The 71761-nt window shown below is 49.0% G+C and overlaps 1 protein-coding gene across 1 annotated transcript; it reads left to right on the top strand.

Annotated features, from left to right (window-relative positions):
- Positions 1–11738: 11738 nt before the first annotated feature.
- Positions 11739–69641, top strand: LMCD1 (LIM and cysteine rich domains 1). Its single transcript, XM_030840928.2, has 6 exons — positions 11739–11877; positions 40662–40750; positions 47378–47633; positions 53976–54305; positions 67122–67337; positions 68979–69641. Exons 1-6 carry the CDS (start codon positions 11836–11838, stop codon positions 69135–69137), a joined length of 1092 nt encoding a protein of 363 aa, XP_030696788.1. The 5' UTR covers positions 11739–11835; the 3' UTR covers positions 69138–69641.
- Positions 69642–71761: the final 2120 nt, after the last annotated feature.

Here is a 71761-nt window from a genome sequence, read left to right as displayed (position 1 = left end):
ACTGCAAAATCAATGGACCCATGGAATGAGACCACGTGACCAAATGAACCGCAGACCAAAAGACTGAATGACCCACTGAGTGACTGAATGAATGAATGAACAGATGAATGACTGAAATTAATCATCTACATTCAACGGATGATCTGAAAATACTTCCTAGCATGACAAAACACAAGACTACTAAATACAGGATTTTAACTTGGACAAGTAGGATCTTTGGGGGGATATAAAATAGTTGGTTTTCAGTATCTCAAGGAGTCCAATTCTTCCCCCCCGCTATCAGTGATGGGACGGGTGATAATACCCTACTGGAAAACATTACTCACTCCACACTCATGTGGCCCTCAAACTGCACATCCCTCCCCCACTCCATCATAACCCGGGATCTGCTTGACAGCGTCTGGCCTCGGCGTGTCTATCTGTGTCAGATGACATCATGGCCAAACGATGTTGTCTTGGGCTGTGAGAACAACTGGGAGAATCAAGAGGAAGCAGGCCCCAGATCTTTCAGTGACTAATTTCTGAAAACGAAGCATCTTCCCTGAAATCGCCCACCCCTTCTTCTGGGTGAACTCATCCAGTCTTTCCAGAAAGGCAGCTCAGGGGCAAGGCCTTGCTGGACTCCATCGGGGGGGTTTGGTGTCTTCATACCTTGTTCATCAGCCACAGGACACGCTCATCTTTCAGAAGCTCTGGAGTTCTGCCCACGGACGTCTGGACGTTGTGCTGCATTCCCAGAGGGCCTCTCAGGACATACACAGTTAGCCAGAGAAGATGCAAATTGTTTTTAAATGATAACCTGCCTCAAACTAACAGACTGAAAATGACCATTGGATGGTACTTTGACTATCCTATCCTCCTGAGAATCTGTGATTGTAACGAAATAACTGAAACACTTACTTAAGGCCATTTTCCTGCTGTGATGAAGGAAAGGACCCCACATCCAGGCTGAGCAAAACCTTAAGGGGCCCTGGGAAGATTTTAAGTGAATGAAGCATGATGACTACCTACCTGAAACTAAGCAAACAGTAACTGCATAATAATTAAATAATAATTACATAGCCACCAGGTATCAAACACCTTCTCCATGCCAGGCGCTAGACAGCATGCTTTCTAGACATCAGCACATTTAACCTGCGTGGCAGTACTATAAGATTGGTATTATTGTTTCCATTTTACAGATAGGTAAACTGAGGCTCCCAGTAGGTGCCCAAGCAGGGATTTGACCCGAATCTGTCTAATATCAAAGCTGGTGCACCTACCCCTCTAGAGGCTGCACCAGAGCCCACCGAGATAGGAGGGAAGGGTGACCGCCGACAAAGTGGAATAGAAGGGTGGGATGAAACTCAGGCAGGATAAAGTGGTACCTAAAATCTGGAGGGGAGAAGGGGAAGAACTGAACACAGGACCACAGTTTTCTAATAGATCAACCGTCAACACGTGAGAAAAGGAGAGCCCTCCAAAGAGATTCCAAAGGCTGGAAAGAACAGATGGGTGACATCCTGGAGGGCAGATGTCAGCCCAAGGTAACCAAGCCCCTCCTAACAGTGAGCGCTGTCCAAAACTGCTGGAACTCTCTGGTCAGCGAATGACCTCTTGGACACGGAAAGCATTCAAGCACACAGCAGGAAACACCCTCGTGGGTGCCACAGAAGTGGGAACGGGGTACCTTGGAGGTCCTGTCCAACTCCCAGTCCCTCTGTTGGCTCTGGGGAAATGCTCACTAAGCATCTGACAATGTCACCCTTGTGTGCGCCCGACCACCATCTGCCGCAGACATGCAAGTAAAACAATCTTTGCAGAACCGGTCCATAGCAGTAGTTTCATCTCTCTCAGGACAGAGGAAGCAATCATGGGGAACCATTATGCTGACCCTACTTGTGATAAACAAGGAAGAATTGGGTGGATGTTAGAAGAGACAGGAATCTTGGGATTGTACATTGTACAACAAGTACATTGTACTGTTTGCAATGGATTGGGTACATTCCCTTACTAAAGCTGGGTACCACCCTCTTGAAGTGGGGCTCCTCATTTCCATCTTACAGCTAGAACAATCTAAGAGAGAAGTTCATTTGCCCACGCTGCATCGCTAATAATTGGTTCAAACTCAGATATGCCTGATTTCAAAACCATCCCTCTTTTCTCCAAAGTACATGCTGAACCCAGGGAGGGGATGACTGAGCAGAGCCCTGAGAGCATGGCACTGAGGACAGGTAGGCTGTGAAGGGCAGAAAAGGAATGATAAGTCTGCAGCGTAGAATAAGACACAGGGAGCAGGTCAGAACGGGCTGCTCAGACAAGTTAATTTATAATCACTGAGGAAAGACAAGAAACACGAAATGGATCAAACCAGAAATCACCTCCTTCACAATTCAGTCTAATTTTGGCCTACAGCCCAAGCTACAAAACTGGTTCCAAATTGCCAATAATGCAGGTTCATAGACAGGACGTCAGGCATTTCAATCTGAACGAAACCCACATGTGTCAACTTTGCCCTCAAAGGTAACATATAAAAGCACCGTCACCATTATTTTTCCAGAGTACAGAATGATTTCAACATCCCATGAGGAGATGTTACCAGGTAACACAGGTTCACAAGGCTTTGGAAAATTAAAATGCCAACATGGCAGACAGAATGGAAAACACGATGATGAGAAAGGATGTTAATGACTACTTTAACTATACTGATTTTTATCTCCTCTCTGTTCCTTAAGTTCTCCTGGGAAACCGCGGTGCTACAAGGCTCCCCCCGACCTCTCGCTCATTAGAGATTTCACGATGGGTCGAACAGGCCTGATTTTCCCCATTATCTGGGGCGTTAAAGTTATTCTCAAATAGATTTTATTCTAAACAGTTGCGATAATTAGCTTGTTGAGGGTTACCTACAACTGGACCACAGGTTTTAAGTGTGTGTTGTGGGCACAGAGGGCTGAAATGCTTTTTATGTCTATGCTAGGGATTCAGACCCTACACCGTAGGAATTAAATGTGATGAACTCAGCCTGACACATGGAGAACAGCCCAAGAAATGGTTGCTGTTGCTTTAGCTGTTGTTTTGTAGTTTTTATTCATACCATCTTTGGAGTTTGACACATGTGGGTCCAATTTCAGGCTCTGCAACCAGCTACGTGACCTCAGGAAAATTATGTAACGTCCCTAGGGCTCAGTTTGCTCTACTGTAAAAGGGGGACAAGATCACCGCCTCAGGAAGGTGTTGGGAGGATGCAGTGAAATCGCTCAGGGACAGAGCCTGGCAGAGCTGTGCTGATGCGAGCTCAGAAAGGGCACTTGGACCAATTATCTTGCGCACATCCCTCGAAGCTGGGAATTCCCCCTTGGATAGGCCACTGTAAATCCTCCACCCCACCCCCTGCAAGCTCGTCCACCCCTCCCAGGACCCCCCTACCCCCAAGATCACAATCATTCTCAGGCTAGGAACTCAGAGCTGCACGTTTGCCCCTTAATCCTTAGTGAGTCATATCAACACCCTGGGCCAGTGTGCCAGGCCACACACAAGCATCAATATTTTGCTACCTACCGCTTGGTTGCAAACTCCACGCAGGTCAGCAAATTCCAGTGATTCCAGTTTAGGAAGAGGGTCCAACTCGGCAAATTGCTCCAGGTTCCCCAGTGTCTCACGCGCAAGCCTCATCCTCAAATACTCAAGACGAGCACCCTGTTCGCTGGGGCCTGGCACGGGAATGCTTCACGTTTGGAAGGGCCACCGGGGCCCAGACCCAGCTGCTGCACACAGCCCCGCATTCACTCCTCAAGCCATTTTCAGAAACCAGGGGACCGAGGCACAAGGGAGGGAGAGACCTCAAGTCACCATCACTAGCCGAAGACACTCCACGGTCAGTCTTCTCGAGACTCACAAGCAGCCGGCAGAGCTGCCCAAGAGAAGGCTGCCAAGTTTCTGTCTTGCCTTTCCTAGCATCTCTATCTGGTTTTCCTATTCTAATTAATCGCTAAGCCTCAGATTCTTTTAACTAACTCACATGCCAAGAGCCAAAACGACAACGTGGGAGACCACAGGGCAGCCCGTATCGCCACAACCTAGGGAAGGGGTCCTCTCTAAAGCCCACTTTAGCTTCTGGGTCAGGGGGCTAGCTGGAAACACTCGAAGGGGGAACTGAAGGGGGTTTAACGAAAGGGCAAATCAATGAGGGAGAAAATAGCACCGTTCCATGAACCCACTTGGGAGAAGCAAGCATCCCGGGGCCAGCGACCACAGGAGGCAGGGACCACGCCCAGCCTGAAGGGGCAGAGGGAGAGAGCTGTCCCCAGGCTGACAGGAGCTGTGGTTGCAGGTGGAGTAACACGACCACCTCCAAAACCCAGGCCAATAGGGAAGAAGCGGGGAGATTTAAGACACCCACCTCTAATCTCGAACCGGGGCCTCCTGCGCTGGCTGAGCTGTGCATGAAGAACGCGGGTCGGCCTCCCAGGCCCAGAGCTGGAGGCGACAGGAAAAGGGGCTCTGGAGGGATCACAGGGAACATCCAAAATGATCCCCAGCTGTCAGGAGTCCTATCTCTACGCCATCGTCCAGGCCGAGCCCTTACCCCGAAGCCAGGCATCTCCTCAATGATCCGTGTCGGGTGTGGATCCCAACTAGCCCTGAGGCTTGAGCAGCTCACATAACACAGCAGAGCTTCATTTTCTCATTTGTAAACGGGATTAACAATAGCTACCACCTGGGGTGGTCTTAAAGCTTAACCACATAAAACGCTGACGGGCACAGAAAAAACACCGAGCACCTGTTCACTTCCTTCCTACCACGCAGACACATGCGTGCGTGCGCACGCAAGCGCACCTGCGCACATAAACGCATGCGCGCGCACGCAAATACGCGTGCGAGCACACAAACGTACGCATGCGCGAGCACACAAACGTACGCATGCGCGAGCACGCAAACGTACGCATGCGCACGCACACGCGCACGCACACGCACGCGCGCACACAGCGAGGATGGATAGACGGAAGGTAGCAGTAAATACTACACCTATGGAAATTATATGTGGAAAAGGTTCAGTCCGCCAGGACCGTAACTAGAAAGTTCTCGTTGGTAAGAGTAAATGCTGCTTTCCAAAGGCCACACTGATGTAACTTACTGCCCCAGGAAGCGTTAAGAATTGAGGTGGGCTTCCCTGGTGGCGCAGTGGTTGTGAGTCCGCCTGCCGATGCAGGGGACGCGGGCCCGTGCCCCGGTCCGGGAAGATCCCACATGCCGCGAAGCAGCTGGGCCTGTGAGCCATGGCCGCTGAGCCTGCGCGTCCAGAGCCTGTGCTCCGCAACGCGAGAGGCCGTGACAGTGAGAGGCCCGCGTACCACAAAAAAAAAAAAAAAAAAAAAAGAATTGAGGGGAGCAGATGTATTTCTTTTAAAAATAGGTACCAAACATCTTCTCCCCAGGAAGCAGCAGAGAAGTAAATCTTTTAACCATATCCAAGAGCGAAGAGGGTGATAGTATGTTGGTTTTCAATACACCACGAACTTAGCAACTTACAACGGTACTCGTTTATCATCCTGCCGCGTGGTTGTTGGCAGAATTCACCTCCTTACAGACGTGGAACTCGTGGCAGCGCATTTCTTTAAGGCCAGCAGGACAGAGGTAGAGATTTCCTCTGTCTCTGACTTCTGGCTCCTCCTGTGAACAGCTCACCTGATTAGGTCAGGCCCACACAGGATAGTCTCCCTATTAGGGACCTTAATTACATCTGCAAAATCCCTTCACTTTGGCCATAAGACTCAACATCATCACAGGAGTGGAATCCCATCACCTTTGCCACATTCTGTTCGTTAGAAGCAAGTTAAGAGGTACCACCCACACTCACGGGGAAGGGATTATATAAGGGCCTGGGTCATTGGACAGCATCTTAGAATTCTGATACTACAGATGGTTATAGATGAACGTACGGATATGCCTTGTACGGCAAGAGGAATAAATATTGTTATCCTCATTTTTTTCAAGGACTCAGACACTCTTAAATATATTGCCCAAATCACTGAGCTCACGCCCGTGATGAAGCTGAAACACACACGGAGATTTTCTGGGTCTCAATCTCGTGCTCCTTCCACTCCCTCGTCAACCTGGCAAAGAAGGGAATGGCTCCATCGCACCATCAGGCGCAATACATATCTGATGTTCAGAGGAAATTGATCACGTGCTCCCAGTAACTAATGACAAATTTGAGTTGCAAGTGGCGTTGTGGATGGCAGCAGCTACACCGCTTTCAGCAGAGCTAGAATCAAATGCGGGGCTCTGGACTCGTGACCCAGTGCTCCTTTGCAATGGACAGATCTTCTTGTGCGTTTCACTGTCCCTGTCAAAGACAAGCTCTAAGGCAGGAGGATAGCTGGGTCCAAGAATCATGTTTTGTTTTCATCCAGATGCTTTGGCCTTACAGGCAAAGCCTTTCTTGATCTAGGAGTCAGTCCATCCAAAAATCTGGAGAAGATTACATAGTTATTCTAAAATTAAAGTTACTGTAAGCATGGCAGGAAAGAAACCAAAAAATTCAAGTCGTGAACAATTCACATATATATGGTACAAATGATGGTCCAAGCTGATACACATTAAAATATATGATGCAGTTCATGGTATATTTATATCAATTAATACACATTAAAATATACTATGTGGTTCACGGATTATTGATATCTACCTACTCTTAAGTGTTCGGTGTTTTTAATGAAAACAATATGTTAACGAAAATCACAACCAAATAGAAGCCACCGTGCATGTTTGCATATTAAAACAACTAAGCCACATTTGCTACATTATAACAGTAAAAACATCATCTTTGTGAGCCATGATGATTGGGGATTTTCTAAATTGGCATGGAACTAAAAGATCTGGGTTCCAGGTTTTGCTTGGCCTCTTTCTAGCTCTCTTACTTTGAGGAAATCACTTTTCCCTCCCAGCTCAATGCTTGAAACACACATAGGAGGCCAGAAACTCAGTTGCGGGTTCCCAGCCTCTCAGCCTCACACTCTGATAATCAGAGGTTGTTAGTTACCACCTGAGTTTCTATTAGAAACTCCTGGGTGTCCTTGCTGTGAGTTAACTAGCAAATCAGATAGTGCCACTCCCCTACTTAAAGCTCTATAACACCCTGTCCAGTATGGTAGCCACTGGCCACGCACCGCTATTAAGCGTTTGCAAAGTAGCTGACCTTAGCTGGGACGCCCTGTAAGTATAAAATACGTACCAGGTTTCAAAGATGTAGCACAGAAAAAGAATATACAACATCTCAATAATGTTTTACATCATTCACAAGTGGATATGACACCATTTCAGATACATGGGGTTAAATATAGTTTACCTTTTTATAACTCTTTTTTAATGCGGCTATTAGAAAATTTTTAATGATATATGAGGCTCATATTATATCTCAGTGGGAAAGCACTGATCTATAGTTTCCTACTGTCCTCAGAAAAAAATTTAAATTCCTTGGGACTTTGCTGCTGGTGCAGTGGTTAAGAATCCACCTGCCAACCCAGGGAACTCAGGTTCAAGCCCTGGTCCGGGAGGATCTCACATGCCACGGAGCAACTAAGCCCGTGCGCCTCAACTACTGAGCCTGCACTCTAGAGCCTGCAAGCCACAACTACTGAGCCCTCGTGCCACAACTACTGAAGCCCTCGTGCCTAGAGCCCGTGCTCCACAACAAGAGAAGCCACCGCCATGAGAAGCCCGTACACCACAACGAAGAGTAGCCCCCGCTCGCTGCAAGTAGAGAAAGCCCGCATGCAGCAACGAAGACCCAGTGCAGCCAAAAATAAATAAATAAAACAAATTTTAAAAAAAATTTAAAACTCCTTAACAGCATCCAAGGTGATCCAGTTCCCACAAGGTCTCCTCACAAATTCTCCTTGTCCCTCATTACTCTCCAACTGTAATGACCCTATGATCCCTCAGACACATCAAGCCCATGCCCACCTTAGGGTCCTAGCACTCATGACTCCATCCTTCTGGAATGTTCTTTCTGTGGCAACTCTGCTCATCGCCATGCTGACTCGAACTCCCTCTTTAGGTTTCATCTCACACATCACCTCCTCAGTCAGGCCTTCCTGGACCACCTGATCTCAAGGGACCACACATCCAGTGACTCACTCCTCCATTTATTTCCTCTGAGGCCCTCATTGCCATTCTTAGTTCCCTCATCTAATGATCTGTTCACCTGTTCCACGCCAGTCTCCCCCAACCGGAATAGAAGCTGTATGAGGGCAGGAACCTTTCTGGTCTTATTCAGTCTATGTCATATCTACAGCTCAGGGCCTCACCCATTAGAGTTCTCAGCTCAATGTTTGTTGAATGCATGAATGAACAGTGAAAAGAGCATGAAACTCAGAGTCAAAAAGTCCCACTTAGGACAAACCCAATAACAAGGATAACGACACCATCACCTTGCTCTGAATGCTGACTCTTGTCCTGTAATCAATCCTTGACAGTCACTATGGGAGGCAGCGTGATAACTCAGAGGACACAGTCTGGAGCTAAAAGCCCTGAGTTTGAATTTCACCTCTGCCACCTGCTGGAGTATGACCTTGGATGGAACCCGTGACTGTCCCAAATCTCCATTTTCTCCCAGAGATATAATTAGAATTATTATGGAATAATTAGAATTGTACCACGGTTGTCTTGAAGGTAAAGTAAGATAAGAGCTTTGTGAATCAAAAAGCCCCAGTGAAATTGATCAGACCAAGACATTCCTGAAGGGGAAGAATTCTTTTATTTACCTGGGTGTCCCCAGCACTTAAAACAGGGCTTGGCTTGAGGCAGGCACCCCCAAAACTACTTGATGGATGAATGAAGGTTCTGATAAGCCCCAGCACCACCAAGCAATGAACCTTGGGGAAATCAGATCTCTTTGCTGTTCCAACCTGGAAAGATACCCCATTTTCTCCCAAAGAGAAGCAAAAGGACCCCAGAGATGGAGTGAGGCTGAGATATAATGGGCCCTATTGCCTCCATTTTCCAGAACAGTCTGGACTATAAGACTCTGTCCAGGTGTCCAGTCAAAACTCTGACTATAGGTCCCCTGGAACCTTTGGCTTGAGAGTAGGATTTAAAGAGTCAGAGTCAGCATCTTCAACTGAGAACAGACTAAGCACTACAGGAAGCAGGGAGCAGCTCTCTGCCTGCGACAGGTTCTTTTCCAGAAAGGAGAGACAAGGCCATCCAAGCAGTAGCTTCTTTTTCTTTTCTTTTTTTAATTAATTAATTTATTTTTGGCTGTGTTGGGTCTTCGTTGCTACGTGCAGGCTTTCTCTAGTTGTGGTGAGCAGGGGCCACTCTTCGCTGCGGTGTACATGCCTCTCACTGCGGTGGCCTCTCTTGTGGAGCACGGGCTCTAGGCGCGCGGGCTTCAGTGTTGTGGCTCGTGGGCTCCAGAGCACAGGCTCAGCAGTTGTGGCACGAGGGCTCAGGTGCTCCGTGGCACGTGGGATCTTCCCGGACCAGGGCTTGGACCCGTGTCCCCTGCATTGGCAGGCAGATTCATAACCACTGCGCCACCAGGGAGGCCCCCAAGCAGTAGCTTCTGATACTCATATTCTGAGAAAGAGCCACAATACCTGCTTCCTTAATTGAAACTGTAGCCAAGGGTAAAAATAAGAAGAGGGGAAGACTGTCTTTTTTGGAGCTAAACAGTGTTACAGTTCATAAAAGTCAAATTATTCCATGGAACAATAATTTCTCAAAATGGGGCAGGGAGGGTGGCTGGGAAGAGAGTGGGAAATGACTTCACTGGGTAGGCTTCTGCCTAGTTTGCAAGGGATAAAGCCCGCCTTTGTTATTCTCCTGGCTTCTGTTCCCACAGCTCTGAAGTCTAAAGGCTTCTGGCAGGACATCCCAGTTCAACACCATTGTTTCTAGGATTTGCTACTGAAAGGGCTATTCATGTGGAAACCTCTCCCAGTCCAGGCTTCCGTCCGTCAGCCACGGTTAATTTACACTCTGGTTTAATCATGCAGCCCACCTAGGAAATTTGGACAAACCAGACTAGGGGTGGCACTGAGCCATCTCTCCCAGTCCCACCTTGCCAGCTCACTGCTGGTTCAAAGCCAGAACGCAACCTCCATTCATTCCCCAGATGTGTTCTGAGCATCAGTCATGGGCTAGGTGTCGGGGCTACAGGTGGGAGCAAGCGAGACAAACACTAATCAGAGCGGAAATCCATGAAAGGAGAAAAAGATCATCCCGTGTCTCGGAAAACAGGAGTCACAGATAGAAAGCCCTTTCCAGGAATGTGAAAAAAGAACCACAACTTGGGATCACGGGTCAAGATTCGGGATTGCTGAGGATGATGATGTGTTAAGAACCAAACTGGAGGAGGCTTTAAGAAGGAAAGCATCTCCAATAAGAGAAAAAGCCCTAGAAAGTGACCTGCAGCTTCCCTGTCCCCTCACATCAGTCCCACACGACGTACTTTGAAACCACCCTGCATTCTTGCAGCCGGGTTTTATTTTAGCCCACTTGAGCCCTGGTTTCCAGCAGGGGGGCACTGCCAATGTGGGTTACAGGACGGAAACCTCATGACAGAGTACTCTCTTGTCTGGGAAAAAGGTGAAAAGGGGCTGTGTTTAATCCTCTGTCTAGGCTGGGAAAATGGCTCTGGGAACCCAGGTCTGTGGAACTGGCTTAACAGCTGTGGGTTATAGGCAGACAGCATGACACAGTGAGACCTGGCCGATTTTGTCTTCTAGGACTTGTGATGTTAGATGTTGCAAGAGACTTCCTCCCAAGGATGTGAGAAATCCACAGATGGAATCTTGCTTGTCCAGACCTGCATGACTCAATTAATCTAAAAAAATAGGAATTTCCTAGTTTATGGCTTGTTATCCTGTGTTCCTTCTCCCCAGATGAGCTCTCAGGCTCCCTCTCTCAGGTTAAAGCCTTGCTGAAGACTTCGCCTTTGTCCCAGTGACCCTCTCTGATCCTATTCCCTCCTCTGTTAAATGGGAGTGACAATCATCTCATTATCATGGTAGCAATAGCAATACCTGAGATGATTACTAGACAACAATGAGAAAATATGACTACGGGAGTGAAGATGTACATGCTGCCACTTATAAAATCAGGACAGTGTTCTCTTCCTCCCTGAACGGGGAGGACTGACACGAAAGCAAGTTATAAAAAGCAGAATAATACTTTACAGACATTAAGTTTAAAACACAAATCACAACTCACTGCAATCTCACCTCCTCTCCGATGATTGGAAAACTTGCCCAGGTTTGGGAAAAGCTAGCCAGCTTAGTCAAAGCTGCTGCACGCCACCTGCCCACCCCTCTACCCAAGGCAGAAAGGGTGGGCAGGGGAACACAGCTCAGCATTTATTTTTGGACCCAGCTCACTAAAAATACCCGAGCCTTCCTGTTTGATCACTCTCCCTTTTGACCTGAATGGATCGCGGGGCCGGCGGCCCGCCCCACCCTCTGCCCATTGTCCTTTAAAGGAGAAGGGCGTGGGGACGGATTCCTGCCGCTCAGGGACAGATGTGCGCCGCCCGGGCAGGCAAGGGGCCGCGGCCGCACTGACGTAAGGGCAGCGGTCACTCAGCTGCAGCCGCCCGGCCGGACCCAGACCAACCGAAGGGAGGGGGGAGCCGCGCGCTGGGATTGGCTGGCCAAGCGCGAGCGCCCGCGCCGATTGGCTGGCGAGGTTTTAGAGGGAGTCCCGCTCTCCAATTAAAGGGCCCCGCCGCGCCGGGCTGCGAGCAGAGCTCGCCCTGGGCTAGCGATCCTGGCCATTCAGCCACCACTGTCCCCGCTGCGCGCCCTCGCGCCTCTGCCTGAGAAGCCAGGCACTGTTTGTCCACCCCAGAAGAGGATGGCAAAGGTGGCCATGGACCTCAACCCAGGAGTTCAGAAGGTGAGCTGCGATCTGTCTGTACTTACCCAGATTCTTTCTTTGCCCGTTTCCCTCTCCTCTGTGTTTGAGGCGGCTTACCTAGAAGTAAGGAGAAGGAAATTCATTAAATTCCGAGACTTAACAGAAAATAGGAAAGCTGGGAATACATGTTTGAGCTAACAGGCACACCCCCCAAATTTTACTCTTAAAGGCCGTCGTGTAAAGTTTTTGCCAAGGATCTTAGTTCTCTGATGATGCTAATTAAAATTTAAATAAGGTAAAACTTTTTCTGAAATGGTAATTCTCTGGTCTGTAGTGGGGGGAAGACCCTACCTTCCCCCTCCTGTGATTGAGGTGAAGGTTTGGGGAGGGGGTTATATTTACTCACAAGGAATCTCCCTTTTTGCTGTCATCCTAGCGTTTTGTGTTTTTCACACACACACACACACACACACACACACACACACACACACACACACACACACACACACACACACACACACACACACACACACACACACACACACACACACACACACACACACACACACACACACACACACACACACACACACACACACACAGTTTCTTTAGTTGGCGATATTGGCAGTGGCAGCAATTCCAGCACAGGGGAACTAATTTCTGTCCCCAGGGTCTGCACGTTTCCCTTTCAAGAAGGGCTGGCCGGGAGCCCAGAAGGTCACGGGTGAATTACTGCCTGAGGGGCCTGCAGCTGTGCCCTAGCTCCAACCACCGCCAGTTACGTACCTGCAGGCAGTTGGGAGGGGGCACAGGCCGGAGGCTTAGAGGACCTGTGAGCTGGAAGGAAGCCGAGCGTCACAGAGAGTTGCTCCCAGCAGGCAGCAGAGCCTAAGGAAAACCTTTGGCATCGAAACCCCAGCCCTGCCACCTTTTAGCTGCATCACAATGACCGAGTCCCTTTTCTGAGCCTCAGTTCCCTTGTTTCCTATGGGGGGATGATAGGTCCCACCTCCCTCACAGAAGCAGTAACAGCGATGGTACCCTGTAGGGTCATCTCCCAAAGAGAACTTGGTCTTACAGGGCAAATTCCTCTTTAGACATTTGCCATTACCAGAGGCGTGGGGGGGTGGGGGTGGAGGGGGGCGTGCAGGAGTAGAATGAGAAGGGGGAAAAAAAAAAACCTATGTCAGAATCAAGATGCAAGCCAGCCACTTAGAGGTGCAGGATTCACGCATCTGATTTCCAGCTACGCCACTGCATGGCTGGCCTGCCCCAGACTCGCATACAGAGAGTGCATGAGACCCTTCTGAATGTGTACACCAGGGCAGACTTCATCAGGGCATCTCTCTGGAATGTACCTGCCCCCATTGCGTTTGCCAGACTGTGTGCAGAACCAGTCACCTCTCCTCCTTTGGAATTCTCACCGCATGTTAGACCTTGGTAAGATACCCGGTAATTTCTACCACCAGTGAGCCAGGCACACACTGCTCTCACTTCTCTACCCACCTTTCTAAACTCCTGGAGGACAAACCTTTCTCTCTCATCTCTGTCCTGATGCAGCACGCCACGCACAGCAGGACTCAATCAACTACAAGTGAACGGGCTAAGACCGTGGTGTTCTCGGACAGTACAATTCGTGCATTACTGTTTTCTAACTTGTGGCGGCAACCGGGATATTTGTGTGTCTGAACTGCCTCCCCAAATTCAGCCAACGTAAAAGAGTTCAGAGCTAAAGGGGCAGCGTCTCACTGTCCACTGGAAAATCAGATGGTTCGGGGTGCTTTCACTACAAGCTAGTGGACGGTTAGTGGGTGAAGGGAAACAGGATACACGGAACACCCCTCCTCAGCACCAGCCCTGGCCACCGCTCGGAGGAAGGCTTGCTTTTACTTTCCTTTGCATGGGAGCATGTGATTATCTGGATTAGAGGTGGAACACAGCCTCCGACCTGTCACCCTCTAGTGCCAACTTCCTTGGCCTGCAAAGCGTTTATTTTCCATTTAGATCCAATTACAGGCTTAGCGGAAGAATGTGGTGGGTAGAGATGAAAGGGCGGGTATTTTTTACCCTTTGGGACTGTGACAGAGGAGGATGACCACTTGGTTGATTAACCCATGTCATCAACTCAGAAAGTCAAGAAAAGGGAAGGGAACGGGGGGAAAGCGCCACTTGCTTTTGTATAAGCTTGTGCTTCCTGAGCTGTACAGTGGTGATTAAACACTGGGTCACGTCAACAGCACGCTGCACAACTTTTATTGCATAATTTACTTTCAAAATCTGCAACAGTGGGGGTTTTCTGACATCTGGCTTCAGGAGGCATAATCACACTTAGGCATTCTGAAACAATTTCATAGCCCCTTAGAGCTTCAAGGGACCTGTTTACAAAATGAGAAATGATTTCAAATGGGCTACAAGCTGACTCCACTGCCCTGCCCCCAAAGGGATGGGCGCTGCAGGGAATCCCTAGCAGCTGGAAAGTCAGAAAAAAAGTCTTCAAGAGAGAGAACATAAAATCCCAAACCTGGAGTAGGCTTTGAGACCATCTATCCAATTCCGGGCAGACAGGGGGACTGGCCGTGGGTCACATCCATAGTTCGTGGCAGGGCGTAGAAATAGTTCCCTACGTCCTCTCATCTGTGCTGAGTCGAACGCTCCCGTTGGCGGCTCTTGAGTCATGATTTGTTTTTCAACTGGGAGAGAGGTTTCCTAGCATGGAGAGTTTCCCTGAGAATCAGGAACTAGCCACCATGCCCTGGTAACAAAAAGCCTGGAAGGCCAAATGCCATTTCTCTTGGTGGAATCAACCACCACTGTGGATGTGTTCTTCTCTTGTTTATTAAGCAGTTAGTATTCTTGTAACCAGATCTGGGTTCAAATCCCAGCTCCACCACTTACTAGCTGTGTGCTCTTGGGTAAGCTTCTGAGTCTGCGTCCTCATCTGAAAATTGGGAGACACTAAAAGCGTCTCCCTCCCAAGGGGCCCATGATCATGAAATGAGCTGATGCTTACAAAGAGCTCAGCACATGAGCGCAAATAGATGTAGCCATTGTTATTGTCAGTGGTGGTTGTGTATTTCAGTGGGTGTGTGATTGCTGAAAGGAGTCTTTTGGGGAATGAAGTACGTGCTCTTTTTTCTTCAGCTGACTGGCCCATCTGACGGGTAACTAATTTTCATTGGGCTGAGCGAAAGCCAGCTGCTCAGCTTTGATAACCTACAGCAATGACCGATGACCTTGTCTTCATCCTAGCCCAACAGATACAAAATCTGCTTACACAACAGAGGTCATCAGTCACTGAGCATTTCACTCTGGAGTGCTGGAATGGTAGGCCTGGAAGCAGACACAGAGCTCTTTTCACTTTATAGATTAGGAAACTGAGACCCATACAGGTCAAGTCCCTTCTCTGAGATTGCTAAGAAGGTGGGCCAGGGCCCATTAGGCTCTGTAAGAATACAGGCCCCTTGGCTGCCAAAGAGCCATTTGCAGGAGTTTGGAAAGGACTAGAACAAAAAGATCAGAGAGCACGTTCACTGCTGACTGTGAGTGTGCCAGTGGACCGGCTCCGGAGGGTTCTATTTCTCACCCCTCAGCACCATGTCAGAGGAGCATGAAAGACTGGTTCGTCCTAGTGCATTGCCAGGTTCAGCTGGGCGTCCCCCTCCACGCTTCTCCACGTCACGTCCCTCCTGGCTTTCCTGTCCTCCAGCTCTGCCCTCCCCTCCATAATTCAAGCCCTTCCTGCTTTCACCTCCAGTTCCTGCCGCGTGCAAAACTGCTGGCACACTGCCTGGGCCAGCCAATCCAACATCAACACGGCTCCTCGAGAATTGTCCTTGGCTTCCTCCATCTTAGAAATATATTAAGCTGTCACTTAAAGACTTTAATAGCCAAGCCATTGGATACATGCCCATAGGTGTATAAACAACTTGGCCCAAAGAGAGCCATATTAAAAAAAAGAAAGAGAAAGAAAGAGAAACAAAGAAAGAGAGAGAGAGAGAGAGAGAAAGAATGAGAGAGAGAAAGAAAGAAAGAGAGAGAAAGAAAAAGAGAGAGAGAAAGAAAGAAGGAAAGAAAGAAAGAAGGAAAGAAGGAAAGAAAGAAAGAAGGAAGGAAGGAAGGAAAGAAAGAAGGAAAGAAAGAAAGAAAGAAAAGAAAGAAAGAGAAAGAAAGAAAGAAATTATCCAAGTCCTTCTTAAAGATCTCCCCAAACAGATGCTGAAGCCACTGCTTGTAAGTTGCAGATGCTTGTCATGTGCAGACACGTCCGAATATATGGGGTTGCAGTTGACAGCTGACTTGCACCAATGCGTCCACCCCCTGAGGTGGTGGAAGGCAGGGAAAGGTACCTCGCAGGTCATCTCTCGGCTTTATTCTAAGCCATCTCAGCTCCAAGGCCTTCTCCCGGCCCAGGGCTTACCAACAATTCTACAGGCAGGACAGGGGAAAAATGACTCTGGTATTCCCCTCTGGATCCCGTGGTATCCCTTACGGATCTTCCCGTAGTTTGATCTTCTCTCCATGTTAACTGACTAAAGGTGACGAGGGAGAAAAAGAATGGGCTAGATTCAGCAAAGGCCTGGGGACCAGGAAGGAGGGACAGGTGCACAGACTCACATGGGCATCTTCCTTTCCCACCCCCGCTCCTGCTACTTCCGGTGAGGGTAAGTCAGGAGCAGAGAAGTCAGGGAATAGTTCCTCCTGTAACCCCCCCGCTAGGGTCAACTGGGCTCCACAAGAGGTATTCCATTTGACTGTGGCAAGGAGAATCTTTCCTTCCAACTTGCACATTCAAAATAGTGTCTGTATAATAAAGTGGAAATCTGTCCTGATAAGCACAGACCCTGGGAGTTCTTATCTCCCCAGTGTTTATCCGACACCATTTAAATATGTATCATAAGAAAAGTTTTCTGGCTGGGCCAGGGGTCGAGTCATTACAGTAACCGCAAGCACTTACCGGTGACTTTGGGTAGGTCACTTTCCCTAGGAAGTGGCCGACCTTGAATGAGAACTGGGCTTCGTTCCCCCTGCAGTCCGCTGACCTCTCCTGGATACCACACTGTCTCCCAAATAACACATGATTATGGGAAAACAGGGCTAAAACTCAGTTTCACTGAAAGCAGAATTGGGGAACAGCTTTTCGGGACCTCCAGAAAGAAGAGACAGCTGCTGCTCTCTAAGTGGCTTTGTTTGGAAGTATCCCCCTCTTCCCTTTCATTTGCTAATAGAAGAGGATTTGGCTGGCAGCTGCCGTGACCCCACCAGATGCAGGGCCACCAGCTACTTGTACAGGAGACCCTCAAGATCGAACCGTTTCCTTAACGCAACATTGGGGCTATCCTGAACCCATTGTGGGAGCTGAGCACATATCCATGGCACAGATCTGCAGATGCTCCAGAAATGCTGTCTAGATAGCTTTTCTAGAAAGAGTAAAACAAGAAGTCAGGTCTTCTATGTGGGCCAAGACTCTCTTAGTGGCAGAAACTTGTATTTCGTATCAAGCCTAAATATTTGATGTGGAAATCCAGTTGCTCACTGTCTGCTCTTTTATATGAGACGTGTTTACATGTTTTCTCAGAAAGGATGTGCTGGTCTTACTTTCATCATCTATTTGGGCTCTTGTCCCCTAAGGATCTGCAGGAAGACTCATCTGTTCTCTGTTAGGGTGGACAAGTTTGGGGAAGGGCACAAGAAAGGAAGGAAAGATGTCTTTTGAGTACACTCAGGATGCTTGACGTCTTCTCACATCCTATCTCTCTTCGCCTTTAGGACTACTGTGCAAAAATATTAATATCCTTTTTACACATGAGTAAATGAACGCTAAGGGTTTAAATGACTTGCCTAAGATCATATGATGACAAGTTAAGAACTCATACCCGGTCTTCTCTGATTCCAAAACTGAAGCTCTTTCCACTACAGGAGGAAACCAGAGGCTTTCATCAGAAGCCGAAATCTGGTGAAGGACTAGGATTATTACTACAGGCTTCACGCAGAGATCAAGGTCTTCCTACACATTGACAGTGTGATTCAGGAATGGCCCAGCATTTGCCAAAGGTTACCAGGCATCTGCGCCTCTCTGCTAGTTCTCGGCCACGGCCAGGTGTATACCATCACCCACGCCAAGGCAAAGCTACTTCCCAGATAGAGAAGAAGGACTTTCTAGATTTCTCCCTTCCTGGGTTTCTAGAAGTCTGAACAGTTTCTAGAACTGTCTAGAGAGAAAGCTGGTAGAGAGACAATCTAAAGAATCATACAATATTATCCAGAAATTACTGAAGAAGCAATGATACTTGACAAAAAAAAATCCTAGAGATCCAAGTTCCAGAGCTTCCAGGAAATTCTATCCTGGGGATAAGCTTGGCCTCTGGAATGTGTATCTCTACGTGCCTGGTCAGCCTGACTCACGGTCTACCCAATAACACGGGAATCAGGACCAAGCAAAACAGCCCAAGCCCCCCCAGGACATGCTTTAAAAGGAAATAAGATTGTCGAGGGAGAAGAAACCAAAGGCTGTATTTGGCAAGTCACTCTTCTGAAGGACAAAGTTAGTGCCACGGTCCAGCCCATGGCGGCTGTTTCAAATCCACATGATATGTGCATGGACTGATTTTTTTTTTCCTCCTCCTATTTTAAAACATGGGGTCCTTAAAATTAATCTTTGGAGAAAATGTGAAGGAATCCTTATATAAAAGAGCTGAGACAGATCTAGTGATCTGCTTGGTCAATCCCTTCATGTGGCAGACGGGACATGCGGGGAAAATGTCACATCCAAAATTTACATGGGACACAGCAGAGATGCACTGACTCACAGCATCTTTTAAGAATGAAGGAGAAAAGGGTATCTTCTCTCTTCCGTCACTTCCATGGCCATGGTACCCTGACTTCGTGTCACCCTCATACCTTCGAAGCTCAGAAGGTCAGGTGAACATTTTGGCTGTGAACGTAGCTTTGGCCACATGGTTCAGAGGCCATTTGGAGAAGTGGCTAAACATGCAGCCTTTGCAAGCGTGGAGATCTAGACGTGACACGTAGTTCTGACATTTCCTAGGTCTGCAACCAAGTTGCTTGTCCTCTCTGGACCTCTAGTTCCTCATTTGAGAAAGAGAATTAATAACAGTGCTATATTTAAGCAGGAGTCTAATGAGATAAAGCAGGTAAAGGGCCTGGATGCGTAGTACGTTCTGAAAATAATACTGCCTCCTGCTATTGGTATGCCCTCTCATCAGCCCAGTGCAGAAATCCCATAGGTAGTTAAGTGCTAGAACGTGGAAGACCAAGTTCAGCTCACTGACGTCACAGGTGGCTTCTAAGGTATCAGACTGCAGGAGCTTCTCTTTGTAGCTAAACTTAGACCTGGCCATAAATAGACTCTGGTCACATCGTCTGCAAAAATCATGACAATGGCAACAATTTGCCTTGGGAGTGTGGTTGCCACACTTGCAAAAAGCAGCCCTCCCCTTTGCTGAGACCACTCGTTGGCCCCAGCTGGGTGATCTGACCCAGGCACTTACCCTCGCCAAGGCCTCGGATGTCTTGCTTATAAGACAGGGTAACAGTCACCCATTTCTTCATTTAGCAGATATTTATTTAGTACCTATTATGGGCTGAGCACTCAGTACAGGGCAATGAATAAGAAAGTTTTGGTTCCTGCCATGTTAACTTGAGTCCAGTGCAATGTGTTTTACATGACGGTAAGAGAAGAACCAAATAATGGCAGTGTTCTTTCACTCTGTGTGTTCCTTGACCTCCCCCATCACACACACACACCCCTCTTCCTCCTCTTTTGCTGTCTACCCTCAGATTTCAGCACTGCACACATCTGAGCCACTCCCAACCTCAGTCATCTCTACAGTGTAACAGTGAAATAAGTACGACAATTCTGCCCCCAGCTGTTGCATTTTAAACAGGGCACTGAGTGAAGAGAAGTCTGAGGCAAGGGGGCTAGTGGCAGCTCTCACGTACCACTGGTAAGCAGCGGCCCCGTCAGCCCCCTCGCCACTGGCGGTAGACCGGTTGTCGGTGCTCAGCCCATGTTCTCAGGCAGCTCAACACCCCAGGCTCTCTCCTTCCTGGTGCTGGTGTCAGAGGCACCAAAGGGCAGGAGCATGGGGTGAGAGCTCTGAGCTGACTAATGCCCCATAAGAAACCTGCCTTAAGAAGGTAGCGTCTATTTGGGCTATATGACTAAGAGGCATTTCCACGTACTGATTCACGAGGCTGCCCACCAAGGTGACTGACCTGGCTAATCCTCTGACTGGAAGAGGTGGAGGGAACGTGGAGCCCAGCCCTGCCCTCATCCTGGAAGAGAGCCACCCACCTGCCGAGGCACACCTGTGCTCCCCACCCCAGCTTTGGCCCTGTGGCCACCAGTGTCCTTGTTAAGGGGGCTGGCTCTGATGGGGGGAGGGGTCAGCATTTGAGGCTTATTTTAGAGGAAGTCTGGGAGGGAGATTTTGTTTTTAATCTTGTTAGTAGATAGAGGAGAGGTTTTTAACCGGGGATCCGTGGATAGAATTGAGGGACGTAAATTAAGAAAACTGTTGCATCCTTGTATACCCAACCTCTAACTGAAATATAGCGTTTCCTTCCATTATAAATGAAGACAAAAGCCCTGGCCGTTCAGCATCCCCTATGCCTTTTTTTGTTTTGTTTCTGTGTATGACATTTAAGTTAGAAAATGATAACTGGAAATAGACCCCGTTCCCTTCATACCGATGGAAATCTGATGTTTTCATAATCCTGTTACAGCCAAGACAAATGCCGGGCATACCGCTCATGCTTGTCCTTATTCTGAAATAACAGTAATTAAATCCACGGCTGGTCTTGTTAATTAATTTAACAAAGGCCCGTATGTTACTAAATTACAGATTTGTTTTTATATATTGGTCTTATTTCAGTAATATTCATTTCCTTTGTAATCCTACATATTTTAATTTGTGCATTTAAAACATGGTTCTGAGAAGGGACACTTCCACATCAGACAGTCAAAAGGGCTCAAATAGATTAAGACTTCTGTCGACATAAAGCTTTAACAGTATTCTACACACATGTGTGCGCAAATATACACATGTATGCACATATAAACACACATGTACACACACAATCATAGTGGATTGAGATCTGAGGTCCTTAGAATGGACAAACTGGGTTCAAATCCCAGCTCTGCCACGTGTTTCCTATTTGGATAAATCACATTACCTCTAAGCCTCAGTTTCTTCATCTATAAAGTGGGCTTAAAAATTGTCATCACAACAATAATCTATTAAGTTCTTAACACAGTATTTGACAACTAATGAATGTGTGTTACACAAGAATTATCATCACTATTGAAACAGCCAATAAGAGTGAAATGGTAAAGAGAATGAAAACATTATTTTGATGACACTTATTACCCACCTCTGATTTGGCTGACTTTAAGAATTTATTCTGCGCAAACACGTATTCCATGTAATTATTATAAGCCAGGGACTGAGCTGGGAAGCGGAGAAGTAAAAAGGAAAGAAATCCCAGAGGCTGATGGTTTGAGAGACAGAACAGCCAGTCTGGCCATCAGAGAACCAAAGCAGTGCCAAAGGCCTTGATCAGAGGTACAATCGAGGGAGTGAGGGAGATCAGAAGAGGAAGTACTTAACCTCACCTGGGGAGGTCAGGGAACGCTTACCGAGGAGACGGCATCTGAGCTGCGTGTTGAAAGACAAGGATGAATGAGTAATGGGATCGGGTCACAGGCCAGTTTTATGCATTCCAAGTCTGAGACGCATATTCTCCATCTGATCTGATTTCTAATTTGGGGAATATCACCCATCTTGAACTACAGAGAAATACATTCCTACGTATCCATCCATCCATCAGGCATGTCTTGTAACTTTCTCGTATGAGAACTTGTTCCTCTCGCCTCTCAACCAAAACCCTTGGGGGTGATAGGATAGCAGAGCCTGCCAGCTGGCATGCTTGAGACTCCTAAGCTCAGCAAAGGAGTTCCAGCAAGCTCGCCCCCAGTCCGTTTGAATTTTTGCAGGAAGATGTAGATTTGTGTTGTGATCAAAGGAAAAAAAAGTTAACTGAGGGTATGCAACATATATGGAAAGAAAGGAACACACAGAGACACACACACACACACAGCACACTCTGCAAAATTCAGCACGCGGTCCTTGTGAGCAGAATGTGAAAACACAATTCAGAGGACTGTAGGATGGTGTGTCCACCCCAAGTTTTATTCACCTTCCAATCCTCAAGTCATTTAAATGGTAATTAGAGGAAAAGAAATCCTACAGAGGATTCCTTGTTAAACTGCGAGGAGGAAAATCAGCCTTTCGAAATACGGAGACTTGAGTAACGAGATCCAGACTCTTGCATCAAAACAATTCCTTTTGCTCCCTTCTTCAGATTTCTGACTTGGTCTGAGACTGTGGGTCTCTTCTTGCCATGTTTTTGAGCAGGTGATGCCTCAAAATGAAAACCATATGGTCTGGATATCAAAACGCCACTGGGATGAGTGTTGTCAGTTGATTTTTTTCAGTTGCTTGTGGTACGTTAAACAGAGGAGGGATAAAAATCCCAGATGATTCCCTGCCAGTTATCTGGAAAATGAAATTCTGGGGATCATCCCTGTGTTTGCAAGGATCTGACAAAGAGGTGAGGTTTGATGGAAAAGTGTTTCCTCGAGTCTGTCCTCATTCACAGCCAACAGGCCCAAACAGCCTGTGGAGAAAACACACCTTACACTAAGATTCACACTAATTAGAACGGCTCTTGTCACCACCCTGTACCTTTCCTTGGACCCAGCCCAGGGCTGAGACCATCACAAAGGAAATCATCATATCCTTATTTGAATAATTGTTATACTGTATATTTCAGCAATTAGAATTAATTTTTAAGAGGTAGAACGGGCCTTACAGGTTCCCTGGGTCAACTTCCTTGTTAACAAAGGAGAGAGATCCAGCAGGTTAGGTCATGTGCTCAAAGTCACAGAGGTAATTAGTAGTAGAGCTAGGATTAGAATTCAGGGTGTCTTAGCATCTCAGGTTCAGAAAGACTTAAAATCTATTTTGTCTGGGCTTCCCTGGTGGCACAGTGGTTGAGAATCCGCCTGCCGATGCAGGGGACGCGGGTTCGTGCCCCGGTCCGGGAAGATCCCACATGCCGCGGAGTGGCTGGGCCCGTGAGCCATGGCCACTGAGCCTGCGCGTCCAGAGCCTGTGCTCCGCAACAGGAGAGGCCACAACAGTGAGAGGCCCGTGTATTGCAAAAAACAACAACAACAAAAAAAACTATTTTGTCCAAGTAGCCTGTCCAAAACCTTAAATGGGAGATGAACCAGAGCGCCAGATGCTGTAAGAACCACTGGCAAGCACTGAAACTTCGTCAAGAGATCTGGTTTTTTGAACCCCTTTAATTATTAGACAGCTCTTTCTTATGTTGAGCTAAAATCTCTCTCTCTCTGCAACTTCCCACCACTCCCCATTGGTCCTCTCTGTTTTCTCAGTTCCTTAGTTCAAGGATGCAATGGCCACGTTTTTCTAACATTCTGGTTCTGGTTCACCGACCAAGTCCTACACATTGGTCAAGACTGAGGTCAGAGCATCTATTTCCTGGCTTACTTCCTACCCGCTGGGAAGCCTAGAATATGCTTTTAACGGAGTGACATGGCCCACAGACAGCCCCCACTTTTTGTTTTGGCATCAGTTTTGAGACGTGTGTCACCTCCTCCAGGTAGGTACTTCCATCCTCACCCAGTAGGGAAGGCCACTTCTGTGCCACCAAACTATCCTGTTCCTTGGAAGAGGGTTTTTTTTTTTTAAGTGGGAAGACATGTCAAGTGAAAGGAAACAGGAAATTTTAAATCACTAAGGGAAGAACTCCAAACCCATATCATAAACGCTCATGAAAAATCAACACTGTTCCACATGCACAGTACCTGATTGATCAAAAGTAAGGGGGGGGGTGGGTAATAGGAAATCAGAGGCAGCTATGAAGGAAAAGAAGAAAACCTTGGTAAATAGGGTAATATCTTTCTGAAAAGCTTTTAAAGATGATTTGCAACGTTGTCATAGCTTATTACTCTATGGAACGCTAGAACAGTAAGAAAGTAGTCTAAGTTTTATATCCTTATGACTCTTGAGTCTGGAGAGAATGCTTAGTAAATAAACATGAAAGCTGGCCATCAAAATTAACTCGATTTCATTAAAAGATACCACTAAGAATCGAAAGACAACCCAGAGAGAGAAAATATTCATAGTACATATATCTGACAAAGGACTGTAACCCAAAATAGATAAATAACCTCCATAAATCAATAGTTTTGAAAAAGCAATCCATTTTTCTTAATAGGTGAAGACTTCAACAGGCATGTCACAAAAAAAGATGTCTAAATGGCTAATAAGTCTAGGAAAAGGTGCTCAACCTCATGACTCATCAGAGAAATACAAATTAAAGGCACAATGAGATAGCATTATACACCCTACAGAATGATTGAAATTAAACAGTGACAAGAGCAAGTGTTGAGGGACTTCCCTGCTGGCGCAGTGGTTAAGAATCCGCCTGCCAGTGCAGGGGACACGGGTTCGAGCCCTGGTCCAGGAAGATCCCACATGCCACGGAGCACCTAAGCCCGTGCGCCACGACTACTGAGCCTGCGCGCCTAGAGCCCGTGCTCTGCAGCAAGAGAAGCCACCACAATGAGAAGCCCGTGCACTGCGATGAAGAGTAGCCCCCGCTCGCCACAACTAGAGAAGCCCCGTGCGCAGCAACAAAGACCCAACGCAGCCAAAGATAAATAAACAAAATAAATTTAAGAGCGAGTGTTATAAGGACGTGGAGCAGCTGAACTCACATACAGGGAGAACGTACGGGACACACCCACTTGGGAAAACTGTTCGGTGACCTCTAATAAGATTGAACATACACCTACCCTGTGACCCAGCAGGGTCTATATCCATGAGACAGGAGCACAGATGCCTACCAAAAAACCTGGACAAGAGTAGCTGGAGAAGTTTTATTCATAATAGCCAAACTCCAGAAATAATTCAAACTTTCATCAACAGGAGAATGAATAAATACATTATTTTACATCTACACAACAGAAAACTACTTAGTATTTAAAAAACTACTAATATATGCATCCACATGGGTAATCTTAAATAAGTTGGACAGAAGAACTCATACTCAAAAGACGACCTACCGTCTAATTCCATTTGTGTGAGATTCAAAAACAGGCACAACCCATCTACAGTGACGGAAGTCAGAATAGTGGTTAAGAAGAGGTTGTTACTGACTAGAAAGGGGCATGAGGGAACTTTCTGGAGCACAGGAAGTGTTCTTTATCTGGATGGTGGTCCCAGGGGATATACATATAAAGTACTCAAGTGAATACGTGGGATTTCTGAATTTTTACTGCATGTAAATTTTACCTTGAAGCACTGTTAGAAAATAATCAAGACAATATCTGACAAAGAACTGGAAAGGGCTGCACATTCAAGCAGAAGGATGTGGGCACAAAGAGGTTGAGGGCTGAGTTCTTGCTTCAGCCCCGGGGAGGTACCACTGTAACAGACAGCTTTGTTCCAGGGAGCTGCCACTAGGACACTTTAGAATCTCTCCAGTGACTTTAGTCTGGCATTAAAGTTTCTGCGTGATGGGGCCCTGTTCAGCCTTATCCATCACTACAACATTCTGCTTACCCAACCTGATCTGTCAATTTTTCCCTGAAAACACTTGTTCTTCCTCACTCGCATACTAAAAGGACTTCTTCTCCATGGGCCAAAGTCCCATCCGTTCCTTCCTCCATGAAGCCTGCAGTGCAGACAAAGTTCTCTCTCCCAGCATGGATTTTGCTCTCCTACTGAATGGACGTTTAGTTTCCCAAATGGTCCTGGAACACGTGTTATCACTGTCCCACCCGCCTAACTCCTGTCCCGTAACATCTTTTTTGTCCCTACATCCTCCATTAGTAAGCTCCTTGAGGGCAGGGATTGTGCCTTAATTCTCCTTTGTGTCACCTCGGAAAGGCTGGCATACAGTAAGGGCTCAGTAATATTATGGACAGAAAAGGAAATGGGATGGAATCAGGATACAGGAGAGAGAAGGAAAGGTATCAAAAGAAGTGAGAGCAGGTTGGTTCTCCTTCCTGACAGAGACAAGGAATCCTGAGAGGATAGAAAGGGGGAGAGAGAAGATGGGGTCGGAGGACACAGACAGACATGGAATAGACTAGGTGAGACTATTAACCTCTTCCACAGCCCCATACACGTTGCTTAATCTAAAACCTTCTTGAGGGGGATGGGGAAGACACCGTTCCAAAGCAGACTCGGAACTTTTGAAGTCTGGTCCCAAGTTTTATTATCCTCCTTCAGACTCATCTATAAAAGGATGGACTTTAAGATGGCAGATGAGCCAAGCTTTCATTTGTTTCCTTCCTTCAGACAACAAACTGAAACCTTCGTCTGAACCTTGAGGCCCCCTGTTTCTGGCTGGAAGTCTCTTGAGACCAAACTCCAGTGATTTCTCTGATCTGGGGAGGAAGTTGGCTGGGACCTCTCAACAACGCCAGCCGCATCTCAGAAGGGTTGGCCCTTCTGAGAGATAAGATCCAGAGGGACGACTGAAAACTGGCTGAAATTTAGTCCAAACCACTCATAGCTCAGGCCGATATCTACTTTAAGTTTCTAGTCCTTAATGAGTATTTATACCAAAATAGAGCCAGTGGAAAAGTTCCATCTGTGTGGATTTTAAGAGTTTTGCCTTCCCTCAGCCACGTTAACAAACTCAGGAAAGTGGCAGGATTCCTGCCAAGCACATGCTCTTTGAAGTGCAAGAAATTCTGAGAAGGGCCCTGGACCCATCATATTTCTTCTCATCCTGAAGGCTCAGAGTCGGCATTCCCTTCTTTAAAAATGCTTAGTATCAACACCTCTCGGTACTTTACAGCTTCAGCCCAGCCTTTGACACTGTGCTGACCGTGAGCGCTTTTTTGAAAGAGTAGATAAGCCTATTCAAAGCTCCGCTGGGCGAAATTGCTTTGCTGGTTGCTATTTCTTCCCATCTTTTGAAAATCTGAATGGTCTAGTTAATCACTTTAATTCTCCTCTTTACTCTGCGAGTGGAAAAATGGCCCCACATTTTCTCCTCACTTTTATTAGTCATTCCATACTCCTCGGGACCAAATCACCAGAAACTTGAACCAGTCCTGCTCTTGGTATGCGGGGCAAAAACAGAAGCCTTGCCCTTGCGCTTGGCATATTAACTGCACTTATCAAGCACAGGCTACGTGCCAGGCATCGTGCTACATAGTTTCTTCCTAATCTTTACGCAAGTCCTATTTTACAGATGAGTAAACTAAGGTTCAGAGGGATGAGGTAAATTGCCACAGTGACATAGCTAATGTGATGAACATGAATTAAATGTTCAGGTCCCCGTCTTCCCTCTAAACCATTTCTCATCTATACCGAACATGTTTACAGGGTTCCAGGACTATGGGCCATGAACCTGTTGGTCACAGATGAATTGAGTTGGTACCCAGACATGCATTAACAATGCTGAATCACAGTAGTCAGAATTTGTCTCCCTTTTCAGTTCTTTCATCCTTTGGATTATATCCAGGAGGAAGTCTGCACCTGGTGCTAAAATGGCTTTAACACCTGGATCACCTGCCCAGTGTCACTTTGAACAGATGGAGAGTGGTCCTCAGGTTCAGAGCTTTAAAATGGCAAGAGTATTAGCTAGAATTGAATGTTGTTGTTTCATATTTATTGTATTTTTTATGGCTACCTCCTATTCTTTCAAAACAAACAACTTTTTATTGAAGCATAGTTGATTTGTAATGTATTAGTTTCAGGTGTACAGCAAAGTGATTCAGTTATACACACACACACACGTGTGTGTGTAGATATATATTCTTTTTCAGATTCTTTTCTATTATAGGTTATTATAAGATATTGAATATAGTTTTCAGTGCTATACAGTATACCCTTGTTGTTTACCTCTTTTATATACGATAGTATATATCTGTTAATCCCAAACTCCTAATTTATCCCTCCCCCCCGCCCTTCCCCTTTGGTAACCATAAATTTGTTTTCTATGTCTGTGGCTTAATTCCTATTTTTATACAGTTTAGGGATAAAGGTTTTTTTTAGGAAATAGGTTTTTTAAAAGTGATGAAGAAAAATTATAAATAAACAATCACACAGATGGTATACTGAGGATAGGATTTAGGAAGAAGGAAATAGGGCTTCATAAACACCTAGTACTTCATAATACCTGATCTCTGCAGCACTTTCCAATTTTCAGTATCTCTTATATAAATTACCACACTGGATTCTCACAACAACCCCATGAAGCTGGTAGGATTTATCCGTTTTAAAGATGATGCATTGAAAAACTTGAGGTTCAGAAAGCAGGAACTGCTCACCGTGGTCACACAGGCAGTGAAGAAAGCAGCCGGAGTTCAGGTTCAACTCCAGCATGTACGATGCTGCGCCAGCACTCCGCCGGCGCATCACGTCAAGGGCAAGAGCAGATGAAGGGCTGTTGCGAAGCAACGGGCCAAGGCCAGAAATGCCAAGGAAAGTCTGCAGAACTTGATGACTCTCCCGATTGGCCTGAGTTTTCACAAGTTCCCCGTGCTTGTATATATTCTATTTCATGGACAAGCCTGCGTTTGCTCCATTCTGGGTTTCTCTAGAGAAGTCTGACTCTCCTTCTAGTGAGTCCCCTTCCAGAAGGTTCAGAAACTGGTCCTCCCATCCGGGCAACATCTCCTACCTTCTGGGGCCCACTACAGAAGGGGTGACACAAACTAGAAATGGGCCCCTCAAGGAGGAAAAGCCAGCCTCCGCCCGGTAAGAAGAGCATTTCTTCCAGCAGTTGACTAAGGTTCAGACCGCAGGTCCAGGTGACTGGATGAGCAGGGATTCCATAAACGTGGGAGAACCAGTGGGTTTGGGTGGCAAAGGAGGTGAGTTGGCAGTTCCATCAGTCTATCCACAGAGAGTTTGCAGGAGCTGAACACACTCCTGGAAATGATGCCAAGAGCCAGAGGGAAGAGTTGAAGCCGTTTGAGCAGATTGATGCATAAGAGAGAAGCATCCTGAGAACCAAGGGGAGACCAGAGCCAGTGCTGGAACCTTGGAGGAGGGAGGGGAGCAAGTGAGGGGGGCGGAGAAGGGCTGCCCAGGTGTGTTGGGTGACCAGGGAAGGCTAGAATTCTGGAAACCACAGGAAACCAGGGTGGACCTTCTTCCAACTTGTCCTGCAGACAGCCGCCTCAAATGGAAGAGCTCTATCATGTGTTAGCTCTTACGGCACCAAGAAGCATTGCTCGAAGGCAAAACTGAAAGCGTTACCAAGGAAGCTATTGAAACCCATGTTTATTGAGGAGCTGCTACGTGCAAGGCACTGCCAAAGGCACTGGTGATAGAGAAATGAACTAGACACACAGGGACCCTGCCCCCATAGAACTTACGGCCCAGCAGGAAAGAATGACATTAAAGAGTTATATCCATGATTAAATAATTACAATCATGATGGGTACCACAAAGGAGTACAAGATACAGCCTTTTCTAAGACCCTGTGATAGGGGTAGCTAAAGGACGAACAGGAGTGTGTTAGGTGAAGGGAGAGAGATGAGGAAGATGGTCCAAGCAGAGGGAACTGCATATGGGCTGGCTTAGAGGTATAGAGGAATTTGGCATCTTTTCTAGGGCATATGGTTAAATGAATAATTCTAAATTTACTCCAGAGATAATTTTCTGGAAAGGAACTTAGCTTCAGTATCTCTGATTTTACATATTCATTGTGTTCCATGACCTTCAAAGGTGGGACCTTGAAAAGTGGCAAAGTGAATGACCATCTGCTAATTTTTGCTTCATAAAAGTGAAAAACTTGGCCTAAACCCTCTCTAAGGTGTTTCCCTTTCTAAGAATCAGTGCTTTTCTTGTGTCAGGTTTTTATAAACGCTGAATTCAACTCTATAGAGTATGGACAACTAGTGCTTTATGTAGGGGGAAAATCAAGGAAAGGATGAAATATTTGAAAGTGTATTTAATGTTAGTTTTAATAGCAATAAAGAGAGAAGAGAGAAGTCATTTATAAGAAGGATACTTGATTTAAACCAAGAAAATGTCTCATGAAAAACACAAGTGCTTTCTTTCCATCAAGGCACCAGTGTTGGCTGAAGGAAACGTGCGTCTCAATGCTTCCCTTGTCCTATACGTTAACCGTGAGACTCCCAGCAGGAATCATTTATATAAGCAAAGCCTTCAGACATTTAATAACAGTGTTGTACAGTTACACGCACATTTCCTTTTAAGATTTTAAGATTCAGATAGGCAAGATAAAAAATCCTCCAACTTGGTTTGCTAAGTGCCCGCCCCCGTTTCCAAAATTAACCCCAATAACAGTGTGTTATCCTTGGAAAGCTCAGTGATGCTGCAAGTTCAGAATTCAGATGCACACACCCCAAATTACATCCTTACAGGAAGCCGTTCTTGAGACATCAGGCCTCTAGAATCAGGAGAGTCGTAGGAAAACTGGAGAGACATAATGAGTAAATATTGCCAGCCTCAAGCTCACAGTTTTACACTTGAGGAAGAGTCTACTAGGGGTCCAAACCTAAGAACCACGCAGCCAGTGAGGTTTTCACTTCCGAGGGTAACCTGGGGGCACCAAGCTTGCTCTCGTTTGGGAAAGGGGCGGGGGGGGGCGGTAAAGACTCCCTGCAAGGACTTTATTTTCTTTTATCTCAACTCCCCCGAGCTACTTCGTAAACCTGTAAATAAGATTCCCAGGAGGACCGGATAACTTCTGGCTCTGAGCAAGGGGCTTTACTTCCATCTCCCCCAAAGCTGGCAGGGCCTATCTAAGAAAGAAAAAAGACAACTCCAAGGAAAAAAAAAGATCGTGTCGGAGCCTCTGGAAACACTTAAGTTAGGCAAGAAATGCCAGGTCAGCTCCTGCCCTGTGGAAATCCCTTTCACAGCTGAAGAAACAGTGCGCATGCTCTGGGAAGCTGAGTGTCTCAAAAGGTCCATAAAAAGTCTGGGGGGTTGGGCGGGGCGCGAGGCAGGAGGACCTCTCCTCACATTGACTAAGTAAGCAGCCAGAGACGTGTTCAGATCATGGGCGGGCTTTTCTAGAAACGAGCGATTCTCAAAAAACGGGAGAGAAGGGTTTTGCCCCCTGGGCTGGTTTGATCTGTCTGTGCTTGGCGATGCGCTATGCACGGTACCCCGGGCAGCGTCTGCAGTTGGTTGAAAGGGAGCTAGAGTCAAAGGGAAATAAGAGTTCAGTCCTAAAAATCCTATCACCTGAGTCCAGCAGGGTCCCTCACACAGAGGATTTGTGGCCCCGCTTTGGATACAACCACACGTAAACATCAGCTATCAGCGAGAAGCTGGCAGCCCAAGAGGCTGGGTTGCTTTCCGCCCTGCCAATAGAATGTTAAACAAAGGAGTCAGAGTCCTGGGCCGGGGCTGACAACTCCCTAGATTTTCCATAGCTCTCACACAGATCCAGCCCCCAGCCGTCAGCGACTGAATTTAGGATATGGGACTTTTTTGCCCCCCTCAGTACTGCTCTCTTTCGAAGCGACCCCAGCCCCATCACCTGTGAAAGGAAATAAAAGATCCTCTGCGAATATTTCAAGGCTGCTCCCTTGCAAGGGCTCTGGCGGTGCCAGCCCTGCCACTTCAATTGGTTCACAGAATTGCTACAGCAATTCAGTCCAAACAGCCTTCCTGTCAGGCCTTTCCATGAGCTGCCAACCCTTGAAAAATGTCCTGATTTGAGTCTTGGTCGCCTCTTGGATTATTTTTTGATGAAAGTGCTAAAAACACAGAAGAGTCAAGTTATCGAAAAGGCAGACAGAAAGAAGGCAAAGAAAAAAGGGCTAGATAATCCCCTATCGCGGCTGCCTGAGCATTCGGTGTCCGCACCGTCCTGCCAAGTGATGATGTGGTACGAGGCAGACATCACTAACAGACTGAGCCAAGCAGGCCAGATAGCTGAGGCGATCACGGCGGCAATCATTCGCTTTTCATCGGGGGGAACCTTCCAGGAGGCAGCCGGTTGAGCGTGGGGTCAGCTCTGGGGGTGCAGTGCGGTTTGAGAACCAGCCACCCCAAAGGCAAGGGGTCTGGGCATTCGTGCCTTTCTGGAACCAGCCTCAAATCAGTGAGGCTTGTCTGACAAGGGTTCGGGGAGGGGAGGCTGAAGCAGGGTCTTACACAGAGGAGGCTTTCATTTTATATCTCCCTGTCCACATATGGATTTGTTTTCCTACTTGGTTTTCATAGCCAGATTAACCCTTTTTGTTCACACATGATGCGAACTGTGGGGATCTCCGATCATTTCCTCCCCCGGAGGGGAACAGAACCAAATAAGTGATTACAACTATCAGAAATATTCTGTAAATGGTCGTATATGGTGGTCAGGAACTTAAGGGGGGAGGGGGGAGGGGACCTAGTCTAGGAAAATCAAGGAAGCAAGAAGAGGAACTGGATGGTGGTTTCTAGGACTTTCCTGGGACATGCTCATCGGGGAGCCTGAGTAGATGATTGGGACCCACTTCAGGGACAGCTGATGTGGGAGATACAGAAGCAGCAGGCTTCTCGCCCCACAAAGGGTCTGGGCCCACCATGCTTCCTGTTTACCCTTCACGTGCTCTAGAGCATCCGTGAATTCAATGCTCCTTCCTGGCCACCCTGATTTTAACTTAATTGTACCTGTTAAACATGGATGTATTGAGAGAAAGGGGACAGTTCCTGGGGACATATCCAGAGAAAACTCTAATTCAAAAAATTAATGCAGCCCAATGTTTATAACAGCACTATTTACAATAGCCGAGACACGGAAGCAACCTAGGTGTCCACCGACAGAAGAATGTATAAAGAAGACGTGGTACATATATACAATGGAATACTACTCAGCCATAAAAAAGAATGAAATAATGCCATGTGCGGCAACATGAATGGACTTAGAGATTATCATATGAAATGAAGCAAGTCCAAAAGAGAAAGACAAATCATATGATATCACTTACGTGTAGAATCTAAAAAAGAATGATGCAAATGAACTTATTTACAAAACAGAAATAGAGTCACAGGTATAGAAAACAAACTTGGGATTACCAAAGGGGAAGGGGGTGGGGGGGATAAATTAGGAGTTTGGGATTAGCAGGTACAAACTACTGTATATAAAGTAGATAAACAACAAGGTCCTACTGTATAGCACGGGGAACTCTATTCAACTTAAAAAAAAAAAAAGGACAGCAAAGGAGAACATGGTATATCTTACCCCAAACCCAAATTCTCCTAGAGCTGAACCTGTACAAAGTATCTTGATGGACAAAACAAAACCCAGATGAAACATCATTTCTCACAGGAGTGAAAAGTGAAAAGTACTCTTGTTGGGCATTTGTTAACAACTTTCTTTGGGACACCAGACACTCCTAACACCCTGAGCTAAATCCATCAGACTAACTCTTCCAACCACAGCCAGTCCATGGGATAAATTTCAACACACACATGTAATAGGAAAAATAATTGAGTCTTTACCCTAAAATACTAGCAACTCAGCCACTTCTGCAATCAGTTCGTCACCCACCCAATGTTTTCCTTTTCTGTCACTTTAAACAGGATTGGTCTTTAAAACCAGAAAGAAAAAAGAAAAAGTTTTCCATGCACAGAATTCTAAGCACTAGATCAGTAGGGCTCATCTGAATTTGTTTAGTCTATGCATTTTTATCCTCATTGCACAACTTAGGAAAAGAGAGTCTCTTTTCCTAATTGGAGAGATTTCTTCACATCCGTGCTTGTCCAGACAGAGGAAGAGAAGTTCCCAAGCAGCAAACGTGGGGAGAAACAGTAGATTTGGACACACACACACACACACACACACTCTGCCCCCAGATATGACCTCTAATGTAGACGAGGATGTTGCTTCTGCTTCTGGGACTCACTGTGGTTTTAGGGGGCACTTTATCCAAACCTGTCTCCGTGGTGACTTACACGTCATCCTAGAGAGCGTGGGTCAGACGGCGCAGGATGGAAATTTGGAAAAGGGGAGAGACTGCCAGCATTCGGTTGTGCACACTCTTGTCTGTGGCTACCATGTTCTGAGCCAGTCCTCTTAAGGCGGAGGGAATAAAAGACAGAACCCGCCAGGGTCTGGGCTACACATCCCAGTCTTTCCTCTCTTATTTGGGGAAACAGGGTTCTCTTGGCCAAGACCTGAAGCCATGGCCAGGTTGCGCTCCTCCATCTGGCACGACCCCTCAGCCCCTGCTTTGGCCCCGGGTGGGCAGGGGGAGGACCACCCCTGACCTCAAGCCTGGTAGAGGGTCTCAGGATCCGTGAGAGCCCCCGAGGGGCTTCAGGCAGCCAGTGAAATTTAAAGGAAGAGGAAGGGTGTGGTTTCCTTTCTGCGTGGCTGTTAAGAAAGTTACTGCATTTGGCAAGGAAGCCTGGGAGGCAGGCCTGTGCCAGGGCAGATGGGACCAAAATGAAAGGACAACAATAAAATTCAGGCGGCCTGTAAAAACTCACATTGGAGGGGGTGGTGGTCTGCGAGTGGAGTCTGGGAGGGGGAGACATTAAGCTAAGGATCTGAGAGCCTTCAAGTCCACGCTGGACAGCTGAGGGCCCAGTGGTGAGGCCTGGATGTTCCCAAACTTGTCTTCACTTTAAAATCCCCTGGGGAACTTCCAAAAGCGCCTACAGCCCGTGGTCCATCCCCAGAGATTGCAGCTAAACTGCTCTGGGATTCAGCCTAGGCTTGGGAAGTGCGAAAAGATCCCCAGGTGATTCTAATGGGCAGACGAGTCTGGGAACCACTGATGGAGTCTCTGGCTACTCAAAGTGTGGTCCCCAGACCAGCAGCATTGGCTTCTTCTGGGAGGTCAGGAGTACTACGGAATATCAGGCTCCCCCCGGACTTGCTAGACTAGAATCTGCACACTAGCCAGATGCCAGGTGATCTGTATGCTAATCAGAGTGTCTGATTCACTTGAGAAGCGCTGCTTCACACACACACACACACACACACACACACACACACACACACACACACACACACACACACACACACACACACTAGGTCAGATCCTTCTCCTTCCTGGCGTGGATTGCATTTGTAATTGTATATCTATGTGAGTTATTACAGAAGTCAGTGTACGGGCCCCAAAATATCTAGAAAAGGTTTCTTAACATTGCCTATAGTGCATGGGTTAAATTAAAATGTAAACTTCAGAGTTTCAGTGAGTGCCAGCTCCCTGGCCTGGTCCTATGCATTCGTGACCAGCAGTCATTTCAGGCCTCCAGTGCAGGGCAGATAAACTAGGTGAAGCCAGGGCCTGGCTTTCTCTCCCATAGGCACTGCCCGTGGTTCTGATTCTCCTTCTCCTCTGGCTGCCACCTCTCCCACTGAAGCCTGTCTGTTGCCTTGAACATCTGCACTTTATTTAGCAGAACAGGGTTAATTGGTAGAAATCCTGGAACCAAGGTGAGCATGACCTTGTCCTACTGCCCTTGCCCCTAACCCTTCCAGGACCTCCCATCCCTCCAGAAGCACTGCCCATCCCCTTGGACCCAAGTGGCCCGAGGCCCGAGTCAAGGCTAGGCTCGTGGGAGGCTGTCTGGGGTCTGGAGACGCCCAGCGTGGTAATAAGTCACAGGACCTAGATTCCAAAGGCATGACTGTGAATCATGGCCTGAGCATTGTACCCACCCTATCAGTTCTGTGAGCTTGTTTACCTCCTGAGGCAAATGCAAGATACTGACATCCTAGGGTTGTTGTGAAAACCAAGTGAGATAAGGGATGTGAATACACTCTGTAAACTCTGAAGTGCTGTACCTGTGGTGGAAGGTGCCACAGCACAGGAGATGAGAGCATAGCAAGGAAGTAACACCTGCATGGTTTCACTTCCTGGCTCCATCACTTACTGGCTATTGGATCTCGAAGCGGAGGCATAACCTCGCTGGGCCTGTTTCCTCGCCTGAAAATGAGGTTACTAAGAGTGCCTCTCTGATGGGTTCATCAAGAAGCTTAAATTAAATATTATGAAAATGCTTGGTGTACGCCCCGCACATAAGATGTACTCAATCAATGTTAGCTACAATCATGACCCTTAGGAAAGACAAAACAGTTTTGCTTAAAGTTATAATACAAATAAGGACAGACTAAGGAGCCCGCCCTTCCCCAGAGGGGCTCCAGTCCAGGCCATTCTGAAGAGGCAAGGTGCTTCTCCTCCCTCAGACTCACGGGCCTACGTCACCTGCTGACTGGGAATAATGACTATACCTCACAGGGGTGCCATCACTGTTAAGGAAGAGGTCTCTACACCTTCTCTCCTGGGACCCCGGGGGAAAAGGGACGTTTTTAAGTAACAAAGCACATTGACCAGTAACACAGGTATGCTTATAGAGTTTACCTGTAAAAGACAAGTCAGAATACTTGGCTTGGAAGAGAATTTAGTGTCAGTTCAGAACGCCCCAGCTCAAAAAGCAAACCCATGGGTAGTCAGGAGGGCATGTGATGGTGTTAAGATACAGTTTTCAAGAGGTAAAAGCATGATTCTTGTGCAACTATAAAATGAAACTTGGCAAAGATTATATTCAACTCATTATATAAGGAAGGAACTAGTAAGCTATTTAGAGCAGTTCAAACAGCATTTGAAGAGTTAGGGGTTCCTAGGCAATCTAATGTTAGGACAAGATTGATAGGTTAGGTATATAACTAGTTAATGTCCCACAGGACCATGAACCGTAACCCTTGGGGTCGTCTTTTTCAAAAGGACAGAAACTATTCGTATTGGTATCTCCACTGGACAAAAATCTACATGTTAACGTGGAACTTCACCGAGTCTAAGGATAGCAAGAAGTAAATTTCTCTAGATAATCCCTGCAGGGATGGGGTGGGGTGGAGAAAATGTCATATTGCCACCATATGACATTGAAGGGCGTGCCACCCACCTTTCTGCCTTCCATCCGAGTTTTGGACTTTTTTTTTTTTTTAAACAATGGTAAATACTTACCTCACTTTACAAACAACCTTTCTCTTACATGATGCTTACAACAGCCCTATTGAGGCAAAAAGGGCAGAGAAAACTCATTTCCAGAGGAGAAAACTGAGTTACACGAGGAGAGAGAGAAGCTGGGCTTGGAGGAGAATCCCGTTTTCTAATTCCAAGTCTCATGCTCGTCCTGAAACTCCATCTCACCCTTGCCCTTCTCTGCTCCCCTTCGTTTCAGCCCCCCATTGCTCTCGGTGGCACTGTTCCCCTTTCAGACTTCCCTTGGGGTTCACTGAAGGTAAATGCTCGAGGAGGGAGGAGACCCTGCCACTCCCCACCCTTTGTATCCCAGGGGCTTCTGGTCTCATCCACGTCCTTTTAAGTCCCCGACACCATTCAGTTCCACAGCATTAGAGGAACCACACATCCTACTACCCCGAGCCAAAGAAAGTTGTCCAAACACTTTATCCTCCCCTCGGGAAAAAGGAGCGCTTGTCTTCTCAGCTGCTGTGAGCCACTTTGCCATCGTTCATCTGAGACGGCATCCACATCAGAGAGACCCACTGTTTACAAACCGGAATATCTCGTTGGAAACACCTGTTCTGGTTGACGTCTTCCCTTCGTCGATAAACAGGATGGTCATTTTCTGTGTCAGGGAGAGCTGGGTCTGTCTGCCTCCTTGGTGAATGGCACGTAGGGGACAGATGTGTGTTTATTGTGTTAAACTGTCAGCCAGGAGACCGGCAGCAAGTGTGGCCTGAGGGCCCAAATCGGTTTCTTCCTCGCAAGGCCATTTAGTTTTCTCACCCACGGACTTCTGCTGTCATGGAAACTGTCCCACTAGCAGGATAGAGACTCAGCCCGACCCTGCTTCCTGCATCCAGTGAGAGAGGCAACATTTATAATCATGAAACAAAGTACACAGTAAGAAAGTATATGGGGTGTGCGGTTAGGAAAGTATTTCCTCTGAAGTCGCCTAGAACTCTGAAGCTGGGAAAAAAAATTTTTTTGAGAACATCTGATTCAGAGTATGTTTATATGAGGTATACTGACAACAGCAAACACTCGGTGCATAATAAGTGCATGCTAAGCCCTTTCCGTGCGGCAGCCCATTGAACCCTCTCAGCGACTCCAGGGGGCAGGGTGGTTCTTACTGGCCCCATGACACAGATGAAGAAACAGACTCCACGAATCACTCACTGGCCCAAGTCCAACAGAAGAAAGGGACAGAACTGGGACGAAAATGCACACCTCTGACCCCGAAGCCCGGACCTCTTGACTTGAAACAGCTGCCTTCTCCTATCTCTCTTGCCTCTGTCATAAGCTAGCTCTTGAACGGCGCTGGACGCCCCGGTCCATCCAGCGTCCACCATTTTTATTTGATCATATAATCCTTCCCACCTCCACCATAAGCCACTTTGTAAGAGCCCACAGAACGAGGATTCCACGCAACAGGATATGGGCCACCCCGATCCAGGCCAGTTTTCTCATTTCCCAGAGGACCACCTTGGGCTGGGCAGGGAAACGACTCGCCTCTAGCTGCACAGCTAATAAATGTCAGCGTTGACACCATAGAGCCAGCCCCCCGACCCACGGGCCCGAGCTCGGCTGTACTGGGCCGCCTTGCATCTAAACCAAACCCTGAGCCAGCAGTTCAGCTCTCCCGGCCAAGCATCAGGACTAATCCCCTTGTAGGCTGGCTGTTAAATCCGACAGTCGTTAGAACAGTGCTCCAGTGGGCGGGGTGATTTGCCACTTAGGAAATTCTCCCGCGTAGCTCTTCTGTTTCGGGCTTTGCTGCCTCCGGGTAAACCTAAAACCATCCAGTGATGAAGCCTGATTCATACATCATACACCTCCCCGCAAAACTTCAAATCATTTAAACATGAAGTGTTATGGGATCGTTGTATTTCAGCTAGTAGAATCCAACGCGTCAGGAACAACAGGCAAGGTTTTCTACGCCAACAGCTTTAGGGAGCAAAGTTGCACCCACGAATGAAAGTTCCCCAGCTCAGACAACGAGACGGTGGTGAGCATCGTCTTGGTTTTCCATTTTAACATGACTCTAGCACGGAATAGGCACAAATATAAACATGCATCCCTTCAAATACGTGCCACATGGCTCTTACTCCCAAGGCTGTGAAGGTGTATTAGACAGAACAGTGAAGTGCCTGAGGACGTGGTATCAACAGCAGTCACCACGCAGGAGGTGTGGAGCTGGGTATTATCGCGGGAAGACTTGGGCGGGAGAAGAGAAATATTGTGAAGGATAACTGTTTCTTCCTACGTCCTTCTTTGAATTCTGACACTAGCAATGAGGACGGCCTCACGACTTGTCTTCTCCCCACTTACAAGCAGAGAGAGTAGAGGTGTCATGCCCCACAGAGCATGCTCAGATCGTGACACCCTACCCACCCAGCCCTTTTGTACCCTTCTGCCCTTGCATACCTCCTCCTTCTGCTAGGACCTCCTTCTCCTCCTTTTCTGCCCGCTCACCATGCACAGCCCCAATCCTGAGTCACCGCCTCTGAGAAGCCTCTCTGGAATTCCCATTCGGGTTAACACCTTCCTCTGCGCTCCTAAGGTCTGTGTGCAAGATAATAGCAGCTACCATTTGTAGTGGCTAAGGTGGCTGGGCACATTGCATGCGTTAGCTCTGTACCCATTTGACAGGTAAAGAAACTGAGGCCCAGTTTGTCCAAGGCCACACGGCTGTTAAGTCACGAAGCTGGGTGTGGAATCCAGGTCTCTCAGGCTCCAAAGTCCATGTCTTTCTACTACACAACAGGCAGCCATCCTTGCCTCAAACTAATCCCTTCCCAGGAAAGGGGATAAGTATGTGTTTCTCCATCTCCCCCTAGACTGTGTATTCCTCTAGGGCACCGCGAGTCTTACCATGTATCCCTGTGCCTGGCACATAGCAGATGCTAAATAAATGGTTAAATGAATCAATAGTTTGTTGAATGAGAAGCTTATCCCTTTATCCCACAAGTTGATGGAACACTGCTTCTGATAAAATCCTAGTACATGTGGTTCCCATCCCAAGTCAGCACCCACCCCACAGTGGAGAGTCAGGTCAGTTTCTCAGCTGGCAGACCATATACTAATTCCCACCGCTTCTCCAAGTTTCATGTCCTATGAATCTCCTGGGAATTGTGTTAAAGTGCAGGTTCGAATTCGAAAGGGCTGAGACCCTCCTGGGTGGGGCGTTTCCTGCAGGCTTCTGGTGATGCTGCTGGTTCGAAGACCCCATCTGAGAGCCAGCCAGGTCTAAATACATCAGCAAGCAGCAGCCGTGCACTTTGGTTACCTGGGGCTGGTAATGAACAATAAAACCTGTCTCGTGCGTTGCGCTCTCCCAAAAGACGACCGGGTTTCAAATGCTCCTGATTTTCCGTGATTTAGCAAAATATTTAAGCTATGCTTTGAGCTGTAAACATCTGGCAGCATGAACCTTTGTTTGTGCCTGTAGCTTTGGTATAATCACACCCTATCAATAAATGAGAGACAGGAGGCACTCACTGGAAGATTCCATTCCAGTGACAAGTGGATCAGGGGAGCGGGTGAGGGTTGGGGAAGGCGCGATGAGCCCCAGGGCATTTCTGCTGGGAAAGTTCCACCCTTCCACACTTGCCTAACCCGTGGCCACTTTCCCGACTGGTCTCCTCCATTTCTGGTAAACAGTAAAGTGATGGCTTATTCATCTCGAGACCTTTGAACCCCACACAATCGCTTTGCTGGCATGCCAAGTCTTTAGAGGTCAAGCATCCCTGGTCCAAGACGTTTGGAAGGAAAACACCCTCTTTTCTGTCTCCTTTTCCAGATGTCCCTGGGCCAGCAGCAGTCAGCAAGAGGTGTGCCTTGTCTGAGATGCAAGGGGACGTGTTCGGGCTTCGAGCCACATTCATGGAGGTAACGGAGCTTGTCAGGAGAGGCTCTGCCTGCCTTCATTTCTTGGCTGTCCTTTCTGGGAACCCTGGTCATTCTCTGATGGGACTGCTTAGGATGCATGTGTTGCTGGTGGACTGGCTCCGGGGTGAATGCCTTCTTGCTTGGCTTAATTCAGAAATGACAGAAAAGCCCTTGAGGGGCCAAGATGAAGGAGGAGTTCAGGGCTTTATAAACCATTTCCAGGTGGAGGCTGCCAAGCTCAGCCCGGTGAGGATGCTCTGGGAAGCGGTGGACAGTCGTTAGCTGGTGCCTGGTCCACGCTGGGTAGACCTGTCTGTCCTGGGGTTTGGGGTATGGGCTTCATCTCCCCCTCCTGCACCATCATCCCCCTGGGGTTCTGACCAAAGAGTGCCCCTGGGACAGAAATAAAAATCACTGTGTCCACAGTACTTAAAAACCAGGACCTGGTATTCACATCCAAGGCAGGAGGGCTGTGAGATCCAGCTGGACTTGGACTCACGGCGCTGTTCTTTTTTTTTTCATTGAGGACTCTGAAAACAAGAGGTAGGGCTGCCGCTCTGCACAGTCCCCGGGCACTATTCACATCAGCATCTGTGTGGACCGTATGCCCTGGAGGTGTGCAGGGCACAGCCTGCGGGACCGTCCTGCAGCCCTGGGAGAGAGGCTAAGCCCTGTAGGGCACGAGAGCTAAAAAGGAGCTTTTGTCTCCACTGCCAGAGGGTTGCCTTGGGCACTCAGTGGAAGAACAAAATTGGGGAGATGTTTGTCTCAGAGAAGTTGATTTCCGCTGTGAGATAGCAGTTACCAAAAATACTTATTGAGCTGAGCTAAGTCTTTTCTACTTAAATGCTAAAATAACCCTAAGCAGGAGGTACTAGTATGTCCACTTTACAGATGAGGAAACTGAGGGTGGGTAATGGGGGCAGAATTTGGACTCAGGTCTGTATGAAGCCCCATCCCACACTGTCAACCATTCTGCATGCAGTACTGCGGTCCAAGCACAAGATTGTTCCTTGACGTTATGCCCAGGCAGTCCCCACTTCGGAGGAGCTCATATGGTCTTCTGGACGCCAGGGACCATCAAGGTCATCCAATCCCAACATCCGTCCCCTGCACAAATTCCTCCCACAGCTAGGATGTCCTTCCAGGACGAAGAGCTCCCCACGCATCTATTTTGGCCACTTGAGCTCTTTCTGGCCTTGAAAAGAGGCTGCCTCCCTATCATTTCACCCCGTTGGTCCTGAATCTGCCACCAGGGTGTCAGAGAACAAGGCTGGCCCCTCATCAGCTCTCTGAAGACAAGCAAGGATGCCTCCCTCAAGAGTTCTTGGAGCCGAGGGATAACGTTCCCTAAATGCACACGTGGCGTCAGTGCAGTCATGTTTCCATTCTCTCAAGGACCACAGTCCCGCGCTGCTATCTGGCATCTGAAAATGGGTGTTTGATATATTTTGTCTGGTTTCCTAGTTGTTTATGGCAGGAGGGCAGTTCTGGACACTGTTCCTCTCGGCTAGGAGCAGAAGCCTCTCAGCATTGTTTTCATCCCACTTCCTCATCATCCTACAAGTTCTTTGAACGTCAAGCGAACTTGTCCTTGAGAAACACAGACTGCAGCTTTTAGGTCCTGCCCATCCAGTGTCACCTTGGAACAACCTTAATAGGGACCTAAATTTCAGGCTTCGTGGAGCAGTGAGGTCGCAGAGCCTTAGCAGGGAAACCGTGTCAAACCGTTTTTATGCTTCAGTTCTCATGTTCTCAATAGTTTGAAAGATATTTAAAGGGTCAGAGTGGCAGCCAGTCTGGTTTCATGGGAAAGTTTCCTAACTAATAATCACAGGACAGAATTCATGTGCTGACTCTGCTTGAATAAGACACTTCCCTTCTCTAAGCCTCAGATTTCCCATCTGAAAAATGGGAAGCTTGGAGCTGGTGGGCCCTAGGATCCCCTTCCAGCTTTACAATTCCATAGTTTCAGGCAAACTGTCTGGAATCCAATTACGGATTCACATGGTTGGTAGAATTAGAATGGTCTTCATATTTGCAGCACAGAATAAGTAGAATTACTTAGAGAGGAGGGTACAGAGTGAAGGCAAAAGCAGACTTTCAGAACAAACATATCGTGGAGATGGAAGGGGAGGTCCCCCCAGCAGCCTTCAGCAACCCGCTTTCCAAATGGCCATGCCGGAGTCCCTGCCCGCAAGGGCCAACCTCACAGGATGCTGAGCTACCACACACGGCGGAGGGAAGCGGGCCTCCGGAAGGCCAAGCTTTTCAGAGACAGCCCAGGGCACGGCTTCTTCCTCGCATGCAGAGACTTACCATCATCATCACCGTCATCATTCTAATAGCTTTATGTTTTAAAGGCACACCAATTTCAGTGAGCAGAGGGAAAAACCCTGATCTGAGGGAAGCAGGGGACATACTATGAAAAATGGAAGGGAGACCACTGGCTCTGCAAATTACAAAATTTTACACCCTTTGGGGGTCTCTCTGGATAGATTCCCCCAATCTCCTCATCGCGGCACCCCTTTGATGTTAATTCTGCTCCTCTCACCGGGTCAGGATCTTCATAGATGGCGGCGCAGTAATACAATAGCTGGGCTTCCTGTGCTCTTGGAGTGACAACCTATAGAAAGTGCGCCTGAGGTGCCTAAGTTCCTGAAAGGGACATACTCATGCCTCTCGCGCTTTGGGGTGCGTGAGAATCCCCTCTGGAACAGGGTCGCGAGTGCCCGGGCCCAGATCGCACTCCAGACGCGTGTATCTAACTGGCGGGGGCCGAGCGGGGCATCCCCAAGTTAACACAGCTCCCCAGGTGATCTGGGTGTGCAGCAAAGCTTGAAAATTCATCAACTAGATCAGGGGTCAGCAAACTTTCTTTAAAGAGCCAGATAGGGCTTCCCTGGTGGCGCAGTGGTTGAGAGTCCGCCTGCCGATGCAGGGGACACGGGTTCGTGCCCCGGTCCGGGAAGATCCCACGTGCCGCGGAGCGGCTGGGCCCGTGAGCCATGGCCGCTGAACCTGCGCGTCCGGAGGCTGTGCTGCGCAACGGGAGAGGCCACAACAGTGAGAGGCCCGCGTACCGCAAAAAATAAAAATAAATAAAGAGCCAGATAGTAATCGTTTTCGGCTTCACAAGCCACATGGCCTCTGTCACACCTATTCAGCTTGGCCCTTGTCGCAGGAAATCATCCATAGACAGTAGGTAAATGAATGAATGTGACTGTGTTGTAATAAATCTTTATTTAGGGACACTGAAATTCAAATTTCTCATCATTTTCATGTGTCCCAAAAGAGTTCATAGGCCATATAAAAAGAGGTGATGGACTGGATTCTGCCAGTGGGCTGTAGTTTGCCAGCCCCTGATATAGACCAACCCTCTCATTTTACAGATAAGAAACCTGCCAGGGGTCTGTGGTGGGCTAGTGTTCAGGCTGGGATTAGAGCCCAAGGCCATGCCATTTCCATAATTCCAGGTTGCCTATGACAGGTTGCAGAAATGGCCGTTGTGACACCATTGAGGATCTTTCCAGATGTGTCTGTGTCCCCTGCAATCTGGGTGCCTGGAAAGAGCGGGGTGGGACCAAGGGGGTGTCCGCCTCATCGGTAAAGTCTCAGAAACGTGTCTGGTGACATGAAGAGCATGAAGAAAGGAAAAATAATGTGGACACAATCTCAAAGAACATCTATTTGTCAGCATTTTGCATTTCAAAGCGTTCTGCGTTCCCAACGCCTCGCACAGCATCCTGAGCGTCTACGTGAACCAACAGAGCAAAGGGCAGCTTCCTCCCCAACTTCCACGTATGGAAGGTTTGGGGATGTCAGAGGACCCGGTGGGACACTGGGCTTTCCTTCACTTCCTTCCTCGTCTTCCTCTCTCCGCTTCCTGCTCTGCTGCTGCCTCCCTCACCCACCCCCATAAACCAAAAGTGCCCTCACCTGTCTTCTTAAAGAGTCAGTTTCCTCCATGACTGGCTCATAAAGAATATTATTGGGTCATGAATAAAATGCCCCAGTTCCATAAAACAAGCCACCCGTTCTCATGAGCACGAAAAGAAAAGCCTTCTTGCATTTGCCCTGTACCGTCTTTAGGGTCCTATTCATCTTGAGAGATAATTGCTCTGGAATTATCATTGAGATCTGCGATTTTAACATGTCTCAAATGGCAGCCCACTGAATGTGAACTTGAACTGGAAGCTTCTCCTCAAATAACGCTGGAAATGCTGCCTTCTCTTCCCCTTAACGTCACACTGCACACCCGTGCGTTAAAAACAAGAAGCAGCCTTGCACTGAAGAAACGTGTTTAACCTTCTGTAGCCTGCTGACCTCCATCACCGCTGAGCCCTTTCCCTGGGCCACATCCTGACCTCCTGGGGGAACGGGTCCAGGCAGCAGAACCGCCCCCCCCACCCAGAGCATCTGCGACTCCCACGTGAACTGGTCAAGACAGCAGAACCGCCCGCCCCCCACCCAGAGCATCTGCGACTCCCACGTGGCCCAACCTGATTCTACCTTATGTTATGGTTTCCAGCTGATTTTCTCTGCCTCTCCCACCCCAACTGCAGTCTCCTTGAAGGTTGTGATAGGGCCTCCTTCTTTTCACATTAGACTAGGATTTCTCAACCTCAGCACTACTGACATTTGGGACCAGATAATTCTTTGCTGTGGAGGGAGCTGTCCTGTGCATCGCAGGATGTTTACCAGCATCCTGGCCCCTACACTATAGACGTCATAGCATCCCATTGGGACTATCGAAAGTGTCTCCACGCTCAGCCTTAAAAAAGAACAAAATAATGCCATTTGCAGCAACATGGATGGACCTCGAGATTGTCACACTGAGTGAAGTAAGTCAGACCCAGAAAGACAAATATTATATGATATTGCTTATATGTGGAATCTAAAAAAAGGGTACAAATGAACTTACTTACAAAACAGAAGTAGAGTCATGGATGTAGAAAACAATCTTATGGTTACCAGGGTATGGGGGGTGGAGGGATAAATCGGGCGGCTGGGATTGACATATACACACTACTATATATAAAATAGATCACTAATAAGAACCTGCTGTATAGCACAGGGAACTCTACTCAATACTCTGTAATGGCCTATATGGGAAAAGAATCTAAAAAAAAAAAAAAGAAACTAACACAACATTGTAAATCAACTATGCTCCAATAAAAAGTTTTTTTAAAAAAAGTGTCTCGGGCTTCCCTGGTGGCGCAGTGGTTGAGAGTCCGCCTGCCGGTGTGGGGGACGCGGGTTCGTGCCCCGGCCCGGGAAGATCCCACATACCGCGGAGCGGCTGGGCCCGTGAGCCATGGCCGCTGACCTGAGCGTCTGGAGCCTGTGCTCTGCAAGGGTGAGGCCACAGCAGTGAGAGGCCCGCGTACCGCAAAAAAAAAAAAAAAAAGTGTCTCCAGACATTGTCAAATGCCCCCTGGGGACAGATCTGACCTTGGCTGGGAACCACTGATGTAGACCATCAAGGCATGCGTCTGGTAGCCCCACAGTCAAAATTTGTGCTAAATGATTAAATGCGTCAGTCTCCTGAGTTTAGAAGAGAAAAGAAGGGTTCCTCCAGGCAGGCCTGGCTGTGAAGCACCCATGCAACTGCCCTGACACGTCTCTGGCTTAGGCCTGCCCCATCCCGCGGTAGGTCTTGATGTAGCTCACTTGACCTGACAAGCTCTAAATCGCGTGTGTTCCAGCATCTGAGACACAGCACGCCTGAGGGGACACGGCCAGGAAGGGAGGGGAGCGGTTTTCCTCTCACACTGGGAACCCCCTGGGTATCTAAACCTTAACAGCAGGACACAAAGCAGCCAACTGCTTCTGTTTTTAATTGTGGGAGGGAAGTGTCAGGCCTCAAGTCACTGTGAAGCTTCCCCAGGATGCTTTTTCTTTTCCCAGCCCCAGGACAAAGCCTTGGCAAGGGACATCCATCTCTCCAGCCCGAGGGGTTTCCTAAACTCATTCCCTTCCCCCCAGGTCCTGTCCACCAGTTTCCTGAAGAAAATTTCCAGCTGTATTTTAAATTCAGGATGAGTGCTAAAGAGTTTACAAGTTGCTGAAGCTCTGAGGCTCATGAGTCTTGGGAGGCAATTTCAATAATTCTTTAGAGCACGGATCAGTAGACTTTTTTTTAATAAAGGGCCAGAGAGTAGATATTCTAGGCTCGGTGGGCCACGTGATCTCTGCTGCAATTACTTATCTGCTGTTGCCGCCCAAAGACAATATGTAAATGATGGGCATAGCTGTGTTCCAATAAAACTTTATTTACAGAAGCAAGTTGTGGGCCTGGTTTAGCCCACAGGCTGCGAAGACTCCTGCTGTAGAACATCTCCAGTGATGAACCAGCCTTTGCCACCCCAGTGACCAAGAGGAAAAACGTGCTGCTCTTTTTACCCACGAAAGTCATACCCACATTCCCCACAGATAGATAGGAAGACGTGAGTTTCTGACATCAAAGGCCTTTTGGGCTCCGGTTACCATTTGTCTGCTGCTAACCTTTTCAAGTTACTAAAGTTAAACTTTGAGCTTGCTTTCCAAAGCGTAGGCGCTGCCAGCGGGAGATTCTGCCTCTCTTTTCTGGAGGTTGATCTCACTTGTCCCCATCCCACCCCCCAGGAAAATGTGCAAGTCATGCAAATGCAGTCAGGAGGACCACTGCCTGAGCTCGGACCTGGAAGACGATCGGAAAATTGGCCGCTTGCTGATGGACTCCAAGTATTCCACCCTCACGGCCCGAGTGAAAGGCGGGGACGGCATCCGCATTTACAAGAGGAACCGAATGATCATGACCAACCCCATTGCCACCGGGAAAGATCCCACCTTTGACACCATCACCTATGAGTGGGCTCCCCCTGGAGTCACCCAGAAACTGGTAAGAGAGCTTCCTGCAACCAAGTGGTTGTTTCCCTGCCCTTGTAAATAGGAGCCGTGCCACAGGTTCCTGGATGTCCAAGACGAGGTAAGAAGTGGGCAAGTTTGCAAAAATGGTAGGAACATCGCTTTGGTTTCGAACCTGCTCCTGCCTCGCTCTGTGATCTTGAAGTGAAAACTGTCTGGGCCTCAGTTTTCCTCATCCATGAAATGGGTAGAGGTGTTCACGTGAATTCTAAGGGGCCCTTTCAGCTCTAGTACAGGGTTGCTCATGGTTCCCTTTAGGTTCCCCACTTCCGAACAGAGGATGGTTTATTGTTCAGAACTCTCAGAGTGCACATGTTCATCCGTAAGTTCCTCATTTTCCCTCAGAGTGGCCTGGGATGTGCCCTTTGCAAGTCTCGGGGAGAGCACAGGAACACTTCTCTCTTCTCCCTAACTCCTGGGCTTAAAAGAGAGAAGTAAATTGGCTTTACACAACCCTAGGGAAGAGGCACCCAGAGAAGGACAAGGCCCAGAGAGAGCAGGTGACTTGCACAAGGTCACCCCGTGGCTGCCCACGAAAAGGACCCAAGAAAAGTCCCCATGCACTGGCCTCACCCCAGACCATTAAATCGGAAGCTGCAGATTGCAGGATCAGAATTATCAGTCACGAGTATTTAAACGAAGCCCCAAGTGATACCCCACGTGGGCCCCCTTCAAGACGCAGAGCAGTGGACCAGCACCCCTCAAATTTCCACAAGCGTAAAAGCCATCTGGAGAGCTTGCAGAAACACATCGAGTAGGCTCAGGGCCGTTCTGAGAATCTGCAGTCCCGCCAAGCTCCCAGGTCATGCCGATGCTGCCGGCTCCCAGAGCACACCTGGAGTAGCAAGGACCCAGATGGTTTCTACAGGTTAGTGAGATTAAGAAAACCCTACAGTGTTAGAGATGCAAGTCTCCCGGGAGAAAAGGAGAGCCTTTTGAGACCCGTGTGTCCCTGTCCCTGCGGACTCCCCCCACAGCTCCTGCTACGCCCCCTCACTGAGTACCTTGCATGGCAATGACCTTCCACCTTCCTGCCCTGGACCACTCTACGGCAGGCCTGGGCTCCCTAGGCTCTTGCCCTCCTCGGGGACTTTGCACATGCTGTTCCCTCTCCTTGAAACATCCTTTCCCGGTTCTCTGCATGGCTGGCTCCTTCTGCCAGTCCTATCTCAGACAGGCCGTCCCTCACTACCCAACCTGTGGAAGATGTCACCCATCCCTCTGCTACATTTCTTCTCTCTCCCAGTTCTCCATGGTTTCTTTACAAGCTCTTATTTCGAGCTGCCATTGTCTCATGCATGTCTGTGCTTCGTCATCACCTCTCCCCTACACTGGAGTGAAGCCAGGCCCACGAGAGCACGCGCATGCCTGTCCTGTGTACCGTCTCACTCCTCGCCTTCCACTGCCCAGGGCATGCAGCAGGCTTGAGGCGTATTTGTGCCACGTCGCCTCCCAGCCAAGGACATTCCACGTGTGGTCTGGGGACTGGCACTGCTCCACAAAATCCTTGTGACTGGCCCCCGATCGGAAGCACAGAAATTGAGAATAAATGTTGGGAAAATGTTGTGGCACTTGACATCCAAGTGCGTGATGGCTGATCAGAGCTCCCGCGTGGTCAGCCTCACGTGAAAATCTCATGTGGCCTGAGCTACGTTCTCATCACGTGCACTGAGCCCACAAATCATCCTGCAATCCGTGGAAAAAACACCAAACAAATCTCGATCCTTCACCATAGACGGTTCGAGCAGCACAGTGCTAAGTTGGAGCTTAAGAGGGGGAAAAACATCCCTTCTAGATAAAGCGAAGAGAGGCAAAGTTTTCTTGGGTTTTTTTTTTAAAGCTTTGCTTTTTGAGAAGCATATTTTAAAAGAACAGGTCAGCCTGCATGAGCTCAGCCACCCTGTGAAGTGAGGGTTAGTTTACGTGTGAGGAAACACAGAATGCTGAGCTGGACTTCGACAGCTCCAGTGGGTAGGCAGGGGCAGGTCGGGGGCCACGGGGGGCGGCACGGAATAGCGGCAGTGCCGGGCGGTTCCGAACGCAGGTCTGCCCTCCGGCACCTGGGCCTGGGTGAGCCATCAGTGGGTCTCCAAGATGTGAGCGGAAACTAAAGCAAGCAGCTCATAAAAGAGCCAGCTGTGGGCGTCAGGAACTGACTGGTGAAAACCCCAAACGCTTCAGCCCCAGACTAATCAGAGGAAGGCATCGTCGGGCCGTGATTAATGCCGGCTCATAAAACCACATGGGATAAAGGCCGCTCTGTCTGCCCTGCGTCTGGCCTGCCCGAGCAAATCACATTTCTGAGATTGGACGACTTTCTTCCCACTCACCCTTCCGACTTTTTTTTTAATTACCAAGTGATCAGGACTGATTACATTTTGGAAGTGGAACTGAATCTTGCTCTCTGTCACCCTTCCCAACCAGAATAAAAGCCAGAGAAATGCTTCAAAGACTAAAGTCTTCAAAGACTAAAGTCACAAGAAACCTAATTGCTAGTATGTACTGAGTACTTACTATGAGCCAGGCACTACGCTAAGAGCCACACATGCACAATCGCATCTGATTTTCCAACACTGTTAGGGCTGTACTGTAATTACCCTCAGCTACAGAAGAAGAAACCGAGGCTCAGGGAGGTGAATGGGTCTTTGAAAGCTAGCCGGGAATTTGTGGGGAGGCAAGATGGAGAAGATGAAGGGAACCAGCATCCATGGAGTATTTGTATATGAAGGATATCAACACCTCACCACTCCCTGTGCGCTGGGTGCATTACTGCCCCCATTTTACAGGAGAGCAAACAGAAGCTGTTGAGGAGCGCATGCAGGGCTGGCATTCACTCATACCCCATCCTCTGCTCCCTTACCCATGGCAGTCAGCGCACTGTCTCCCACTGAGCCCTCCTTGGGCCTCAGAATCCTACTCAACACAGCACTCCAGGCTGCCATGATTGACCAGGATTAACGTGTAACGTGAAGCCCATTTGCTCTCTTTGTCTGACAGCTGGAGAAGAATCAGAAAGCACAGAATCAGGACTGGGTTTTCTGATTCCAGAGTCTGTGTGTGTCCCACTGCCCAACCCTGGGAAAAGAGCATCCTTCTCCTCCACTTTTCTCTCTGCTCTTTTGATTTCTGTCCTGAAAAAGCCTGGTTCCAGGAACCTCTTCACCCAGTATGGCTGTGCCAGACAGCAGAGCACCAAATGGTTCAGAGAGTTTCTCACGAAAAACTTAAAACCTAAACCAATCTTTCCAACTGATCCTAGAAAAGGCATCTTGCTAAAGGTTTTGGGAACATGACCGTAGTCGGCTTCGTGGAGAAACACCTGAGAGCTTCTCTTGCAGGCTCTGAGCACCACCGGCAGCTCACTCTGACCTGGCCTCCCTCCCTGTCTTCCCCTTCCCGAGTCCATGCCAACTGATAGTGATTGCCTGAGGGCTGCCTTGAGGTGGGTTCTGAGACCCTCATCAGGGTTGATTAGCAATGTCTGCCATCAGCGTGTGGCTCGGGAGTGTGGGAGGGGCCTCAGGCCAGCCAGGCAAGGCCAGCCATCACGAAACACATGCCCGTGGTAGCCAGATGCTGGGGCCTTGCCAGAGCAAAGGCAGAGAGCTGGTACCCGGCTGGGGCTTTGAGGACACTGTGAGTGCAGGCGCAACCTCGACCGCAGGGCTGACTTACAAAGTCGGGCAGGGAGGGGTGCAGGCCCTAGAAGACCAGAGCCACACACAGATCCAGGGACTACAGCCTCCTGGCACCAGGCAATGCTTCCACAGCCCCCTCACCCTGAAATGATGACAAAAGGAAACTCCCCCAGAGACTGGGGGACATTTCTTTTATCTTTGCAAATCATCCAACTTGTAGACAGTCAGTATAGAAGAAGTTGAGACCCAAGCTGCTGAGTTCAAAGCTGTCTCTACCGCATACTAGCTGTGTGACCTTCGGGAGGTTACTTAACTTCTCTGTGCCTCAGTTTCCCAAGGGATAATATTAGTACCTTTCTCCTAGGGGTGTTGTGAGAATTAAATGGGTTAACATAGGTCAGACACTTAGAAGAAGGTCTGGAACGCAGCGAGCAGCACGTAGGTGTTAGCTGTCCCTACCGTTCCTCATACCACTCCAATGGGGGAAGAAAGCAGGCTTCCTAGAAGAGGCTGCTCTCCCATCAGCCGAATCCTCCGTGCAACTGGGGCTGCTTCAGCACTCGGAGTCAGTGAGATACTGGCCAGGTCTGGACGCCCATTCTGGCAGCATGAGCAAAGCTCTTGTTTCCACTGCTGCAAAATCCTTCCTGAGATTCTAGGAGCCGGGCAGGCCCCAGGCAAGAAATAGGAAGGGCTGGCGGGGGTATTTCCCCTGCCCCGCCCCTGCTGCATCTCCCCAGGGTCCTGTGCCCTACCGTACCCTCATCCATCTCCTCAGGGCCCTGTGCCCCACCCCAGCCTGCTGGCTGTTGGGCTGCTGCTTCCCGTCCTCTGTTGGTCCCATCCCTTCCCCCACCCACTGCCCTCGGATGTCCTACTTCAGACTCCCCCAGGAGGACCTATACAAGCACTCACTTCCAGGCCCCTGCAGGCTCCTAAAACAGAGTGGGCCTGGGAAGCTCTCCCACAAGGGCGCCAAGCGAGTCCTATGCACCGCAAAGTTTGAGACAAGGGTCTTCAGATCTACCCGTCTGGCCTGTTCTCGTCGGAGGCCACCTGCAGTTTCACGCTGTTCAAGAGAAAAGCCACGGGCTTCCCAAGACACAGCAGGGATCAGCCCCTGCCAGACGTGTCGTCAGCTGGGGGGCCCCCCCGGGGCTTCTGAGTGTTGGGTGAAGGGCCTGGGACTCTGGCCAGCCAGCCTACTCTGGCCCCTTTTCGGGGCTGCGGACTCGGCTGAGTGACACTGCTCTCCTCTTACTTGTGAGGCAGATCAAGTGAGGTGGCCACTGACTCCTCACAATGGCCCAGACCCTAACGAGCATGCTTTCTACCCTGAACTTTGCAGATGAGGAAACGGAGGCCCAGAGAGGCTGGGTGCTTTCTTGATCTTACACGGAGAGCAGCAGCAGGGCTGGAGCTAGAAACCCACATTTCCTGGCACCCCAGGATTCCGTGCACCACCCAGGCCATTTCCTGCGTCTAGAAGGTGCCCTGAGAGTATGAGGGGCTGTGCAGAGGAACAGGGACGAAAAGGGTATGCGTGAGCCCGCAGGGCCGGGAGGTCTCAGCCGGGCCCCCCGGGATGCAGGGCTGAACCGCCGAGGGTGGGGTGCTCACAGCCCCCCTCAACTGCATTCCCACACCTGCCTCTCCCTGTTCTCAAAAGGCTCTTACCCGGAATTCATTTATTATGAAACTCAGCAAACCAGGCTCTGGAGTAGCACCCCCTCCCCCAGGTTCTCATACCCTGTTCCGTACAGACAGGCCGCAGCTGGGACTGTCCATTATGAATCGCATTTTCCATGTTGGTTAACACAACTCCAGGGTGAGGCCAGCCTCAAAGACGAGATATGGGGCAGGCAGATTCTAAGAGGGTAAATACGGCAGCAGCCACGGGGGCGTGGGAATGAGGCCGTCTGGTGGGCGAGGCAGGTATGGGTCAGGGTTAGGTCGGGCACAGTGGTGGAGAACAGTAGTCCAGGACCAACAACTGGCCCTTCACACTTTCTCATGCTGTGTGGCCTCGACCTTCACCTTCCCCTAATCTCCCCGTCCCTGGGACCCACCCAAGTGTAAGATTTCTGCTCATCTCACAAAAGCAAGCAAGCCAGCCAACAGAAGGCCATTGGACAGTCATCCACGGACATATGAATATTCAGGTGGTCTAGCATCTGTGCCAGCCCTGTTGGTGTGGAAATGGGACTGACCTGAGACCTTGTCAATCTACTATTAGAAGGTGCCTTTGCATATTTTTAAATTAATAAACTATGAAATACCTTCTGCCTATAGTGATTTAATTATACTTTGCCAAGAAAAGCGATTTTAAACTAGATCGACTTTTTTTTTTTTAAATGAGAAGCATGGCCACGAGGTAAATGAGGTAAAAATATTCAGTTTTGAAGGAAACAAAAATCCTTGTTGCAAAGCCAGCAAATCTAAAAGGAACGTCTACTGAAATTACCCGATTCTCATCGAGACTGTGAATCTGTGAGTGTGACTCAGGGGAGAGCGGAAGCTTATTTAGGTCTCTTTCCAGTGTTCCCCAAATTCACCCCGCTTCTTCCTTGAGGATAATCCTTGGGTTCTGCAGAGACCTGCAGAAGCCCAGGTCTCGCCAGGGCTCAGATCTCTGCCCAGTGCTTGGGAATCATGGTGCTGGGTCTCCTCTTCCCCAGGGCCTGCAGTACATGGAGCTCATCCCCAAGGAGAAGCAGCCAGTGGCGGGCACCGAGGGCGCCTACTACCGCCGGCGCCAGCTCTTGCGTCAGCTCCCTATCTACGACCAGGACCCCTCTCGCTGCCGCGGACTTTTGGAGAACGAGCTGAAAGTGATGGAGGAGTTTGTGAAGCAGTATAAGAGCGAGGCCCTGGGTGTGGGCGAAGTGGCCCTCCCCGGGCAGGGCGGCTTGCCCAAGGAGGAGGGGAAGCAGCAGGAGAAGCCCGAGGGCGCAGAGACAGCCGCCCCAACTACCAACGGCAGCATCAGCGACCCGTCCAAGGAACACGTAAGTCTCTCCCATCCATCCATCCATCCATCCATCGGGTCTGGCTGAAACCGCCCAGGCCAGGGCTGCAGGGTCAGGGCCCCAGCCCCAGGCTCTGTTCCCTCATTCCTGCCTTCATTCGTGGTCACGATCCAGGAGAGGTCACAGGCAAGCAAACCGTCGCAGTGCGGAGAAAGGGCATCTGTCCTGGCTTGGGGGTGAGGGTAGGCTTGGGGGAGGAGGTGAGGCCCATGCTGGCCTTGGAAGAATAATTAAGAGTGCCCCAGGCCTTCGGGCTCTTCGGGGAAGACCTGTGTTGCCTTAAAGAGGTGATCACGTGCAAAAAAAGGTGAAAGTCTCAGACAGCACAGCACAGTCAGAGGACTGAATGAAGTCCCAGGTGGCTGGAAGTGTGGTACCAGGGTGCAGGGGGGCCCAAGGCTGGCGAGGTCAGCAGGGGCGCGCTTCCGGAAGGGTCATGCCCTCCGTCCATCCATCACTCAAGCATTGATTGGCCTGTACTGTCCTCCGAGCCCCGGGAAATCAAAGAGGCAGAGGACACTGTCCCCGTATTGGGATGCCATAGATTTAGGACTTTACTGCAAGGGCCGTAGGGAGAGCTGGCGGGCTTGAGATTCGGGCCACGTGGGGCTGTTTGCTAACGTTCATGGGCCCCCAACCCCTGTCAGCCAAGAGGCTTCATGCTTCTACGTGACATTTAGAGATAAAAGTCCCAATATATAGGGTCCTCAGGCAAACCACCTGCCTTGCTGGGAACAGGCTAGCCGTCACCCGCGTGAGCCAGACACCCCCGGGAAATGCCAGCCGGAACGATGCCGTCAGTACATCCGGAAGGGGCGGGTCTTTCTTCTCTGTAGGGATTCACACTTGTTATCCAAAACCTGCGTCCTGTGTCTCCCACCCCCGCCCCCTGGGCCCGTTCATTTGGGTTTGCCATCCAACACAAAGAACAAGGAGACAAAAAGACAAAAGAATGAAATGGATTTTCACTAGCACAAATTGGTGATGGTCTTGAAAAGACCATTTCTCAGGAAGAATTCACATGCCAGGAACTTCTGAAAACATTAGATCCAGTTACCACGTTTCATAAACTAGCCTTGTCCCCAGCCCTGCCTTCTATCCACCCTCCAGCAGCCATCGATCTTTAACACATTAGTACTGCGTAATTCCAAGCTGGAACGCAACATCTTTAAGTCTGTGACGTTTCCCAGTTGCCATTCCCAAGAGAGAAATGCTGGTCTGAGAACGTATTTTATCCTGGACTCAGCCCACGGGTTTGGACAGTGTGGAAGTGGGGCAGAGGCGGCCTGAGATCCCAGGGCCTTGGCAACAGTCAACTTTAGGAAATGGCTGTGACACTTTGGAAGCATTTAAACAAGACCAGGCAGTAAATAGGGAATGCGAAGGAAGCCGATATTGGTGGGTCGGGCTGGCTGGGAAGACAGACTTTTCCTTCCTGACCCTAACCCCAATCTTAATTAGATAACAAATTATGTCATTAGTAGACTCACGTCCATCACCCTCTCTAAATGCTGAGTCCTGTCTTGTCCATCTCTGTATCCGCAGCAGCAGTCATCTATATAATATAGAGAATAGGTGCTTGATAAATACGCGATCCATGAATGACTGAACAAGGGAATGAATGAATGAATGTTCAAACTAAATTTTGTTTTCGTTTTTGTCTGCGTCCGGTCTCAGTTGCAGCACGCAGGATCCTTCGTTGTGGCGTGCAGGCTTCTCTTTAGTTGTGGCGCGTGGGCTCTGTAGTTGCGGCACGCAGGCTTAGTTACCCCACAGCATGTGGGATCTTAGTTCCCCAACCAGGGATCAAACCGGCGTCCCCTGCAGTGCAAGACGGATTCTCAGCCACTGGACCACCAGGGAAGTCCCATGTTCGAACTAAATTGATCCTCGAAAGATGGGGACCACTAGGGTGGCCATTTTGCCTGAAAGGACGATGAGATTTCAAGTTCACATGCCTGAAGCACCTGCTACGTGCCACGTGCTGTGCTCAGTACTTCCAGGTCTTGGATTAATTCGAACTGTTACCTGGTAGGTGGATTTCACCAGCCCCATTTTACAGGTGAGCAGTCAGAGATTCAGAGAAGAATGGTGGCTTGTCAGAGGCCCCATCGTTTCTAAAGGGCAGAAGCTGGATCATCATACTCTTTCTACTGCGTGATGCTGAGTTATAAAACCCTGCTTGTTATCTGTATTTAACTCCCTGTTTATCTCCTTGAAGCCGGGGAGCAAATTCTATTAAGGTAGCTAAGTAACCTGCCAGGCCATAGATGGCTTGTCCCCAGCAGCCCTGCCATTGGGGCCTGGCTGTGGGCTCGCTGCCTGAACTGCTCTGCTCTACCCCAGGGGGCGGCATATCTAGGGGACATGGGTGCTGGCTGTCCTATGTGCTGGGCTCCTCTTGTTCTCATAAAAGGGCAGGTAGGACAGTTACCACAGACAGGCATCAGGCACGAAGCCTGACTTTTGCTCCCCTGACGAGGGCCACAGACTTTGCTAGAAGCAGTCAGGGCATTTAACTTGAGAACCCAGGTACAGGGAGGAAGCATAGGACTGACACCCCAAATCCAACAGTGATTTATGAAAGAAAAGGTGGCAAAAAGAAGGCCATGTGAAATGTATTACACTGGAGCTACGATGGTAACGTATCACACTTTATCATCCTAACGGCGACGTTATTACTGTTGTTAGTGGCTACCATTTAGCGGGCTTTCTCTGGACCGAGGACAGAGCTAAGCAGGAGGGTATCTGATGTAAAGCTCCCAACCGCCCAAGGGAGGCTATAGGATTCGAACCAACTCAGCCCTCTTTCCTGTTTCCCAAAGCTTATTCCTAGAAAGCTCATGGCCATGAAGCTGTAAACGGGCCATGTAAAGGGGACATCAGACTAAACAAAACGAAATGGGTTTCTTTAGGGCTGGACTTCTCAGAGCCTTTAGGAGGCCACGGCCGTGGTTCTCGAACTAAAGTCACCTGGAAGCTGGCTAAAATCCAGAGGCCTGGGTCCCACCCCAGACTTGTTGGTGCAGGTGGAGTCTGAGAACCTGAAATCCTGGCGAGTCTCCAGGTTGATGCCAACGCTGGGGGCCACACTTTGAGAACCGCCGCTAAAGAGGGTTAAAAATGATCTTACATTTAAGCTCAGTCAAAATGATACTGCCGATCTGGTATACAGGAGGGTCCGAGAGATGCTAATGGGGGCATTTTCTAGATTTATGTGGCCCCCGGGCTTAGGGTGTACGGCTTTGAGAACACTGCACAGCACTCTTGAATTCCTTGAACTCTCCACAGGGAGTGGTGGAAACACAGGCACAGAACGTAGCCCCCTGATCTATACCCGCCCCGAATGCCCCATCCCAGAGCGCACTACACTCTACACTTGGCAGCCGGAGGCCACGCGCCCTGCTTTCTCTGAGCTGCCGGTAGCCTACACCCCACGGCGGTTCTCCCAGGAGCTCGCTCGGCTCTGTCCTGCTGCTGGGCGGCCTGTTGCAGTCGTGCCCTTCCTCGGAGACCCTGGCTGCCAAGTCCTCCCCGCAACCCCAGGCCCCTCCACCAGACTGTCCAGACCAGAGGAGCATTATCGCCAGAAGGCTTCTCCAAGTCGCCTGTGTGGAATCCCCACCCACGGGCTGAGCGCTGGGTGAAGCCGGAGGGCGGTGGGCCAGCTGGGTGATGGGAGCAGCGCCCTCTGAGCCGACCCGTCCTCATGGCCGGGACTCTTCACTTACTCGGATCTGAGTAAGGCCCTCCGCCAGGCCTTCCCACGGGCCCCGTGACAGGACGGGAGGCCTGAAATCAGCCGTGGCACGTCTGGGAATGAACCCCAAAGCTGCGGCCGCCCATGCCGACCTCAGGGCAGGTCCCTGCAAGTGTCATCCTGACCCTGAGCTCAGGAGAGGCCGTGGCATGGCAAATGCCCTGAGAGTCATCCCACTTCATGAGGAAACGCCACGGCACAAAAATCCCAGATACTAACCAACCGCTGTCACTCCCAAAGCAGGCCCTTTAAATCAGTGAGGCCAAGTAAAAACACCCCACTATTTAGCCTCTTTCCCTGATCTGCCCCCCTGTGTGTGCGTGTAGCGGCGAGGGTGGTGGGGAATTGTTACTTCACAGCAGGCTCATTCATCTCTTTGAATCCTCCCAACGACCGGCAAGACGGCTTGGGGTCGTTATGCCCATTTCACAGACGTGGAGCCTGAGGCACAGAGAGGTTAACTGGTTTGCCGGCGAGGTTCCAGCCCAGGTCCTTCTGCGTCACCAGCCCTGCGGGGTCCCAGCAGGGTGGGGACAAAGCAAGGGCACGTGCATTTATGTTTGTCGGGGTGGATGGCAGTGTGCAGAGTTACTCCCAGCCCAGCCTGGTGAAGAACTTGAGGGCCTCTCGTCTGTGAGCCAAGAACAAGGGAAGGACGTGCCTGCCCCGCCCCAGTCCCATCCACCACGGGTTCTCGGGGGTCTTGGGGGCTTCGAAGTGTTCCGCGGCCGTGGAGCTGCCCACCCCAGCAGCCCAGACCATTCCACAGCAGCACGGTGGGGCCCCATATCTGCTTTCCAGGACCCCACTCCCGACCTCTCCCACCTGGATGGATCCTACGGACACTGGACCTCAATGCTCAGACGGTGAACAGCTCTACCAGACCATTTCCCTGCGTTTAGAAAGTTTACTGGATGTTTTCTCCGAAATTAAATATACCAATTTCCTGGGCATGGTCATCCTGCCCAGGAATTTCCGCCCTTCCCTACACCCCAAACTTGTAACCGAAGAAAGACGAAAGAAAGCCAGGACATAGCATTTAATGTCATCTCCGCCCCTTCGTAGTTTTCATCCCTGCCGGGAGACCCCAGCTCCTGCCTCATGGGCCAAGCTGTGGCCCCAGAGAAAGTGACTAAGAGGAGAACAGACTGAAAGAAGTGAAGACATTGCTGGAAGTCGTAAAGATGTGTTAATTTGGTCCCAAATTACAGTGTAACGCCCCTGCCCCCTTTCCCCACAAGAATGCACAAAGGAGGGACCGGAGGTGTGGGTCCCCTCCCTCCCACGAGGTGGGCCTCTCAGATGGAAACTTAACAGCCGCTGGCGGCTCAGCCCAACTCCAGCCCCGACAAGGGACATACTTGTGGGCAAGGGACTTCCAAAGCTTGGTCCGAGCAGATGTTTGGCTTGTGGGCCGGCAGGCTGGCTTTCCTGCCAGCCCCTCTCTGCGAATTTGAAACCACTGTGCGCCCCCAGGCCTGCAAGCCATGCCTGAGCTGGAGGACAGAGGATCAAAGGAAGCCCCCCCGCCCTGCAAATTGCCATGGTTACCAGGCTTCTCAGCATCTGCCTACCACCTTGTTCACAGGGGAGATATTTTAATGACATTAAAGGAGATTTGATTTGCCACAGAAAATTCCTTTTATCCTGCTTTCCATACTGTAAATACTTTGCCGTGTTGCCTCATAAGGCTTCACAACTATCTTTCCCGCCCCCCCGCAAAGTGGGCTACGTAATAGTCCATTGACTAAAACAGGGGTTGGCGAACTTTTCCTATAAAGGGCAGATCGTGAATATTTCAGGCTTTACGAGCCACAAGGTCTCAGTCATAACCACTGGCCTCTGTCCTTGTGGCGCTGATGCAGCCAAAGACAATACCTCAACAGATGACCAGGGCTGTGTCCCAATAAAACTTTATTTGCAAAACCAGGCAGCAGGCTGGATCTGGCCCCAGGGATGTACTTTGCTGACCCTGGCACTAGAAGAACCATAAAAAATGGTTTTCACCATTTATGAATAACCTGGGCTTTGTTCCGTTTTATTTTGCTACTGGAGGTTACTTGGGGATGCTGATAATTCTGAGGATAGTGTCATCTGCCATTCGTTGACGACCTACATCGTGCCACGCAGCACGCCAGAGGCTTCACACGGTGGTTCCATTCAATCCCAAGAACTACCCGGCAAGATATATCATCCCCCTCTCTAGCTGTCTAGCTGGTGAGCCGTGAAGCCAGAACTGGAACTCAGGCCTGCCTCACCTCAAACCCCGCACAGACTCCAAAGGACGGCAGCTCCCGCTTCCAGAGCCCCCGTGTGGCCCAGACACCTGGCGAGGCCTCTGCAACAGAGATGACCGCACGTAAGCCTCGTCCCTACTCAGCAGCAGCCCGCTGTAGGGATACACTTGTCAAAGCCAGATTCGGGAACACCCCAGGCTGACGTTCTCTCTTCCAAGTGTCGCATTTGGGAAGCCTTCCTGGCCCCATCCTCCCCCTTCACCAGATAAGCAGTGAGGGAGATGCGGTTAGAAACGCCTGCATTCTGCCTTGCTTGGGAGAGGGCCCCCTCCTCAAGGACCTGCCCCTAGAAGATGCGGGAGACAAAGCACTGGTGGGCCCACAGCACTGACCCCAAGTGCAAAGCAATCCCCAAGATCAGGGCCCACCGTGTGTCACAGATGCGGAAACTGAGGCTCGCAGATCCCCCCAGATGAAGCTACGGCGGGACCTCGTGCAAAGGCCGGGACCCTAACCGCAGCGCCTGCGGCCACCCACCTATTCTGCACCACAAGGAACCTCGGGAAGGTGCCCATGTGGGGCAAGAGAACGCAAGAGGCTAAAGATGCCAGCCGTGACACTGGGCCAGAAAAGAGGGAAAAAAACCCAAAAAACTGCCGATAGACGAGGCTGCAAAGCAAAGATGGTGAATAATCGCCATAAGAGGAAATGGAGAGATGCTGTTTATAAATAAATTGTTGAGTATTTGTGTTGGAAAGAACCCAGTGCCTGAATTCAAGGCCCCTGAGTCAATATTTACTGTATTGTAATGGTGCGCTTTTCACGAGGCAATCTGGGTTTAGACTGGGGAGGCCTTTGGATAAGGGCCTTCCAGAAAAGAACCGCATGATTGGAACAGAACTGCTGGCAGCCGCGGCAGACGGATTACGGCTGGTTTACCGGTCTCTCAGCATCTGCAGATCTGTCCCTGGAGGCCAGCTCGGCTCATCCCTGGAGACAGCTCTTTGGCCGTGGAAGCTGGGGCCACCGTCCTGAATCTGCTGCTTCCTGAAACACTTTGTGTCTTGGTTACTTCCATTTCAGAAGCCTGAATAACTCTGCGTGCCCACGTGTGCTGCTCCTGTTACCTGGGGCCGCACAGCAAACCATCCTGAGATGCTGCGGCTTAGAACACCTGTTCCAAGTCGTCTGTTTTCTCGCAGATCAGCAACCTGGGCAGGGCTCAGCGGGAGAGCTTGTCTCTGTCCCTGACATCTGGCCTTGATGCTTGGAATACAGATACGGCTAGGGCTGGACCAGCAGGGGCCCCGGCCTCTCCCTCTATCTCTGTGTTTTCTCCGTGTGGCTGCCCTCGGATGCGGGTCTCAGGACTCCCAAGAAAGAGCCCGTGGAAGCTGTGTTGCCTTTATGACCTGCCTCAGGGATCTACAGCATCCCTTCCACCACATTCTGTTCTACAGAAGCGAGTTACTACAGCGGGACCATATGCAAAGAAAGGGAATACGGGTATTGGTTGGAGGAGGGTCCAAGAAGTTGCCGGCATCATTTCCACACCTCACGGCGGAGGTAACCCCAGCCCTGCAGGGTCTGAGCTTTGCAGGCAGCTGAATCTAGAATGCTCCTCAGCTTTCTCAGTGCAAGTGTTTACAAAATCCCGAAGTACAGAATATACAAACTCTTTCATTTAGACGCTTGTGATGAAGAATCTCTCACCACTTGAACAGGGCAAGACAGAACTTCAGTGGCACCAGGAGAAACGTCACATGTGTTCCACCTACGACAGGTCTGTGCTACAGCGCCTTCCCCCGGAGGGACCACAGTCTGCAAACTAGGTTACGAGGCAAAGGCTGGACAGATTCCCATGAGAAGGCTCTAGTTTTAGATAGTTGGGAGTCTGAATGAGAACCCACTGACATGCTAATGATCAATGGTCTTCTCTGTGCCTTTTAGCCTAGTTCCAAAGGACTTCTACTCGACCAAAAGTGGCTTCTCTAGAGGGGAAGTCACCTGGGAATGACCACATTGGGCTTTCTTCAAAATGGTCTAGAATTTAAGCATACCAGGAATTCAAATTGGCTTTTGCTGTCATGGAACCTAATTGGTCATGTCATTTTTGCTGAGTTTTTATATAAGGTCATGTTCAAACGCTCTATGATAGTGGGTCTCGAAGTGCGGTCCCCTGACCATAGCAGCATCCCCTGGGAGTCTGAAAATTCCCCTGCCCCCTCCCAGACCTACTAATCAGACACTCGGGGTGGGGAGATGCAGCACTCTGAGCAGCCCTCTAGGGATGCTGGGGCAGACTCGAGGCTGAGAACGCTGTCTTGGAGGCGGTGGGATGGGAGAAGGAGAAAAGCAGGCCCACCAAGGCGGGCACTGATTGTAGCTGAGTCTGGGGTAGTGACAGAAGATGAAACTCACATGATGTGATTCTCTGGCCTCGCACAGAGGGAAAGAACAGAGATGGAAAAACACAGAGCTCATGGGTGGGAGGAATGACCTCTTGCCAAGCTACGTGCTCATGGTGCTACTGAAAGGAACCCAGGCCTCCAAACCAGAAGCAGATGCTGCCTTCGACGTCTTTGTCATCTTAGGAAATGGATTTAGCTCCTCCACTTTCTATAAGGAGGGCTTCGTAGGGATAACAGGAGATTTTCGCTAATTATTACTGAACCCTTGTCAAGTTCATTAATTCTATTATCTCATTTAATCCATGCAACAGACCTGTGATGTTCCGAGTATTATTTGACAGGTGAAAAAACTAAGGTGCAGAGAGGTTGGGTAACTTGCCCAAGGTCACACAGCTAGCCCCCCTCTCAACCACCCACTGCAATTTAGAAACTGTAAACCTCCCTTCCAAGGATGGTAGGAGAATAAGTTTGTGCAGAGGAGGGCAGGACCAGGATCACAGGACCCCAGGCAGGCTGGGCAGTCGGACTCTTGGTTGTGAGGCTGCCCCTAGTGGCTGAGGGGCCACCAGCTGACAGAGCCGAGACACTGTCAGATCTCTTGTCCTTTGAGACCACAGGGAAGGGGGCATGGAAAATAGCTCAGAGGCCAGAAGAAGAAATTGCTTCCTGATGCATGTTGACAGGACTCATTACTCTGACAGCATGTTTCCATAAAATGTCAATGACACTGTTTGCTTAAAAAAGGACTGGCTACTGGTGGTAACAGGGTGCACAGCCAGGGATGCTGGGGGACAAGGAGGGAAGAGACACTCCTCTGAGAGGCTCCTGACAAAGCCCATTCAGACAGTGCTCCCAGAGTTATCCCCTCACAGTGCAAACCACACCCCAGCACTCCAGAACCAGCAATGGCTTCCCACTATCTCCAAAGCGAAGTCCCAACCCACAGTTCAGAGTCACCCGTGATCACCCCCAAACTGCTTCCTGACCTCACATCCCTCTATTTCCTTCTGTGGGTCGCGGGCGCCTGCTGGTACCCACCAGACACATCCAGGTGCATTTGTATCCCTCCCTTTCCCCACTTCTGTGTTAGGCACATCTGGAAACTTGGAGTCAGGCGCCCCGCTGATGTATCCTGGTGATACTCGACCAGGTGTGGTGGATGGACAGTAAGCCCCTTCTGTGTGGGAGGAAAGGGGCCGGAAATTTCATTCTGTGAAATTTAGAAAGACAAACAGACAGAAAATTCACTTGCTTCTCAAACAGCCCTCACCAGACAGTTTACACTTCTAGAGATGTGACAGTCAATGAACGCGGATCCATCACCTATTTTTGGTTTGTTTTGTTTGTTTGTTTTTAATTTTTTGCCACACTGTGAGGCTTGCGGTATCTTGGTTCCCCCACCAGGGATCGAACCCGTGCCCCCTGGTGTGGAAGCGTGGAGTCCTAACCACTGGACCACCAGGGAATTCTCCATCACCTATTTTTGGTTCAGACCCTCTGATGAGTTCCAGGTGAGCTGGGGCTCAGTCACATACAGAAGGACAGGGTTCACTTTGGTGAAGGACTCACACCCGTCATTCTTGTGGGCATAACCGAAACCAAAAATCCAGCACGTTCTAAGGCACGTCATCATCAGGCAGCCAGGAGCAGTTAACCAAACACACTCCTCACCTGAACACGAGCTCAGCCATGACCGTGCTTAGGGACCACACTCAGTACGTGGACGTATTCTGTCATTTGGTTTTCTTTCCCCAATTGCCACCATTTTAATTTTTATTTCCTCTTCGTACACAAGAGTGTATTAAGTATGCAGTTAAAGTATGTAAAGAATTCTAAGTGTTTAGGCTCTGAATATAGGCCTCTTCATCTTTACACAGCAAAACAATAAATATCTCTATTTGGGCTGATATATAATTTGTGCTTAGTAAGACAGAGTGTTCATCTCAAGCCAGGGATCAGTAAATATTTTCTGTAGAGGGCCAGCTGATCTATCTCTCAGGTGTTGTGGACCAAGAGCTGGCGTTGATGATATCACGTAGGTACTTTATGTAACAAGAGAGAAAATAAATATCCACAAATTTTTTTGAAATTCAAAATACAGTAGTATAATTAAGACAGGTTTCTGCAACACAGGCCGTATTAGCTAGCTCAGGCTGCCATAACAGAACATTGCAGGCCAGGTGGCTTAAACAACAGAAATGTATTTTTTTTCCCAGTTCTGGAGACTAGAAGTCCAAGATCAAGGTGCTGGCAGGGTTGGGTTCTGGTGAGACCCCTCTTTCTAGCTTGCAGAGGGCCACCTTCTCACTGTACCCTGACATGGCCTCCCCTGTGTGTACACCCAGAAAGAGAAAGAGACAGCCATCCATCTCTGGTCTCTCTTCTTATAAGGACACCAGTCCTATTTGATTAGGGCCCCACCCTAATGACCTCATTTAACCTCAGTTAACTCCTTAAAGGCCCCATCTCCAAATACAGTCACATTGGGGGTCAGGGCTTCAACATGTTAACTGGGGGAGGGGCACCATTCAGTCCAAAACCCCGGTCTACTATGAGAAGAATGGAATTCTTTTTGGGGAGAAAACATTTCACTAAATTAGAGTTCAGATGTAAAACCCATTCGACGCTGATGGTTCCTACAAGAACAGGCAGAGGCAGGTAGTTTGCTGACTCTGATGTAACGGCCACACGGTGGAGCAGAAAGAACCTTGGCTTTGGGGTCAGGCTTGGCCTGTGTTCAAATCCCAGCTTTGCCTTTCGTCAGCTATTGCTACCCAGCAATCACTGAATCTCTGTGAACCTGGCTTTGGCCATGTCTGGGGGGAAATATAGGTCTCCTTAAAAGGGAGATAAGTCTAGAAGGGCAAGTAACTCTCTCGGGTTTCCGTAAGGGTGTCAGTCGGGAGGGAAAACACCTGAGCTGGACACACAACTGCCCCAGGGAGATGCCAGCCAGCATCATCCTCGTCATCAGAGTTCTGAGGAGGGGAGAACTCCAAAACGACTGGATTTTACAGATGGAGGATGTCGTCTGGATAGGACGTGATGAGAACGGCCGTTTAGCTCTGTGGTCTTCCTCCCAGTGCAGTCATGATAATAACATCAGGCAAATCCCAACTGAGGGACGGTCTACCAAATATCTGACTGGTACTCCTCCAAGGTTATGAAAAACAAGGCAAGTCTCAGAAACTGTCACAGCCCAGAGGAGCCTAAGGAGACATGATCGCTACCTGTAATGTGGGATCCTGGATCCAGTCCTACAAGAGGAAAAGGACAGTAGGTAGAATCTAAGCACATCTGGATAAAGTTTGGACTTCGGTTAATAACAACATATCAATACTGGTTAACTGATTGTGACAAGTACACCATATTAACGTAAGGTGCTAAGAACAGAGGAAAGCAGGTGCGGGGTATACGAGAATTCTCTGTACTATGACGACAATTTTTCTGTACGTCGAAAACTGTTCTAAAATTTTAAGTTTATTAAAAATGAATCCTCCATAGGTAAAAGAGCCATGCAAAGTGCCAGGTGGACCGGTGGGTTTTAATGTAACCGGAATGAAAGGTTGGTTGATACTCTACACTAACTAACCTTTGAGAAACTAACACTTGTCTAATTTTGATGGAATAGCAAAGAAAAATACTCCACACTTATCTAGAAAGGCTATTTAAAATGCCTGCCTCCCTTTTTCAATTTCTAATCAGTGTAAGGTCAGATTTTTTTTCATCTATTTCAGAGAAAACCACATGATGCAAAAGATAAAAAGCTAAAACAGTTATAAGAATCGAGAAATCCTCTACTGAGCCAGTCATGAGAGATTTGCAAAAATGTAACCAATGCCACACTCTGACTCAATTTTTCTGTTTTGGAAAATCTAGTTATTTTTAATTACAAATATTTATGTTAACATGCTGTTGGTTTACTATTTTTTAATGAATTAATAGTTATTTAATTTTTTTCCTCAGTTCTAATTTCTTGTATGGTAAATATCAATAGCTATTACCCACATGAACAAAAACTCTTTGGGCTTCTCAAAAATTTTTAAGAGTCTAAAGGGTCTTGAGAACAAAAAGTGTGAGAATGACTGTGCTAAACAAATACTGGGTTGGCCAAAAAGTTCGTTCAGGTTTGCCCATAAGATCTTACAGAAAAAGCCAAATGAACTTTATGGCCAAACCGATACTTTACTGAGTCCTCACAACTACCTACTAGGTAGGCAGTATTATTATTATCCCACTTTGCAGATGAGAAAACTGAGGAACAGAGAGGTACAGTAACTGCTCAAGGTCACCCAGGAAGTAAAGAGACTGGAGTTGAAACTCGAACCCAGGTCACGATGCACTCCTGACTACCTTGTGTCCTGGGGCTCCTCCCCCACCCTTCCAGGTCTGTGAGCTCTGCAAGGGGGTGGCCCCCGCCGACAGCCCTGTGGTCTACTCGGACAGGGCAGGCTACAGCAAGCAGTGGCATCCTGCCTGCTTCGTGTGCACCAAGTGCTCCGAGCCGCTGGTGGACCTCATCTACTTCTGGAAGGACGGGGCGCCCTGGTGTGGTCGTCATTACTGCGAGAGCCTGCGGCCCCGGTGCTCCGGCTGCGACGAGGTGAGGACCAGTGGGATGGGCACCCCCAGACTGCAGGAGGGGACCCAGAGGCCCAGGGGAGTGTAGCTTCGTGATGATGTGATCCACAGATAGGAAAACTGAGGCTCAGATCCCCCTTCACACTCTCAGCCTCTGTTTTCCCATCTGCACAGTGGGGCAGAAATTAGTTCCCACCCCCGGGCCTGTTGGGATGGGTCAGACACAGAGCTCCTGTCAAGTCTCATCCTTGGCACAAGGCTTGGCACTAAGTAAGGGCTCAGAAGAACACTATGGGCTGCCGCCAGGAGGCAGATGACCCACATTCAAACTGGGCTCCGCATCTGTGAGGCATGTGTGTCCCTAACCCCTGTGCTTCCGTTTTATAACTTACTACATGGGAGGGTAACAGTGCCCATCCCATGGAATTGCTGTGAGGATAAATGAGATCGTGCCTGAAAATGCTTGGCATGGGGCCCGAGTAACTAAGAAGTGGAAGCCGCTGTGAGTCTTAGGGTCATGTAATACAAGCTGATACAATAAAATCATGGAGCAGTAACATAACACAATCGGACAGTTACGAGATGCTGTGAAAGGGGTTCAGCTCTCCAACATGGGTTTAGACTAGAGAAACTCTAAGGTGTATGAAGAGTGACAATAATGGCTATGACAGTAATAACTACCGCCTGCATGCCTTTGGTGACGAGAAACTCACTACCTTCATCTGTGGCACATACGAGGGTTAGAAGTGTCTTCCTCACTTTAAGCCAACATCTGCCTCCTCCCACTTTTCACGTGTTGGTCTCCGTGTGAAGTTAAGACCCTGTAATCGTCCTACCTCATACCTGTGTGGGCAAGGATGTTACAGAAGGAAAAGGGCTGTCAGCAGGCCTGGTCCCACCCACCTCATTTCTGTGAGATCAACAGTACGCTCGCGGTAACAACACCTCATCCTAACGTGCTACAGACGTTGTATGTGATGTGCCGTTACATCTCACAACAGTCTTTCAGGGACAGAGAATCATTATCTCCATTTGACATTTGAGAAAAGTGCAGCTCAGAGAGGTCAGCGATAATCAGAAAGCATTGACTTTGTCTCTGTTGCCATTCCGAGTACTCCATCTGTAGCAACACACGCGGCCCTCATAAAACCCCATGGGACGGGTAGTATGTATATCCCCATCCTACAGATGTGGAAACTGAGGCACAGGGAGGTTGAGTAATTTGCCCAAAGTCATGCAGCTGGTAGTTAAGTGAAAACACGTACCTGGTCCGTTTGACCCCAAAATCAGAAAGCACATTTAACCAGTATGCCGTTCTGCTCTCTGGTTCCTCACCAGATTGTACAGATGTTCCTTTATTCCAAGCCCAAGCAACTGGCCTTTGGATTTGGCCCAGACAGCATCATAGATGTCAGATACATAAAACCTGTCAATAGCGGAGGATTTTTTTTTTTTTTTTGATCCCGGAAGCTAAGATGCAACCATGACCTTCGCCAAATACTGTACTTACTGTCATAGATTTATGTCAGATTTCTCCACTGAGGCATTGAAAGGTCAAAACAAGCATGGGGGACGAGGGACCACCATCTTACGGCTTGTCTCCCACGCCCTGTCTACTAGGGACAAAACCTGAGCTGAACGATTCTTCTGCTCCCCTCCCCAGATAATATTCTCAGAGGACTACCAGTGCGTGGAAGACCTGGCCTGGCACCGGGAGCACTTTGTCTGCGAGGGCTGCGAGCAGCAGCTGGGCGGCCGGGCGTACATCATCTCCAGGGCTCAGCTTCTGTGCCCAGCGTGCAGCAAGTCCAAACGCTCCTGAAGGGCTGTGCACCCACGGCTGGAATCCACAGGATCCCACCGAGAAGCACAGCCACGTGTGCCACGGCCATCCTAAGGGTCTGGCGAGACAGCCAGCAAGCAACAAAAACAGTGATCTTTCTTCAGTGGAGATATATACATACACACACATATTCTAGATCGGGTGGGGAGGGATCCTTGAGGGTCAATAGCTTCAAAGCCGGAGATGTTCTAAGAAGTCTTAGGATGCAGTTATTTTGTTTTTGCTGCTGTTGTTGTTTCCCAGCTACCAACGAAACACATCCTGCCCGGGCTCTCTAGGAGGAGTTTCCCAGAATGCAACTCTGAGTGATCAAATCACACAGCTGGAGGATGTGCGTGCTTTCTCGTGAAGCTGGGGGCTCCTCCAGGAGCAGCCTGGGATCCCAATGCTCGTTTGTTGCCTCCCTTTCAAATGGAATTTGAATCTTAAATAAAAAAATTTTGGCATGATAAATATATCAATAAAAGTTTTACGAAGTTCGCACATGCCCTGATCTCATTATTTACACCTGGCAGTCATTTCACGGCATCCGTTTTGCGCCAAGATCCTGAGTGCCGGTGCTAGCGGAAGGCACTGGAAATGCAGGTGTGCCTCTTCATCAACTGTGTCTCATCAGACTCCTTTGGGGACTGAAGGGTCTCGGGGCAGAACTCCCATCCCCCCAGTTCTGGGTACCCCCAGAGCACTGATGGAAACGAGCGTGTCGTGTTTCATGGGACACCTAAGAGCAGCCTCTTGAAAACCAGGGAGCAGAAACTCAGGTGTTCTCCAAGTCCCGGCAGGTGACGAGTGAGCCCCTTTGGGTGGAAGACCAGGCAGGGGACTCAAAGCAACCAAACAGGGCCACCTAAGCTCAACCAATGGGCGCCACATGGGACACGGTGGCCAGTGCAGGCCAACCTGAAGAAATATGGCTTTTAAGAGAAATCGCTCCCTTTTTTAAACGTGGCCAACGGAACACTGAATGAGCCGAACAGAATAGCTCTTCGGGTGAGGCTGTCTCTCTTTTATGGCCTCTCTGTGCACTTACAGTCTCCAAATTCGTTTCCTCCCCACAATTTCAGAAAAAAAGACCTTTCTTTTTCTACTGTGGATATAAAGGTGAAAAAGACCTGAGGCTTAGGAGCTCACAGTCTCATCACCACGGCCTCTCTTTCCTTTTTTTTTTTTTTTAGTCACGCCATGAGTTCCCCGACCAGGGATCAAACCCACGTCCTCTGCATTGGAAGTGCGGAGTCTTAACCGCTGGACCGCCAGGGAAGTCCTGGCCTCTCTTTATTAAACTGCCCATCTATTTCCCAGTTTCTTTCATTTCACCACCCACATTTTGCTCGCAATAACTCGTCTACAATACCTCCATTCATGTGGTTTGCAAGCTGGACGAAAGCCATTGCCCTATCCTTCGCAGGTGTTTTTCTGCTTCCAGCTCATCTCTCCAGCCCCCGTGTTTCTCTGCCATGTCCACCTTCTCAAAGAGGAGCTTTCGGACCCATCCTTCCAGGATCCCTGTTGCCCCTCAACTTAACAACCAAGTCCTCATCCTGACATGTGAGTCCTTCCAACACTTGGCTTAGCTGTCCTTCTGGTCTTAAAACCCTTTCTTTCTCTAGATTTCGACTTCCCTGTTTCACGTAAACATTCAGAAACTCCTTTTGATCAAGACTCTCTCCCCTGCCACCACTGCCCTGGTCTGTGCTGGGTCCTTGAAGACCCATTCCTTCTACAGAAATGCTACCTGTCCTAGAAGGAGCTTCTGAAACATAACCTGCTTCTCAGCAGCCCTCCCTGAAGCGCCAATGGAACAGGCACCTGTTCATTCCCTCATGCACTCATTCACAAGTATTCACTGAGCACTACAGAATTCCAATGCGCATGCTGAGTACAGGGGGTACAGTGCTCACAGAAAGAACAGTGCCCCTGGACTTTACAGTCTGTGCAGGAGATGGGCCTCGGGCAAATTTTCCCACAAGTTGATGTAAAATTACCGCTTCTATGGATGGTATGAAGGTGGGGTCGGGGTGGGGAATCGGGTCTCTATAAAGCAAATGAAAGAGATTGGACCTAATCAGGGATGTCAGGAAAGGTGCTCCTGGGAAAGTGACACTTGAACTGAGATCTAAAGGGCAGTAGACGCCGAGTAGCCAAAGAGGGAAAGGAAGATGGTTAAAGATGGATGCATGGATGGCATGTGCAAAGACCCTGTGGCTGAAGCAGCACCAGTTTATTCAATATCTACTTATTGCTGTTGGAGATACAGTGGTGACCATGAATGGGACTGAAGGAAGATGGGTGTGGCAGGTCCACAGACGGAGGATGGATGCTGAGGTACAAGAGGGTCTCCAGCTTTGTGGGCAACAGAAAAGACCTGCTTCTGTCCTACGAGCAACGGGGAGCCTTCCGAGAGTTTTCAGCAGGGGTTGGTAATGGCGGGACAGAGAGATTACGGGATACATGATCTCTCCTCTGTTGAAACCCCAGCGTGATGCCTGATCGATTTTGTCCTGGTGCCTCTGTCCACACCACTGTGGACAGGAGTAATGTCCCCCACAGACCCCAGTGGATGCCACCCAGAACGTGCTCCTGCCTTCCTGGTGTCTACTAAT

This window comes from Globicephala melas, chromosome 11 (assembly GCF_963455315.2).
Source record: "Globicephala melas chromosome 11, mGloMel1.2, whole genome shotgun sequence".
Taxonomy (NCBI): domain Eukaryota; kingdom Metazoa; phylum Chordata; class Mammalia; order Artiodactyla; family Delphinidae; genus Globicephala; species Globicephala melas.
The sequence above is the reverse complement of the archived record's forward strand: the minus strand, read 5'-3'. Positions and strand labels throughout refer to the sequence as shown.

What these genes read in the sequence shown, in the direction of transcription:
- LMCD1 (XM_030840928.2), top strand. Translation starts at nt 11,836, where the DNA reads ATGGCAAAGGTGGCCATGGACCTCAACCCAGGAGTTCAGAAG. An exon ending in TTCGAGCCACATTCATGGAG is followed by an intron (nt 40,751 to 47,377) that starts GTAACGGAGCTT and finishes CCCACCCCCCAG; the next exon opens with GAAAATGTGCAAGTCATGCA. An exon ending in GGTGCTCCGGCTGCGACGAG is followed by an intron (nt 67,338 to 68,978) that starts GTGAGGACCAGT and finishes TCCCCTCCCCAG; the next exon opens with ATAATATTCTCAGAGGACTA.